The 56,641-nt window shown below is 47.0% G+C and overlaps 6 protein-coding genes and 1 long non-coding RNA gene across 10 annotated transcripts; 5 read left to right on the top strand and 2 right to left on the bottom strand.

Moving 5' to 3' along the window:
• The first annotated feature begins 7,718 nt into the window (after window positions 1-7,718).
• On the top strand, window positions 7,719-9,679 carry LOC120665070 (translation initiation factor IF-2-like). Of its 2 annotated transcripts, none has more exons than XM_039944500.1 (2): window positions 7,719-8,340; window positions 9,276-9,679. In XM_039944500.1, exons 1-2 carry the CDS (start codon window positions 7,871-7,873, stop codon window positions 9,361-9,363), a joined length of 558 nt encoding a protein of 185 aa, XP_039800434.1. In that variant the 5' UTR covers window positions 7,719-7,870; the 3' UTR covers window positions 9,364-9,679. The 2 variants fall into 2 exon arrangements, with proteins under 2 accessions (XP_039800434.1, XP_039800433.1); XM_039944499.1 differs by having other exon boundaries at window positions 7,720-8,340; window positions 9,273-9,679.
• A 7,354-nt stretch (window positions 9,680-17,033) lies between these two features.
• LOC120667656 (vegetative cell wall protein gp1-like) lies at window positions 17,034-18,294 on the top strand. The gene is made up of 2 exons (XM_039947689.1): window positions 17,034-17,290; window positions 17,385-18,294. Exons 1-2 carry the CDS (start codon window positions 17,034-17,036, stop codon window positions 18,247-18,249), a joined length of 1,122 nt encoding a protein of 373 aa, XP_039803623.1. The 3' UTR covers window positions 18,250-18,294.
• A 3,723-nt stretch (window positions 18,295-22,017) lies between these two features.
• LOC120665069 (WAT1-related protein At5g07050-like) lies at window positions 22,018-24,198 on the top strand. The gene is made up of 5 exons (XM_039944497.1): window positions 22,018-22,321; window positions 22,415-22,477; window positions 22,581-22,697; window positions 22,815-23,238; window positions 23,363-24,198. The coding sequence occupies exons 1-5, from the start codon at window positions 22,128-22,130 to the stop codon at window positions 23,750-23,752; spliced, it is 1,188 nt and encodes a 395-aa protein (XP_039800431.1). The 5' UTR covers window positions 22,018-22,127; the 3' UTR covers window positions 23,753-24,198.
• A 6,989-nt stretch (window positions 24,199-31,187) lies between these two features.
• On the bottom strand, window positions 31,188-32,705 carry LOC120665068. 2 transcript variants are annotated; one of them, XR_005671097.1, is made up of 3 exons: window positions 32,459-32,690; window positions 31,431-31,823; window positions 31,188-31,343 (listed from the first exon to the last, which is right to left on the bottom strand). It is a non-coding gene; the product is annotated as an uncharacterized LOC120665068 (long non-coding RNA). The 2 variants fall into 2 exon arrangements; XR_005671096.1 differs by having other exon boundaries at window positions 31,188-31,823; window positions 32,459-32,705.
• Window positions 32,706-38,529: 5,824 nt separating this feature from the next.
• On the top strand, window positions 38,530-42,734 carry LOC120665065 (cytochrome P450 98A1-like). The gene is made up of 3 exons (XM_039944493.1): window positions 38,530-39,066; window positions 40,816-41,210; window positions 41,804-42,734. Exons 1-3 carry the CDS (start codon window positions 38,571-38,573, stop codon window positions 42,449-42,451), a joined length of 1,539 nt encoding a protein of 512 aa, XP_039800427.1. The 5' UTR covers window positions 38,530-38,570; the 3' UTR covers window positions 42,452-42,734.
• Window positions 42,735-44,447: 1,713 nt separating this feature from the next.
• LOC120665066 (dr1-associated corepressor homolog) lies at window positions 44,448-50,300 on the top strand. Of its 2 annotated transcripts, XM_039944495.1 has the most exons (7): window positions 44,721-44,862; window positions 45,725-45,820; window positions 46,999-47,071; window positions 47,966-48,059; window positions 48,186-48,299; window positions 48,388-48,436; window positions 49,437-50,300. In XM_039944495.1, the coding sequence occupies exons 2-7, from the start codon at window positions 45,788-45,790 to the stop codon at window positions 50,010-50,012; spliced, it is 939 nt and encodes a 312-aa protein (XP_039800429.1). In that variant the 5' UTR covers window positions 44,721-44,862; window positions 45,725-45,787; the 3' UTR covers window positions 50,013-50,300. The 2 variants fall into 2 exon arrangements, with proteins under 2 accessions (XP_039800428.1, XP_039800429.1); XM_039944494.1 differs by lacking the exon at window positions 45,725-45,820 and having other exon boundaries at window positions 44,448-44,862.
• Window positions 50,301-50,406: 106 nt separating this feature from the next.
• LOC120665067 (cysteine proteinase inhibitor-like) lies at window positions 50,407-51,458 on the bottom strand. Its single transcript, XM_039944496.1, has 3 exons — window positions 51,077-51,458; window positions 50,783-50,981; window positions 50,407-50,644 (listed from the first exon to the last, which is right to left on the bottom strand). Exons 1-2 carry the CDS (start codon window positions 51,206-51,208, stop codon window positions 50,784-50,786), a joined length of 330 nt encoding a protein of 109 aa, XP_039800430.1. The 5' UTR covers window positions 51,209-51,458; the 3' UTR covers window positions 50,407-50,644; window position 50,783.
• Window positions 51,459-56,641: the final 5,183 nt, after the last annotated feature.

Raw genomic sequence — 56,641 nt, 5'->3', positions numbered from 1 at the left:
CCTCGTGGTAGTTCTCAAGACACGTCCAAACCTTGTGGGCTTCCTGAAAACCCTGGACGCGTGAGAACTTTGCACGAGAAACGCCAGCGAACAAGGCATTGATAGCCTTGGCGTTGGCCTCGTGCTCGGACACCTAAAGAGGTGAGGTCCCAATGGCAAGCACCTTATAAGCCTGGTTCTTGGTGATCTCCCAAACCTCGGCTCCCATGCTTTGCAATAAGGCTCGCATACGCACCTTCCAATAAGCATAGTCCTCGCCGGCAAATACAGGGATCTTACCAAGACTCGCCATGGTCGCCAAATGGTTTTCGAACCGGTCAAGGTACTGAAAACCTTAACCAAGCTCTGATACCAATTGAGGGACCGAAAAGGCGACCAGAGGGGGGTGAATGGGAGCAGATTAAAAATTCTTGCAACCGGAAAGATCGGCTTAGTCTCGAAGTACACTCCCAACCCAAGAGTCCTAGGCACAGTGTGGAGTAGCTATGGAGGAGCTACACCAACACAAGAAAGCCCAAGGAACAACCAAGATCCAACATGGAAGCAATCACCGAAAAACAGCGCGAGAAGTAGCACGGTATAATTCACCGGTTGATCCGACGCATTGATTTGAACCGCGTCGGTTCAACCGATGAGCAGAGCCAGCAGCAGAGAGAAACGAGTGCCGGTTGATCCGATGTAGAGAATGACAAGGCGTCGGTTCAACTGGCAATGCTACACCGGATGATCCGACAAATTCAAAGTCGAACGCCGGTGCAGTTGTCCAGAGGCGCTTCAAACCGGACTCAACGAGCACTGGTTAAACCGACGAAGGCAAAACCAAAACACCGGTGCAGTTGTCCAGAGAGGCAACAAAACTGAATAGAACACCCACCGGTTGAACCGACGTTCACCGAATCCTATACACCGGTCAAACGGGCAGAACAGCAGCAATAAGACATTCGCCGGTTGAACCGATGCACTTGGGAGAGAAAGCACCGGTGCAACAAGACGACAAGTAGAAAACCCTAAAGTGAGAAACACCTACTCACCGGTTGAACCGACGATCTCGAACCCGAGCATCGGTTTAACTGGTGTTAGGTAGAAATATTGCCCGAGCCCAGAAACTCTGTTTTTCCTCTCGACTCGATCCAAAACTCGATGATTGGAAGATCAAATCGAGTCCAAACCTCACCAACATTTGCAAACACGATCACAAAGGATTTGTGACCATGTCCACGGAAGGAATCGACGAATCACTCCATGGTTTGAGAGGAATTGAGGAAAAACCGAGCTAGAACGTGGTTTTCTCAAGAACGTGAAAACTTCAAGAACTTCGATCCTAAAAAGCTCGTGATTCCTAGAGGTTTTGCACTAGGCAAGAGGGATTAGAATCACTTCAAGGAGCTCAAAGAACTATCATGATCTCGTGCATAAGAGTCGACAAAGGAAAATCGAATTCATCCAAAAGCAAGCACAAATCGTACGAGATTGAAATGAATTCAAAACCCCGGAAGGCACAAGGAGGATTGGGCCTCCTTTCCCACACAATCTCAGTACAAAGTCTTCAAGAATCCATCCCTAAAATCCTAAGCCTAGAGAGGAAGGAGGGAGGAACAGAGAGGGAGACCGAGAGAGAGAGAGGGGGGCCAGGATGAGGGTGTGTTCTGTTTGTGGCTGGCGCGCAGGGAGAGAGGAGAGGGGTGAGGGATATTTAAGGTGCCCACGCAGGGGTCTAAAATACTCTCGACTCAAACTAGACACTAAAACGCCCGTAGGGGCAAAACCTTAAATATGTACACGATCTCATCCGACGGCGGAGTTTCTTTCTTTGACTCGAAGCCTTTCCCGCGATGCCGCCAAGTCGATGAAGATCCGGTTCGCGGTTTTTGGGGGGTACGCGAAACCCGGGTAGGTGTCCGGTTTTGAGAAAACCGCCAAAACTCCACGCAATGGAAGATTCCCATCTCCACGCCGTGGCCCTAGACGTCGTTCCCGCCTCGGCCTTCTGACAGCCCTAGATGCCGCCCGATGCCCGTCACCTCCTCGCCCGCAGCGAGGCCCTAGATGTCGTCGACGCCCGTCACCTCCGTCAGTCCCGAGACCGACGCCCGTGCCTTCACGACTTGGCGTCTTCAACCGTCGTCCGCCTCCTTGGTTTTGTGGCGCAAACCAAGAAACCCGCCTTCCGTCGCCGCTTGCGCCCTCAATCCAGGAGTGGACGCCACAGCTATCGCCCGGCACGAGCTCCGGTCCCGGCTGCCCTTCACCGCCGTCCACCGCACGGTCCATCGGCCACAGCACCTCCACGGCAGCTCACCGTCGACACTTGATGCCCGTGTTCCTGCAATCCAAAGAACAAGCGCACGATCACACCGCACGGTTGACAATTCACTCATCACAAGCAGGATAGAGTACTCAACATTACTCAAGCGGCTTGGGAAGGGAGGAGGCCGAGGAGCAGCATTGATGCCTGGCTCATAGTCATACACATCCACTCACGGACTCACGGCACCGGCGTATGTACTCATATATTCAGATAAACGAGAAGAGGCAAGCGACGGCATCCAATGCTTACCATATCTACGGGCTTCATGCTGGCTGGAGGTCGACTGTTGGTGAGCGAGTCAGGGTTAGGCCGACGGCAAGGTAGCCGATGGGAAAGCCTGGTGGAGGTCGAGCCCATGCCTGCACCGGGGTCGCCGTGGCTGCTGGGGCCCCGCCCGCGTCGTGATGGCCGAGACCGGAGTGGCCGCGCACGCACCTCGTATGCGCCAGGGTAATGGCCGAGTACGCAGTGCCCGCGGTGGCGACGCCGCGCCGAGAGGACTGAGGAGGAGGGAGGTGCGGGGGTCACAACCGGGGAGAGGCTTCTGGAGCCGTCGGGAAGGGCGACGACAGTTGTTTATCTTAGGCATATGGACTTCCATTTGATCTGTATCCGAGAGCAGCTGAAAAATTTGATGACGTGGCCCAATGACAGCTCGCGGAATAACCCAGCTTTCGATTCTTAAAGATTCCGCACGCGACTTCTCTATATGGAGCTGGTGATGACAAATGGACCATTGTGAAGAACGAAGACACCCCCAACGTCAGACCTTCAAAAATTCAAACGTTTGTACTGTACGTGCCGGACCTTCTAGAAAGCCATGTCAAGTTTTCTATTCCGAACTCGTGCCGGCCCCAGCATGCATATATCAGAAAAATAGTGTGACGCGGCCGGCCATTCCGGTACACGTAAACACGTCGAGAAGCCGACGACCACCTGACGTTACAGCGTTCGGTGTTCTTCGGAGGCAGACGAAATCCAATTCCGAGCACTGACTGAGCCACCTGACACGGCTAGCTGATGCGAGTCCTCTGCTGATCGCGATGAGCTCGGTCGCGCTGTCTAGAAAGCAGGAACCGTGTACCCCTGTCCTCTCTGACACGCCACTGTACGTGCCGAGTGCTATGTGTACAGTAGACGCACAGTGTGGGTGGGTAGTTGGTTGGTCCGTTTAGCAATCGAGACCGAGATCTTAATTACTCTTTGTGGTCTTGTACGTCGCCGTCAAGGCTAACCTAGTACTACTACAGCTGTAGACGTGCCGGTTGCACAACCTGACGCCTCAATCAGCAGCTACGCTCTGCCGACCGGGTTAGAGGGTGTTTTGGAATAGGGACTTAAGGATTTTTTAGTATTTAGAAGTATTAAATAAATATTAATTATAAAACTAACTGCAGAATTCTGGGACTAAACTGCGAGACGAATCTAATGAGGTATCTTAATACATTATTAACGAATGGTACTGTAGCTTCACTGTAGCAAATTATGAATTAATTAGGCTCATTAGATTCGTCTCGCGAAAAAGCACTCAACTGTCAAAAAACATTTATAAACAGATTTTACTTAATACTATAAAATAATAATATTTCTTTTAATGTGACAGGGACTTCTGAAAAAAGTTAGGATCCAAACAGCGCCTTAAGTGCCCCCGCTACAATGTAAATTAGTTCCCGGCGAAGCGTAACATCACCACGTTGAGGGCTGCAGGCTGCAGGGGTTTCATTTCACGTTCACCTGAATTAGCCCTGTGCGTCTGTGCCTTTGCCATTGCACGTCGTACTGGCAGGCACGCTCACCTTTATTTCGAACCAAACAAAGTGGCCCAGAAAATATAGAGTGTGTTTAGATCACTTTGCATTTTATATTTTTATATTTTTTAAAAGGAATCTTCAATATTTGAAGTATTAAATGTAGACTAACCACAAAACTAATTACAGATCGTCTGTAAACTACGAAACGAATCTAATGAGTCTAATTAATCCATCATTAGAGCATGTTACTGTAGTATTACTGTAGCAATTTAGTGTCTAATCATGTCATAGTTAGGCTCATTAGATTCGTCTCGCGATTTACAGTCTATTTGTGTAATACGATTTATTTTTTGACTATATTTAGTACACTATGCAAGCGATTTATAAAAATTTTGCATTTTATGTTTTGGGATCTAAACAATGCCATATTTGAACAAAGAAGGTAGATGACAATGATGAGTTGCCGGGCAACGGTTCAGAGCCATCCGATCTGAACAGGACACGCACTAGTACTGGTCAGCAATCCCCTTTGGTGTCGGGTGGCTGACCGGTACTGATTAGCCGGTACTAAATGGCATGTCATTTAGTACCGGCCAAAATGTCCGGGGTCATTTAGTACCGGTCGGTAACACCAGCCGGTACTAAACAGTTTTGCATTCAAAAAATAAAAAAATATTATGAACCACCGGGAGGCTCGCACACGCGTAACGTCCCAAGTTATAAGTCACACGAATTCTACATGAATAAATGCTCGTGCGCGGTCGCGAGGATTTGAACTCACGACCTCCGGCCTCGCCCGAGCTTCCTTACCATCCCACCTATGCATCAAATGTGACTAACTCTTAGAGGATCATTTAGTATTGGCCGAAGACACCGGCCGGTACTAAAATACGACATTTAGTACTGGCTGGTGTCTTGGGCCAGTACTAAAATGATTCGGGGGATGTTTAAATTTGAACTCCTACTAAAATAACCCCGAGATGACTTTAGTACCGGATCAAAAGTTAACCGTACTAATGTGTAGGGATGAATGCTCATTTTTCTAGCAGGGGGAGGGTACAAGTCAATTCGTCTTTTTTTCGCTGTTGGACTGGCTATCGACCCACCGTTGATCTCGTCGGCACTGTTCAAACTTCACATTGGCGGGCAATGTGAAAGTAGTGAAACGTGATAAAAAATGTGACCTTGAAAATTTTATTTAAAAATGTGGTACATACATGTGAAAGTACACCACATCGATCGAGAGAAGACCACACACACAAATGATGGATCTAGGATGTTTATCTGGAGGGCTCATTTTTTTTTCGTTCTTCATCCTTTCTCCTCTCTTTTTCTTCGTCCTTCTTTTTTTCTTCTTCCTCTTCTTCATTCATAATTGAAAAATGATAGGAGGGCTCCAAGGGTTCTTTTTCTATTGGTGGGGGGAGCCCCCCCCCGGGCACCATTTGGATCCGCTCCTGGCACATAGCTAACCTTGCTACAAAGAAGCTTTCGAATGGGGAGAATGAGAAGGGTGTATCATCGGTTCTTCAAAAATCACAATCCAATTGTCGCTGCTTTACCATCAACCTACCAAGGAATATAATGAGATAGTTAGAATACCAAGGGATACCCTGAGGTAGTCGCCAAGATCAGGAACTCAACGGTACACACAACATAAGATTTAGACAGGTTCATATCACTTAATAGCGGAATACTCTATATCCTCTTCGATGATGTGAGGTTGACGTTATGCACTAGTTTAGGCTTAGATGGTTCTGCCGGTCTATATAACCCCTGTCCAATGATGGATCTAGGATGTGTGTCTGGAGGGCTTTTTTTTTGCTTCTTCATCCTTTCTCCTCTCTTTTTCTTCTTCCTCCTTCTTTTCTTCTTCCTCTCATTCATTTATGATTGAAAAATGTTGGGAGGGCTCCAAGGGTTGGGGGGTGGCTCCAACCCCTGCACCCTCCAGATCCACTTCTAGCACATAGCAAACCTTGCCAAAGAAGCTTTCGAAAGGGGAGAATGGGAAGGGTGGATCCTCGGTTCTTCAAAAATCGAACCTAGAGGTGAAATTAATTACTAGTCGTTTGCCCGAGAATCACGCTCATCACGGGCAACGGTTCACAGCCATCTAACTAGGATCCGAGGGTCCACGTCACTTCCTTTTCCTGCTACTGGACTGACTAGTCGTTAATCTCGTCAGCATAGTTCAAACTTCACATTGGTATTTTAGCCTAGATAATTGGTCAGGCTCTGAAAAGGACATGACTCTAATATTATACATTTTAAGCTAAAAATAGAGTGCGGCTCCGACGCCTTACAACAATAACTGGATCAGAGATCTTCATCACAGAACCGGGTTCACTGCTCAACACTTCCTCCAATTTGCAACCGTGTGGAACCTGATACGTAACATCTACTTGGATGACAACTAGGATGACAACATTACCTGGAAGCTCACGGCCACGTGAGTTTATACTGCGGCTTCGGCTTATAGGGCACAATTCATGGGCAGCATAAAGGCGCCTAGAATATGCTCTATCTGGAAGACCTGGGCACTACCCAAAGCCAAGTTTTTCACTTGGTTCATTACACAAGATTGTGTCTGGACCTCGGACAGGCTTGCTCGACGTGGCTGGGACCACAGCCCCTCTTGCCCACTCTACAGAGCAACAATTGAGACATCGTTCCACCTCATGTCCGAATGCCGATACACTAGAAGAATTTGTGACCGAGTAGCTACATGGGTGGCGCTACCAGGTTTAGCCCCCCCCCCCCCACCCCACACACACACAACGGAAGGCAAGTAGCAACACCTTGGAATGGTGGACCAATGTCACGACAACCCCAGCCACGCCGCGAAAGGCAGTAAGAACGCTAATCATGCTTGTTATTTAGGAGATCTGGAAGGAGAGGAATGCTAGAATTTTCCAACAAAGGGAGTCAAGCGCACCCTCCCTCTGCGAAAATAAAAACTGACAGCCTGTTCGGCTGGTGGTTTTGCCCCGGCTGTACTGTAGCAGTTGGTTTTTGTGAGAGAATGTAACTGTAGCGGCTGGTACTGCAGCGGCTGATTACTGTAGCAACTACACGTGATATAAACTCGATTACGCGTGTGAGCACGTACTGTACTAGTACTGTAGCTATATTGGTACTGTAGCTACAGTAAATCAGCCAAAAAAAGATCAGCGCAGCCGAACAGGGCCTGAGGCATCACCTTGGGCTCAAGCTGGAGTTGCTCACCTTGGGTCCTTAATAGTGCATCACTAATTCAGGCATGCAAAAACACTCTTTTGTACCCCTCCGGTTAGCCAGATTTGTAACCTCTCTTCTTTATCAATGAAATAAGCATTATCTCGTGCTAGTTCGTTCAAAAAAAAACAATAAATAAGAACTAAATTGGATAGTAAAGAGGTCACTAGAGCTATAATCCATAACCACCGAGCACATCGATCGATCAGAACCATCAGCACACAGCAAACCTTGCCAGAAAGAAGCTTCCGAGAGGGGAGAACGGTCGGCTGCTAAATCTGCTTCTAGAACGGCCGTGTCCTTCGCTTAACCCAACGGATCAAGGCAGCCCAACCCAAAGTTACCCGCCCAGGGCCCAGGGGGCCCAGTGTAACACGCGCGCCTTCTCGGTTCCGTCGTCTACAAAAGCGACGGTGGCACACCGTCCTCGTCCGTCCAGAGATCGCTCTCAAAACTTTTTTCAGAAGCGAGCACGCGCGCGCGCTCCACCATCACACGCGCCTCGCCGCGCCCGGTGCCGGCCGCGCGCGGTGGATCGGAGAAAGGAGGAAGGGAGAGCCGGAGAGGGCAGCCGATGGAGGCGCTCGCGCTCGCGGGCGGCGCCCGGCGTCGGCTGTCCGCGCGGGAGGAAGAGCTGCTGGGCCTCCTAGCCGGCTTCCCCGACGGCGCCGGCGAGTGCGGCTCCGACCGCGAGCTCTCCTTCTCCGACCTCGTCGAGGCCGGAGCCAGGCCCAACGCGGAAGCAGCGGCTGTCGCGGACCCTGCACCGGCACCGGCACCGGTCCTGTCGTCGCCCGGGCAGCACGAGCTGGCGGCCAAGCAGCAGCGGCAGCAGGCGGCGAGGCAGAGGGCGCGGCGGGGCAGCAGGGGCAGCTTCGGGGGAAGCGGGGACGGCGTGCTGCTCAACTTCTACGTGCCGGGCCTGCTCGCCCGGAGCATGACCGCGCCACGGCCCGGGCGCGGGCCTCTGTCTCCAGGCGCAGGGCAGGGCGCGCCGCCGAAAGCGTCCGCCGCGGCCGCCGCCGCCGCCGGAAAGGCCAGCAGGTCAGTCGCTGTCAAACCGACGATCACGCGGTTACGGTTAATTTTGCTTGGCAAGTTGGCATGAAAGCCTTCAACTTCCATGGTAAATTAGCTAATCACAGTTGCATCTCGATCGTGGCTCCCTGGTGTAGTGGTGTAGCAGAATTAACCGTGCACCCGTACATACTGTCTTACTCATGTCAACATCTCTGTTCATTATAAAAAAAATCATATCAACATCTGTAGTTAAGAGGCTGTTAGTTAGTGAGTTAGTACTTGTAGTTGACTAGCTACAGTCTTAGAAGACAAGGAGTTAAGGAAGGTGGACATATGTTGACACTGTTTAATAAGTACTGTATTCAACACACGGATTTTTTTTTCCACGTAGAACAGTCCAACACTCATACAAATCAGAAGGCCCCAATTCTGAATTATACTATTGCAAATTTGCAACTGCATGGTACCAATATCATTATGTTATCATTACTATAAGATGAGTATGCAGCAACTTTAATCTCTTTGGTCGTCGGTGCTTGGTCAGTGTCTGAAACACACTCCTTTTCAACTACACGGGGGGCTGAAAGGTATAATCGGTTCATGCATTTTTTTTTCCAAGGACCGGTGCCTTTAGGACCAAATGATTATTCCATCCTTTTGACCCATCTTAGCTTACCGGCGTCAAAAATGGAACAGATCATGACGATGAAAAGCATAGAAACAAACAGAGATCGTAGTCTGACCGGAGCACACAGAACTAGAATGTCAGCCTTTTCCTTCAGAAGCTTCTTCTCTGAAACACACACGGTTTTTCAGTTTTCACCCAAAAAAATGGTTGTTTGCTAAACGGTGCTCAAACTTCCAGATCGGCGCCGCTCTACTGCTTTCTTTCAGATGCCTTTGACGCATGGTTTACTCTACTCCAAAGCTAACAAACGTGGCATCAAATCTTTCAGCAGGGCACGAGGGCCTCTGGGCATCGGGTGCTGGCCGGCGCTGTGGGGCCGCGACCGTCGCCGACCGTCGTCGGCCAACGCCTGCGTCTGAAGTCTGAAATCCTGAAGGTGGGAGACGATCATCAGGCGAGATGCATGTCGGACTAGCAGCAGTCCATGTCCAGCACCACCAACCGGAGTACAGCAGCTAGCTTCATGGGACTTTTTCTTTTTCTCTATCAGCTAATCTCGCAGCTAACCCCGAGAGTCTGCTCCTTGCACCTGTAAATAGGGGTGGTAAAAGGTTTTGAAATTTGACTTAGATAATCTAAGAGCTGAGTTCTTTTAGAATTGGGCTGTAATTTTATATAATTTTAAACTAAAAATATATAAGAATCAAATTGGATGTAAAGAAACCACTTGAACCACCGTTACCAGACGATCTTCCTCCGCTGCGACTCTGACGCCTGAGCTGCAGCCTCGCTTTGTAGTTGTAGATCTTGATCGTGCAACCGGGGCACAAGTTTCCCCGTGGCGTGCTGCACGGGCGATGCAAAAAGTTTCAGAAGAAAGCAAACAGAGGCGCCCCTCGGAACTGAGCTCGGCCGGACCGATCGCTGGATCGAGCGGCCTGAGTCTGACTGATCGTTTATGCCAGGCGATCGAGCTGGTGAGTCTGATCTCTGACGCGACGAGTGAGGGCGCGGTCGCTGTAGCGTGCCGTACGGTGCGCGGCGCGGCGCTGGCTCGCGGCCGCGGCACGGGCCCTCCCCTCCCCATAGATGTCGCCGGTTTCCTCGGGGAGGCGCGTCCGTTTCTGACGAGCTCGAAACCAGCGGTCTCACCGGGGGATCGGAGCTCACCGCTACCGGGTCCTCCTTGTGGGTCTTGAGTTTTGAGCGATGACTCGCGAGTGTCGCGTCCAGCCCGATGCTGGGAATTGGGAAAGACGCCGTTGACAAATTTGGCGAGGGCTTCAGGATCACGAGCACTGGGGTCGGTACTGACACACACATATTCTGGGCCACTGGTTTTGTGCAAGGCTTTGATCGAGTGCATCGGAGCCAAGCCCACCCACGGCCCACTAAGCAAAGATATGGTATGGACTATGGAGCCACGGGCTTAGTCACCGACTGTATGTTTGGTTGAAGAGCGGGACAAGGCAGGTCGAAGCGGACCCGTCCCCGTTGTTGTTTGGAATTTTGGATGGAAGAGTAGAGGATTGGGTTGGCTCCAGAGGAGAATATTCCCTCCAGATGCGGGTTCACCCCGTCCCTCAGAAAATGGCGGACGGAGCAAACCCCCTCCCTCCGTGCCTCTTCTGTCCGCTCCGTCAGCACCCGCCGCCCGCCGCCTCCTGCCGCGCCGCCCGTCCTCGTCGCCCACGGCGGCTCGCGCCCGCGGGCGGAGTGCGTCCGTGGCGGCCGAGCTCGCTCGTGGGCGGAGCGCGTCCGTGGCGGCCGAGGCCACCGGTGGCGGCGGAGCTTGCCCGCGGCAGTGGAGGGGCGGAGGGACGGGTCGGTGCCGCGTGGGGATCCGGCGGCCTCGAGCTCGGCCGTGCGCGATCCAGCTGCTGCGCCGAGCTCGGGCGCGGATCCAGCGGCGGTGGCGAGGTCCGGGCGACAGGGTGAGGAGGCGCAGCCGGGGGGGCCGAGGTGGCCGGCGGCGGCGGGACGGGGCGCGCCGGCGGCGAGTGGAGAGAGAGGAGATGGAGATAGAGGAGTCTGACATGTGGGGCCCACTAACAGAGTTATTGTTGCCATCCAACCCGTATTCCAATTCCCTCAACTGTAACACCCTAATTTTAAATTTCAGTATTTATTAATAAATTAATTGGCTTTATTCAATTTTCTAAGGTTTATTGTGTTTAGTTGGCATTTAATCTAATTTTTTTGTTCCTTAATTAATTAAAATTTATCATAGGTTTAAATTTTTGTTGCATTCATGCTGGTGCATACTTTTATTTGAGTGTGGTTTGAATTCAAATTCAAATTTGAATTCAAACTTGTTTGAATTAGAAATTAGAAAGGAAAAGAAATAGAAGAAGAAAAAGGAAAGGAAGCCCAAAACCCAGGAAAACCCCAGCCCAACCCGCTCCCACGCCAAAACCCGCGCTCGGCCCAGTCCGGCCCGAGCCCAAGCCGACCCAGCCTCTCCCGCGTCGCGCACTTCGGCCCAGCTCGCCGCGCGCTCCGCCACCGTCACGCCTGGCCCCACCTGCCAGCGCCTCCCCGCGCTCGTCCCGCACAGCGCCGCGCGCGTGTCCCCCTCACCCCGCTGCGCCCCGGGCCCGCACATCAGCGACCGCGGCCGCAACCCCGCACTCGCCCGCGATCCTCTTCCCCGTCTCGCTGACCCGCCGGGCCCGCCTGGCAGGGTCGTCTTCCCCGCGGGACGGCTCGCCGAGATCTCCGGCGAAACCACCGGGGATTCCCTTCCCCAACCGCGCCCGCGATCCCCGGCTCTTCCCTTTAACTAGCGCCGCAACCCTCCCTGCGCCCCGTCCACTCCTCGCGCCGCCGCGGGAGCTTCAGCTCCGGCGGTCAGCGCCGCCCACTGCGCGCCCAATCTCCCAGGACCGCACGATCCGTCGCGGACGGACGCGATTAGATCGCGTACCGGTTCGATCTAATCCGCCGGATCTCGATCCAACGGATCAGATCCGAAGATACCGGTTCGGCCCGCCCCTTTTGCTAAAGAACCCCCCGGGTTCTGAGTTTTCAACCCGCGGCCCAGCCTTAGTCAAAAATAATTACGGTTTGGTCCTATTTTTAGCAAACAGCCCCCTGAGCTTTTTAAATTTTGAACCCGCCGTCCTGCTCTTGTTCTTTTACGAGTTAGACCCTGGATCTATAGTTTAATTACGTTTCAGCCCTCGGTTTTAGCAGAAAACCCCCTGGAACTTCAGTTTTCTTACAAATAAGCCCCTAGGACTTGTTTTTAGCCTAGTTTATGCGTTTTAGCTCCGTTTTTAGCGTTCTTTAATCTTTATATCCACGCGATTGTTGTAACGCGTAGTATAGCTTTAGACCAGTTTAGTGTGCTGTTTTTATGTATTGATGTATTGTTTCTTAGTTTTTGTTAAGGTTTGTTTGTATGCTTATTTTCGTGCATTGTTCTGGCCATGTGTTCGTGAGTAGACGCTGATCCAGTTGAGGAGCCCCAGTACCAGTACCCTGAGCAGCCGTCTTCCGAGCACTTTGAGCAGCAGCAGGAGCAGTACGAGGAAGGCAAGTATAACATGAACAACCTATCACTTTAATTACAATTTCATACTGCATTTTAATACTGTATGCCTTTAAGGATTTCCTAGCCAGTTTATATCCTTTAAATATACCTTAGGGTTGCATTTTGGTTAGTTGTGCTAGGTTGCTGCGCTATAACACACTCTGGTCCTTTTTAATTAATTTGATTAATGATTTACTTGAACTTAATTCTGAGAGTGGCACTCTGTGTGGCTTGAGTGGCTCACTTCTCGTTAAAAGATGTTTTTTTTAGAAACATGGTTTAGGGGGCCAGCACGGTGCTTAGTGCTTGGTTGGCCACTCTCCATAAGGACCGGTTCATAGAGCGACAACCTGGGACAACAGCGCTACCACAAGGCTAGAATGGGATAGACTTGGCGTAATAATTAGATCTTTTTGGTTTGGAGTAACTTACCTGCGGGGCAAGAGTAGTAAGCTTCAATGGTCCCTGCTCCTCCGGCTTGGTCTGTGCTTGGATTGCGCTCCTGTGCTTGTACCCCCGGAGGTGGGCCCCATCGTCGCCGACCTAACTCTCGCGGTTACGCCTTACCAACGAGATTCTTTTTAAAGGCCTCGTAGTGAGTCGCTGGCCATCTCACCTAAGGAAGTGTGATGAACAACTGGCGTAGCTCACGACTTGTGGGTAAAGATGTGCAACCTCTGCAGAGTGTAAAACTGGTATACTAGCCGTGCTCACGGTTATGAGCGGCCCAGATCCTCCTTTTGATTAGTGAAGTTATCTCCTTCCGACGAGGGAGGTGCTTCTCGGGGTTACCTTGGTGGCTTGGTCTTGGTTTGGTTCTCAGTAGTATCATAATTAATTCTGATTAATTACTATATAACTGGGTCAATGGTAATTCATCAACTCGTAGTAAATAGCTTTAATAAAATTTTGCCAACACTTAAAAGCTTATGCAGTTGAGTCAGCCAGCCTAGAGCCACATAGTTTGTGTTATACTTGTTGAGTACAAGTTGTGTACTCACTCTTGCCTCTTCTCTACTTTTTCCTCTTGGCTACGCTACTGCTGCTCAGTTCCTGCCGACACGAGGGAGTTCGTCCAGCGCTACCAGGACTACGAGGACTTCTAGGTGCTTCGTCTCCCAGTCGACGTCCCTGTGGCGCCCTGCTTCAGCTTCGGAGAGCTTTATTCGTATTTCTTGTACTTCGCTTCCGCTGTATCAGACTTTTATGTCATTATTGTAATAAATAACATTCGTATTCGCTTTATTATGTCTTTTTACGTGATTTGTGCTATGATATACTGTTCATTCTGTTGTATATACGTGTGATTTGATCCTGTCACGTATATGATTGCTCGGTTTATGTTCTTTTATAAACCGGGTGTTACATCAACCAAACATGTGATGGGTTGACTCCATCCCCAAAATCAAATCTGCAACCAAACAATGGATGGGTTGGCTCCGTTCTCAAAATGAGGGTTGGAGCCAACCCAACTCACTCATCCCGCAACCAAACACACGGCAAGAGGATGACGGGAGGAGGGACGGGGACGAGGGACGTAGTAGCTGATTTTCAAAATGTTACGATAAGGGATATCTCTCTATGGAATGATGATTTTAAAACATGGATCGTAATCCACATTTTGACCAAGAAAACTTCCTGCTTTTATAGAAAGCGATAACAAGATCCGGTTGAGAAATTGTTGCTGGGGGTCGCCAGCTTACAAGACAAGCACCGCAAAGAAAACTAAAAGCGAGTGGAACAGTTTACTGGACACTTAGCGAACGTAAGAGAACACGCGTTCCCAAAATATATGTTGACGCTGGTGCTCTTCATCTTCCACCCGTTTATCCAAGCACCCCTGGTGCTCTTGGAGACCCCAAGACCGTGTCCCTGCCCGGGCGGGCAAGATGCATGGGACAGGGGCTTGCAGATGAGCAGCACACGGCGTAGCCACCTCAGCTCCCCGACGGCGTAGTCCTCCGCGGCGCGGACACGATGACGACGACCTTCTCGTAGACCTCGTACCGGAACCTGTCCAGCGCGAGTGTCACCGCCTCTCCGGTGGGATCAACACCTCGTCATCGCAGCCGTCGTTGGTCAAGCAGCACCGGAGGTCGTAGCTCACAGTGCTCACGACGTGGCCGCCCGCGCCGCGACTGGGAGCGTGGTGATGGACGGCAGCCGAACCTGCGCGCCGGTGACCCGGTTCAGGAGCTGCAGCTCCGAGCAGGCATTGGCGGCGACGAGCCACCCGTCGGGTGGCGAGCCGACGCAGATACGGTTCGAGTCGACGGGCGTCGGCTGCCGGATGGCGCGTACGGTTCACGTCACTTTCCGCCAGCCGTTGGGACGGCGACCTAAGCGTCGTTCCCATCGCAAACCCAGCGACCTTCCACCTATCACTAAGGGTGTGTTTAGTTCCCTCGTTTTGAAAGGAAATCTTTTTATATTTAAAAAGATTAATCACAAAATTAATTACAGAATTTATCTGTAAACTCCGAGACGAATTTACTGTAGCACTCCTGTAGCAATTTAGTATCTAATTACGACCTAACTAGTCTATCAACCCGTGCTCCCGCACGGGCTAATTAGAACTAATATAAGAATAAGGTCAATAATTATAATTATCTATCTCACGCCCTTTTCATCTATTAAATATTCTAACACATACTCTAAAGTATATATTTTCATTATTTAGTTACAATAGATTTCATTTTGTGCACCTCCATATGTATTCAATATATGTTTAGTTGAACTATTTGTTTATAAATTGATATTATTATCTCTTCCATCATACATGAATATATGGTGACATATATCGTGGGTATATATTTTTATATAAATAATAATATTAATAATATATTAATAATGATAGAAATAGTAATTTTAGAATTTTATATTGGTGCACTTTAATATATTATTATAATTATATAATTTAGACTTAGATTTATGAGTAATTTAACTTGTAATAATAATGATATAATTGGATATTTATATGCAAATTTAGTGGGGGTGTTTGTATTATTTTTTATAATGGCGTAGGTGGGTAATTTACACAAAAATTAGAGGGTTACTTTAGCTTTTTTTTATAATGGCAGAGGTAGGGGGGTTACTTTAGTCTATTTTTGTAATGGCAGATGTGGGTAATTTATTAGAAAAGAGATCCGATGGTTATTATAATTAGAGTTGTTGGATTGATGGCTGGATGTTTCTGATTTTTGTGAGAATTTATAGGATTTCTCTATTTTTTCAGAGTGTCCACCTAGAATCCTAGGTGGCTTCACGTGAAGGCTCCAAAAGAGCCTCCAACTAGTAATAGTAAGATTAGGTTCATTAGATTCGTTTCGTGATTTACAGTTTATTTGTAATGTGATTTTTTCGACTACATTTAATACATCATGCAGGCGATTCATAAAAAATTAGAATTTTGAAATTTGGATCTAAGGCCTAAGGCCTCCTCGAGCCTTCGGGCCGCCCGCATGACATGACATTGGTACGACGTCTCTCGATGGGAGAATCCATCTCTTCTAGCCTTTTTATTTTACACTTGGGCCCATTCCCTCTCTCGTAGTACTACAAACAATACGAATGCACATGCGAATTGCGTAGAAAATAGAAATGACAAAGACAAAAGTGTACTTTATTAGGGGTTAAGTCTCAGGTGGCACCGGTGCACAACACAACAACGGCGGCATTGATGTAATGAACCGTGTGTTGTGTCTTTTTTTTAAAAAAACAACCGAGGGCTAGGGTCCCGTCGGAGCTCCGCGGGACCCTTGTTGACTAGCGCGGAGCTCCGGTGGGACGCTAGGCCGCCCGCTCCGGCCTCCCTTCCACCGCTGTCGCCGTCACCACCTCCCGTCGCCACCGCAGCCTCCATTCACCGCCGTCGTCGCCGTCAACTCTCCCATCCCCGCTGGTCCAACCGCCGTCTCCCGCGGCCCGGCGGGCAGCGCCCCCGTCGGCGGCCTCGCCGCCCTGGCTCTCCCTCTATGGACGATGGTGAGCAGTCACTCCCGGCAACCCCGAACCCCAAATCCTAGCCATGACGGAGCTGCCGGAGGCGATGGCGCGAGGAAGAAGACGGTGTTGTGATTTGGGCCGTCGTGGGCTGTAATGGGATGAATTGGGGAGTGAATTTCCTTAAGACGAATGGATTGGAGTTTTGCAGCCCGCGCTGCGGAGACATTGCACGATGCGACAGGACATTTGGCCGGCCACAGGAAGAGATGGGCCGCTAAACAAAGACCCCATATACGCTCATGCTTGGCCCGTTAGTGGTCTGAGCCTATCGTGATCTAAAAGAAATTCGGAGGGCTATATCTTAGTGGGCTGAGCCTATCGATGATTTCTGGCCCGAAAAGAACCGGTGTTGCGGCCGGCAACCTTGAACCGTCGGCGGCGGAGTCTTTTAACGTGTATGTCAAAAATGCTCTGTAGCTCTGTACCTCTAAAAATTTTACTCGCACCTCTATGTCTTACTCGTAATTTTTTTTACCCCTATGCCGTTCCATCCATTTGCCGTTAGGACATAACGGAAAAAACCCTAACAGGTGGGGTCCACCAACAAAAATGACCATATTACCCCCTGCCCCTTTTCCCTTCTCTCCCGCGAACAGGCAGACCAGGCCGACGGAGCTCCGCCGGCCGGCCGCCGCGCGCCGCCCCGGCCCGCGCAGCCGCGAGCCGCTCCTGCCCCCGCCCGTACCGCCGCGCCGCTGCGAGCCGCCCCTGCACGCGCCCCCTCGCCGCCGCGAGGCGTGCCCCTCGTCGCGATTGGGGAGGCAGGCGGCGCCGCCCCTCCTGCCATCTTCGATTCATCATCCATGGTGAGCGCCGCCGCAATTCCTCGCAACCGAAGCTTCTTCACCCTCCACGAGACCCATTCCGACCCTCACCGCTTCATTTCCCCTCCTCTCGCAGGACTCCAGGCGGAGCTCCGCCCGCGGCGGCCGTCGTCCTCGGGGAGCACCGCTGCCACTGTGCCGTCTCACCTTTCCATCGCTGGGGTGAGTCTTGCCGCCCCCTGGAACGTGCCGTGCGCGCGCCCCCATCCTCTTCTGCCACCGCTCGCCGCCGGCAAGGCCCCGGCCAAGCCTCGCCGTCGCCGCGTCACGCGTGCGTCGTGCGCGCCGCGCGCGGCCTCGCTCACGCGCCGCTCGTTCTGGCCGCGCGTTCTGTTGGCCTGGCCCCGCGCCTTCCGTCGAGCTCCCGGCGTCCACCACCCCCATGGTGCGTGCGGTGGCCCATGCCGCCGAGTGCCGCGGCAGGGCCGCCGTGCGGGACGGCTCGCTCGCGGCCTGGCTCCACATGCTCCGCGCCGAGGCGCTGCGCGGGCAGGAGGTGCTCGACGCCGTTGGCTGCGCACCTCCGCCGTCGCCGACTCCGCGCGGCGCTTCCTCGCGGGCCGAGAAGGCACCAACGGCGAGGAGTCTGCCGTCGCCTGCGCCACCGACAGGCCGTGCTCCGCGAACGCCAGGCAGCCATCGGGGCACTTGCACAGGAGCTTGAGGAGAAGCAGTACCCGCTCGGCGTCGGCGAGGAGCTCGACGAGGACGTCCACGGCGCCGATCTCCACGGCCTTGGCGGGCCCGCTTCGGGAGCGCTCCACGACGTCCAGCAGCATGTCGAGCGTGCAGGAACTAAGGCTCCTGGAGACCTCGTCGGACAGCAGCATGTCGATCGTGTAAGAACTAAGGCTCCAGAACGAGCAGCGCGTGAGCGAGGCCGCGCGCGCAGGGGCAGCGAGAGCGGCGGGGTGCGCAAGGCCGGCGAGGTGGACAGGTAATGGAAAGAGAGATTTAAGACCTCAAGGGTAGGAATGTCTTTTTCCAACTCCGTTAGCTACCATTGCAGTCCATTCCGTCCAAAAGAGCACATAGGTAAAGAAAAGTTAGTGACAAAACATACAGGTGCGGATGAATTTTTTTAGAGGCATAGACGTCAAGAGTATTAGACTCTCGGCTGCGAGGCAGTACCTCACTAGGCCTACTTGCAATATGATCAACACATGTGATCCATGCTCGCCAGTACAACGTTCCATCGCTCAACAACGACAAAGCGACCATCCTTTTCTCAGAGAAACAGAAGCGACCTGCCAGTACTTCCATTCACCTCTGGACCTGTGTAATTGTTTGCTCCGATCCCCTTCATTCTTTCATTAAAGATGGAGATGACAAAACCATGGAGAATGAAGCTTGCTAACAGTAAGTTTAGCAAGCAAATGAAAAGTGAAAAAAAAAGATAGTAGTAGTAGTAACAATAAGTGAAATAAGATATTCGAAATACTGATGGATTAACTGAAGCTTTCTGCTACTTCTGAAAGTCTTCATCAACTTAAAAAGATCCACGCAGAGATCATAGCCGGAGTCTTCCATTGTCGACTGTAATAAAAATCAAGGGGGAAAAACTCACACACGAATTCAGTGACAGAAAGTAAGAGCATAATTAGGCTTTTGTGCAATAAGAAAAGCATCGTTGGTTGCCCTGATGACGCAACTCCAGCACGATCCGTCACATATATGCCCTGCACTGATGCAAAAAGAAAGCAGTAGTAACATATGGCCCCCGAGAAAGCAGGTTGCCAACCGAACCTAAAATCCGAATCAGAGGGCTAGTCACCGGGCACTCCCACTCCGTTGTGCGTGCCTATCTATCTGCGGCGGCAGCAGCAAGCGCCCAACGTCAGCAGCGAATCACTCGGTTAAATCAGGCCTGATTTGCTGGACTCGACTTGCGTGACGCAAGCGAAATGCTCCCCTGTTTCTTTAAGCTTTGATGTGCTTTTCTCCTCTTTTCTCGCAAGTGCTCTCGTGCTCCATCGATCTCCTGACGGTGCGATTTCTTTCGGAGGCGCAGCGTGACTTGACTTTGGGAGGCTTGTTGATGATGCTCTGTGCATTGGAGAAGATCAGTGAGAAAAGAAAGCTGTAGTTGGTGAAAAAGTTTGGGTTTTGGTACTGTAGCACATTTTGTTGTTACTTGACAAATAATGTCCAACTAGGAGTACAGCCCGCGCATTTGCGCGGCTAGTATTGAAAATTCAAAAAATTCGCATATCGTTGTATCCTTATTTAAAAATTATACTTTTTTTTACCATACATCACTCTGTTCAGTATCGTAAATTATGTCTTATTGTTGGTTAAAACAATTCAAATATGATCTACCTGTAATAACAATTTGATTTGTTGAGCTTTAATAATATTATACATATAATTATTTTTATTTTTGTTTTATTTTGATTGATTGTTGTTAACTTTAGTTTTTATTAATGGTATATATTTGTAACTGATACATGCTAATTGGTATTTATATTTAATTTTTCATAATAGCATTGGTGGGTGATTTTTAATTAGGCACAGGGATATTTTTGGTTAATTTTTATCATAATGGCATTGATGTGTGATATTAAATTAGGCACATGGGTATTTTAGGCTAATTTTTATCATAGTGGCAGTGGCGGGTAATTTTTAATTTTCTATTTTTCTCCGATTAACGTGGAAATTGAGCTTTAATAATATTATACATATAATTATTATTATTATTATTTTATTTTGATTGATTGTTGTTAGTTTTAGTATTATTAATAGTATATATTTGTAACTGATACGTAGCTAATTGATATTTTATATTTAATTTTTTATAATGTCATTGGTGGGTGATTTTTAATTAGGCACAGGGGTATTTTTGGCTAATTTTTATCATAATGGCATTGGTGGGTGATTTTTAATTAGGTACATGGGTATTTTAGGCTAATTTTTATCATAATGACAGTGATGGGTAATTTTTATTTTTCTATTTTTCTCCGATTAACGTGAGAATTTCTAGGCCTTGAGAGCGAACGTGGAGTCTCCGTTTGTTGGCCAAATAATAAGATAATAGATTATGGACTAATTAGACTTAAAAATTCAGCTTGTACTAATCAGTTAGACTGTGTAATTAATTATTTTTTTCAACTACATTTAATGCTCCATGCATGTGTCCGAAAATTTGATTTGACGGATACTGGCAAAAAATTTTGAGAACTAAACAGAGCCTGAATGCATTGGAAATGAGCTATTATATTCGTGGAAGATCAGGCCAAGTGTTGTTTCACTTGGGGGCCGTGTCTCATGAACAGAAGATGCTGGCGCGAGTGCGTGACTGACGCAGACGGCAGAAGGGCAACGGGTGCTTGGGATGCTGTCGAGCCGAAAGCATTGTAGTAGACTTCAGCTAGACGCACCTTTGCAATAGTCTACTTAACATATGCAGAGTTCATGCATTATTTGCTCTCTCTATCCTCTTGTTTGTTGCCTTTACTCTCAGACTTGTAGCAGAGAGAACATATTTTTTGCAGAAAAAGCAGCACCTTTTTTTGGTTAAACATGTTATGACAGTACTGATTCATCTTAGCAGATTGTGTCAGCTTGTAACATGTCGAGGACATGGAAGTGTGTTTCCGCCTACCAAGATCATGCCTATCAAGTATGATGCTAAACTGAGCCGTTGCAAGTTTAGTGGACGCCCCAGCCTCTCACAAAGAGGTTGTGCTTGTGCATGGGACTATTAAACTCTGTCTTCTCTTTGCACGCTCTGAAAAGAGGGTGGCATTTCCTTAAAAAAAAAAGAGGGTGGCAGAACCGCGGTAAATAGCCGCGTTCGACGAGGTTGCTCTGGGTCACTCACGCGCCATGGATTGGATAGCGCTCGAAAGCTTTTCTTATCCGTTGCTATCGCCAGACGCGGCTTTCCACAGCTGTGTTCACGATGAACTTACTGGACTGGCTCTCTGAACATCGTTCTTTTCGAAAGGGAGACAGAGATGCAGGGTCCGTTTGTTTGGTGTAAGGAAAAAGATCCTCCATTTATTCTCACCTCAAGGCATAGATGCATATAGGTTGCAAATTTAGTAGCTAGCAGTGCTCCAGTCCATGAAACAGCAGAGCCCCTGAACATGGTTATTTTCTTCTTTTTTTATGGTAAACATGGTTATTTTCTAGTAAACCCTAAGGCGCGGTAGAACACTATTTCTTTATAAAATCACACTTATCTACGCCAAGTAGCATTAACCTATGACAGAGGACCTGCACGACTATAGAGTTTTTTTTTTTTTTTTTGCGGGTGCACGACTACAGAGTTGGTGTTCAGAAAAATCATTGACACCACACTTTCATCGAAATGACCAGGTGAAGAACTAATTTTTTTTTTTTGAAGAAACCAGGAGAAGAACTATCATCAGTTGGTTCTCAAGCCTCGCGCTACGAGTTTGCAGATGGCGGGTTGCCGGCACATCACATTCTGATTCCTCACGTAGAAACCCATTAGCAGCTTCGCATGCACGACCAAAAAAAAATATATAGAGCCGTGGCTTTCCCGAAAACTGGGCCCTGCCGGAATTCTACTCGGAGGCCACTAAACCAGCAGGCTTACATTTGCGGAATATACGAATCCAGCAAGGCCCGGGGTCCCGGGCCCACCTTACCCACACTGTCACTCAGGCAGGCACCCTTGGCCTCCTCCAACGCCCTATAAATTCAGCGACCACCTCTGCTCCGTTCCATCCAGCTCAAACCCACCTGATCTCTGAGCTCTCGAGCACCTTTGTGGCATTGACATTGCCGTCCTCCTGTGGAGGAGCTCGAGCTCTGTTGGTGAGCAGAGGGGAGGGCCGTTGCTGCGATCGCCATGGCGGGGCGCGGCGCGTTCGTGGAGAAGGCCAAGCCCTACATCGCCATGATCTCGCTGCAGTTCGGCTACGCCGGCATGAACGTGCTCACCAAGGTCTCGCTCAACCAGGGCATGAGCCACTACGTGCTCGTCGTCTACCGCCACGCCTTCGCCACGCTCTCCATCGCCCCGTTCGCCCTCATCCTCGAGAGGTAGCTTTCAGTTCGGTTCAGATCGTAGCTGGTCTGCATTTGGTCTGACGAATTGACACTGATCGATCACGATGCAACTCTGGGAAATGGCAGAAAGGTGAGGCCCAAGATGACGTGGTCCATCTTCTGGCAGATCTTCGTCCTTGCGATGCTCGGGTTAGTCGCGCTCTGCTCAGCTCTGCTCTGCTCTGCTCTGCTCGTGGATGCATCTCGATCGTGTAGCTAGCTGTTCGTGACACTGACACGTCGATCGATGCAGACCGGTGATCGACCAGAACTTCTACTACGCCGGGCTCAAGTTCACCGGCCCGACCTTCGCCTGCGCGATGAGCAACATCCTGCCGGCCATGACCTTCGTCATGGCGGTGATCTTCAGGTACGGTGCGCTTTCGGGACGAGACAAATGTTGTGTCTCAGTGTCTGTTGCAAGTCCATGGGAACAGCCAACTAACTGAAAACGGTTGCCGCATGCTATTTGGTCGTGACGGTGCAGGATGGAGAAGCTGGACATGAAGAAGGTGAGGTGCCAGGCCAAGGTCGCCGGGACGCTGGTGACGGTCGCCGGCGCGATGCTGATGACGCTCTACAAGGGCCCGCTCATGGAGCTGGCATGGACGAGGCACGCGCTGCCCGCCCACGCCGGCGGCGCGGAGGCCCCGGCTGCCGCCGCTGCGGCCATCGGCGGCAGGGAGTGGTTCCTCGGCTCGCTGTTCGTCATCATCGCCACCCTCGCCTGGGCGGCGCTCTTCATCCTGCAGACGCACACCATCAAGCAGTATCCGGCGCACCTGTCGCTCACCACGCTCGTCTGCTTCATCGGCACGCTGCAGGCCGCCGTGGTCACCTTCGTCATGGAGCGCCGCACCTCCGTCTGGACCATCGGCTTCGACATGAACCTCCTCGCCGCCGCCTACGCCGTAAGCATCCCCATCCTGTTCTCGATCGGAAGCGGCACGTCCGTGTCCGTCCTCTTCATGATCTCGATCTCCTCGATCTCTGACGACGATGGGTTCTTGCATTGGCATGTCTCTGTGTTCCCAGGGCATCGTGACGTCGAGCATCGCGTACTACGTGCAGGGCCTGGTGATCCAGAAGACCGGGCCGGTGTTCGCGTCGGCGTTCAGCCCGCTCATGATGATCATCGTCGCCGTCATGGGGTCCTTCATCCTCTCCGAGAAGATCTACCTCGGGGGCGTCCTCGGCGCCGTGCTCATCGTGGCCGGGCTCTACTCCGTCCTCTGGGGCAAGCACAAGGAGACGCAGGAGAAGGAGGCCGGCGCCAAGATGGCGCTGCCGACGGCATCGTCCAAGCAAGACGGAGCCAGCGGTGGGATTGCCGCCGGTGCCGGAGATGACGCGGAGTGCGACACGGGTAATGGCGTGAGGTCATCCTCCGGTGGACGTGGAGCTGCTGCTGGTAGCGCAGTTTGATGTACTCAGATTCCCAATAATTCGCCTCCGGCTGATGGCGGCGCCACGCCATCCAAGTGCTCAAGATTCTGAACTCTAAAATGTTCGTCTACGAAGAGCACACTAGGAAGGCGGCACTAGAGAAAGAAAGATAGTAGTAGCTGTTTGGAAATTGGAATGGAGTTTTTGGCAGGAATTTTGGGAGGAACTCTTCGGCCCGCTACAAAATTCCTGCATTCCAAACAAGCCGGTTTCGCAACGAACAGAAAAGCACGCGCCAACCTAAAACAAGCACCAAAAGCATGTCATTTTTGCGTTTGAGTTTACTGTCTTTGTTGGAGCAACTACACTACTGAACTGTACTAGTATTTCTACCCATCTTATAACTTGCCAAGTTGTAATAAGTACATGACTACATGACTGGGTGTGCATCGATCATACTATCAAGTCTCAAAAATACTTAATAATTTGGTTCCTGGTGTTCCACTGGCGACCTGGTCTCAGCTAGTCAGCTTTTGAGATAAACCTTGCGTTTGAAATGCGCGCATGCATCGGTTGGTGGAATCCTTGTTGCGACCAACTGGATACATCGCATGATATGGAGAACTTGGGTGCTGTGCTTTTGCAAGTACACTGGCAAAAGGTCCATCATCATGGAAAGTTCCTCTCATGAGAACCATATCACTGTTACTAGAATTACTGTACTGTATTCAGATGCACATATGCCGTCACCCTGTTTTTTCAACAAAAAAAAAATCGTTCCTGGTGGTCATAGATACAGACTCCACTAAGAATAATATAGTGTATACCACTTTACTGCCTTCTGGAGTTTCTGGTAACTAGACCTATCATTTTACATCACAAAGCTCAGAGCAATTACTAGGAAACACGAGAATTTTATAATAAATAAGTGTCACTTAAAACTTTGTCACAGATCTCTATTATTAGAATGGCAACCGTAGGTGATAATAAAATTGTATTTCTGTAAACGTGCATAATTTTCTTTAGACAAAAACAGTCCATACAATTTTCAAATTTATGGTCAATCGAAGTACGTGAAGATATCATCAGATGAATTTGAAAAGTTTGGAGAATATAATATGATGCTTATTAAAATGAAAAGACAGAACATGCCTATACATCAACAGCTTTATGTTTGGGATTTTCAATCAACCAAACCGTGTAGGGACTAGGCAGGGGCGCCCCGGCTAAATCAGGGGCCAGTGCGAAATGCTAAGACGAGGCCCTAGTGGTCTAGTAAAATCAAACAATAGTAACAAGCAGCATAGTAATGTGATATTTCAAAAATTGTCGTACCTATTGTTCACTTGAAGAACTTTATTCTTTGGGCATTCTTTGAAATAAAATCTTCAACGATGCGCTCAGAATCAATCTTCTCCAGCATGTCACTTTCAAGTGCTATCATAGCCAAAACGTTGAGCCTTTCTTGTGTCATTGTAGAGCGCAAGTAGGACTTTAATACCTTCAATTTTGAAAAGCTTCATTCCGTTGATGCAACAGTCACAGGAATAGTCAACATAATTCTATATGCAATGCTTGCATTTGGAAAGCAATCATGTCGCTTCAAAAATTTCAGAATTTCAACTGGCCCCATATCATCTTTAGGAATGAAATCTTGAAGGAACTTCAACTCCACGTACAGTTCACTAGCAGCAATATCAGATTTTCCATCTTTTGTAAGGATAGCCTCAAGATTCTGACAAGATGATTTCAAGCTCTTAGCATCCAATGATTTCAATGCTTCAGAAGTAAATAAGAAACCAAAATTTTTCTGGTAACTTTGATAATGTTCAAATCTTCTTGTAAGTGAGGCAATAGCCTGATCAACAATAGGAATGAAATAGCTGATTCTAAATGATTCTTCGGCAGACTGTGTGGCCAAATTTGTGTCATCGGAGGTCTCATCAAATTGTCTTTTTCTTTTAATTACTCGTTTCTTACGAAATGTTGTTCCAATATCCATCTCAAGTGCAAATCCTTTGGTTGTCTCTAGTGCCTCCAAGAAACCAGTTTCCCTGTAGTTTTTGAAGAAAAAAAATCAACCCTTCCACTTTCTCAATAGCAATATCGATAAGCATATCCTTTGCTTGCAAATGTTTGCTCACTAAATTAACAGCATACAATATATCATACCAAATGACTATTGCCACTATAAATTCAAACTCTCCAAGAATATTTATCCTCCTATAAATGACTATTGCCACTATAAACCTCCTAGAATATCTATCCTTGGGACCTTTCTTAATGGATAAATCTCTTTTAGGACCTTTTTTTTTGCTAAAATATCAACCTGCCTAGGATCAAGGGAATCCCAGTACCTTGGATCAAATATGTCAGGCGAAAAAGAAGTATCCACATTGCCATCATGAGACGAACTATCCAATTCCAAGTTAACATCAGTGCTAGTGCCATCCATGTTATCACCATTATTAGGAACTTCCTCAATGTTTTCTATCTCTATCTCATCTGTAGGAACAATATTTTCTACTTGTGTCTCACCATCATTTGGTTCATTGGCATTGGGAACACTAGTATTTTGTGTACTGCCCTGCCCCTGATTACCGGGGTGAGAAACTTGTGGTTCTTTCCTAATAAACCTTTCCATTGCCCCTTTCTGAGATTCAATTAGTTCATCTATTCTTTGTTTCTTTTTACGCTTTTGATAGCCAGAATCATATTTCCTATGCTGTTTTGCCGACGACATGACTTGCATTTGCAATGGAAAGAATAAAGTTAATAGATGTATTTTAATCAACACAAATGATGAAAGAAAAAAATAACACAAAATTAAGTCTTACTCTTTGGCCTAGCCTTCTGCCTTCACGAGTGCCCCTGAGTGCAATTGCAATTTGCAAGTGACCATTGACCAGGCGTCCAGACGTGGGGCGATGGTGGCAATTGCCAATTGAAATTGGATGGGCGAGGGCGTCCTGTTCCAGTGCTCCATGCCGAGTCGCCGATGCCGCGTGGGGGGTGGGCGCGTGGCCGTCCGCCGTCCACGATGCCCTCGTGCGGCGCGGCGTGCGCGAGAGAGGAACGGGATTACGGGAAGACGAAGCGATGGTCTGGGACTCTGGGGTTTAGCCTCGCGAGTCGCGATTGACGATTGGGCGTCGAGGGGAATTGGAAGGCCGGGCAATGAGCCGATCGGTTCAACTTCTGAAAGTTGGGCTTTGTTTTTGGTAGAAAATGGGCTGCAAACTCATGAAATTGAAGCCTCTTATACTATTATATACTAAGATACACTTCATATTTTGGGGCCCTTCCAATTCGGGGGGCCTGTGCAATCGCACGGGCCGCACGGGCCCAAGGACGCCCCTGGGACTAGGGACTATAAGCTGGTAAGGCTAAATAATAATATAATGTTTCTTCTCAACAATATTTTCCAGTAACCAATTAAACAGCTTGTGTCCCTGTTTCAATCCTCCGAGGTTATTATAAGCTGCAATTGCTAGGGAGGCAACTTTTAGCTTTTCTATAAGCTGGGTGCATGGTTGGATAGTTGAGAGGGGAGTGGATCAACCTGGCTCTAAATTGGGCTACTTGGATCAGCTAGAGCTTCATTTTTTTAGCCTTAGCTAATCTAAACAGCGCCTCACTATCCTTAAAAGACGGTCGACTTTGTGCCATTCAATCTGTAAGAGAGCATATATAAGCTTAGCTTTTTCCTCGGCAACTAAAATAAGGTAAAAATAAACCAATATATAGACATATGCCAATTTTTAGTACCTTCATCAGGATAAAAACTTTCCGTACCGTTATCCGATCCCTGGGTTACTTCTCTAACAACACGCATCCGAGATCTTCTTTTGGTTACAGATGCATCGTCAGAAGTTTCTGGTGATCCCCTTTACTGGATAGACATCCTGCTCCAAATTAAAATTCTAGACTCACAACACGAGATCGTCGTCAGAAAGTTACTACTCATGCTCGTTTCGAGCTGAGTGGAATACCAAAATGCGCACCAAACTCCATGATGAGACGGAGATCGCCGGCAAGTTGTTCGCTTGTTGGCACCACCTTGTGGAGGAGAGATCATATAAGCACTAGCCCTCTGGCTGATAAACTATCAGGGCCTGTTGATAAACAAAACCAATCAGGAAACAACTTTAGCAGAAGAAGCACAGCCACTTGTCCACTCATCGCCATTGCTGATGCCGAGGGAACCTGATGGTGCGGGAGCATTTCTCCGCGTAAACCGTCCAGGTGCGCACCCCACATCCGCCTGTCGATCGACCGAGGAAGCCTGCAGCCTCCTTCTCGATCGATTTTCTCCTTTACACGTCGAACCCGCTTGCGCTTACCTGACACTTGCAGCAACTCGCAACGGCGCTTTACATCAGTGGCCGGCCTAACCAGTCTCCAGCTACCAGCTGCAACAAGTAGACACACACACACACAGGTCACTGAAACTCTGAATCAATCGAGCTCAAGCCTGATGGACGAGGACGTGCGAACGAAGAACGTCGCCCTCGCGCGCACGCTAGGCGCAGCGCGCGAGTACCGAACTACTGATCGATCGAGCACCATCATTACCGGCCGCCCGATCGTGTCCTGGAAAAAGAAGCACGTATGCTTACCATTGATCGACGTCGACGCCGACCGACGACGACGGCGGCGGCAAGTTGCTGCTTATTCAGGCCTCCCTACTCACACAGCACTGATCACGTATTGGCATCGAGCTAGGTCACAGCTAGCTGAGCCTGCACGCCTTTTTGCCTAAAATAAGCGGGGCGTGGTGGGATGGGAATGAGATGCCGGCGCAACAAGGCGCCGGATTGATTTGTCCTCCCTGCGTGGCTTCGGCGGATCGGATCGGTAAGGGCCAGTAAGAACTAAGAAGGCCGGCCATGGCCAATGGTGGTGAGCAATCGTGGAGTGCAAGGAATCTGCAGAAGGGTCGGCGCGTGATGTCATTCCGGGGCTTGGGTTGGGCAAAGATGAAGGTGAAGTGTTGGTTTGGAAAGTAAAGCTGGGGGACATTGCTGTTGCTAGCTTTTGCCTTCGTGCATGATGGTTGCATCTCCAGACGTTTAACTCCCAGGACCTTGTTGTTCGGTTCCGGTCCATGTGTGCGGCCCAGCTCCAGCTCCATCTTCTGATCAATGATTGGACTGAGAGAGTAGTGTCTGGGTTGTTCAGGGAACTTGAGAGTTCATCAGTTCTTGCACACCACCAAAACTCGAAGAGAAAGGTTTGGCTCAGCCAGTGGTGAAGGTTAGAGTTGGAAAAGGAGTTGGGTAATCTCTGCTATAGCTTTTTATAACGATATGTTAAAAAAAATTAACTTTACCACTCGACGAATAAAGATAGGCTAGATACTGCAGGTGCACTCAACTAAAGCTAGTCTCAGTAGGGAGTATCATCGGACGGTTATAAGACTGTGAATTATGTAATTGAGTCGGAGGAGTGTCATGGAGATGATACTCCTCTCACATCCCATAACACTCTACCTTCTTTTTTTTCTGTTATGTCAGCAAATTTAATATTCATAATACTTCCATGATACTTCCACTACTGACCTAACATTTCAGTCTATGCCTAAATGATTTGGATCTGGCCGTCTGGCTTGTGGCTAACCAGTAGCCACCGACTAAATTGTCATTATTACTCACATAAAAACACCATCAAGTCTTCAGCTAACTTAGGTAAGAGGGAATTTGAAAGCGATCGGGTGCTCTAGCCTAAGAGGGGGAGGGGGTTTTCGGGCACTATTAAAACCTTAACCTATGGCTCCAACTAGTTTGCACAAAACTTAAACTAAAACAAACTATCTAGATGTGCAACTACAGTTCACCTTAGTGTAAAACCCTCATCCCAAAAGAGTTTTGCAATCTATAGCCAATCCTAGCAAGATACTACACTAAGAAAGTAAAGGCACACAAGTTGCAATATGAAACGCGGAAGCTTAAATAGAGGGATGAGAGGAAGCGAACTCTCGACACGAGGATTTATTCCGTGGTTCGGATTGCCACAAAGGTGCCCCTACGTCCACGTTGTTGAAGCACCCACTAAGAGTATCGCTTTCCGGCAATCAAGTCTCTCCCGTGAACACAATCACGGTCACCTTGATCCCGATCTTCACTAAGGGAGATTGCCCACGAAGGAGGGGTCTCCGTCCCCCGCACAAAGTTGTCGACGCCGCTTCACACCAAGCCGGAGGGTCGTTGACGTGCCGACGAGCCACCAAGGCTCCAAGGATGCCGGCGCACCGAGATACACTTTTGGTTCACACTAGAACCAGCCACAAGGATCTAAACCTTGCTTGTACACTCACTCAAGAGCTAACCTTGCACTAACTCACAAAGCTTGTGCTAAGGACTAAGGATTTGATCTTTCTGCCCTTGGATGGCTTGGAGGTGTTCTTGGATATGTATGAGATGTCTTGGGACTCCAGCAAGCTTCAAATGGCCGGGGTGAGGCGTATATATAGGCCACCAAGTCTTGTAGCCGTTGCTCCAACGGCCAGCAGAAAACAGCATACCATCGGATGAACCGATGCCTCTGCCTGGGGTGGCGTCGGTTCATCCGGTCACTCTCAGACCCGAAGTAGCCGTTGAGCTTCTGACGCACTGTCTGCGACACCACCGGTTTAACCGATGACTGTGTGTCGGTTAAACCGGTCACTCACAGCACTCAACTAGCCGTTGGCCTCTTTCTCTCCTGCTGACGTCATTACACCAGTGCTATGCTCCGATGCATCACCGATTCAACCGGTGCTGAAGACTTGGCTCCTGCGCGCTTGACATCGTCTCTGGAATATAGTACTTTGAATGCACCGATGCTTCTCATGACGCCGTCGGTTCATCCGGTGCTTCACTTCTTTCTTCACTTGATCTTCAGAGGCGCACAGACTTGTGACAAAGCCAGGGCGTCGGTTCTTCCAACAACCATCGGATGCACCGATGCTATGGGCATCGGTTCTTCCGGTGCTACTGATTTCAGTAGAACTCGTCCAATTCAACGTTTATTTGAGTTCTTTCTTTGTGTTTTGCTTTGCATGGTCTTTTTACTTCATCTCTGGAATCTAGAAATGTTCACTTAACAAAACCATTATTCTCATTGATTGCATTGTCATATGATCACCAAAATCACTTGAAATGACATAAATGGTGTCATGTTCGTTACAGAATTGTTTGAAAACGTATCAAATGTCCATGTCCCAAGGATAATAAATTTCCACGTCTCCTGTATCTCAGTGCCTGGAAATTTGAAATAGATCAGGCAACAAGTATGAACGCGGCGGTGCACTATGTGACATCCACAATCGAGTTCTTCTTTAGGGAAACTTATTAGGGTTTTGGGCAATTGAGGGTAAGAAGAGAATTGTCACGCCCCAAACACAAACTTGGAGATGGCAGCCGCCGTACACTTATGAACCTTTGAAGTTCATAAGTGTACTAGGCAAAGTGGAACACTAATTTTTGTCTCAAAATGAAGAATATTCATACTTTATTGATGTTTACAAGCATTCAAAATTACATTGGTGTGTACTGCGTGAAAAGATTATTGTGAAATAAACTAAACTACTGCTACAATTACTCCTGGTCGTCACTCCCCATCCCAGCAAAATCTCCTCCTTCATTCAGTTCTGTGCACATCAGTCAAGCAAACAAGCAATGAGTATGTTTCATACTCGGCAAGTAAATTTAGTTTTTTACGAAGAGTCCCTGCTTACCATAGGAGTATAAACATTATCAGATATCTAGAAAGTTATTCAATGAGGAAAGCTTTTAGTGGACCTCTGCAGAGAATTATTTATTTAACCGCCATAATCCCACCAATTTGGTAGTACCCCATCTCTGAGAAACCAACTCCAGATTCCTTACTTGAGCGAGGCTTGCCCATCTCACCCTGATACCGGACTTACCGCATATCGCAATTTCAAGAACCGGCTGTCCCAGGGTAAGTACTGCCATGTTCGTTTCCCAATTTATGATGATTAGCATCCATTCATCAGATGATATATCATTATGTTTTCAAGTTCAACATTCAACAAGCTACTGATATGCACAGCTTGCCTGGTTAATTCAGGGGAGTTCTTCCTTCCAATCCTCGAGGTCAATAGTACCTAACATATTGATAAGTTCTTAATAAATTTTACACTATCATTTAGGCACAAATCATCAGCTGATCATGTTTTCATTAATCGGCCACAAATTGAGTAATATTCAGGCCAGTCCTATACACATATAGGTGTCAGTTCAGTCAGGCATCCTCGTGTGAATTGTTTAATTTGGAGTCAACTTATATCATGATTGTTTCCATGTAAACATGATTATCTATTATTAGTAAGATTACACATGTGTTCCTCAAACTGTTTAGTCACATTAGAGAGTTCTGAACCAATGCATGTAAGCATACTGTAAAACATTTCTTTAAAATACTAACATTTTTCTAGCAGAAAATGGGTCCGGCAGCAGTGACCACATACATCTTTTCTTTAGTCAACAGTTTAGGTTACCAAGCAGGTGTGTTCTCGTATGACAAATCACTAGTTAAAGTGACAAGTATTAGAGGGAGCGTGCAGTTTAGTTTCAGACCTAGCTTATATTGTTACACGAAGCAAGACAGAGGCTATACACCAACAGGTACTAGTGCTAGCAGTAAAGATCATATACGGGGTCTGAGAGAACTAGCAGAAAACAGGGAGAAAAGAATAGAAATCAAGAGTAGTATGAAAGTAAATCTGCTAGAGGAGCATACCTTAGCAGCAAGGTCACTTCCAACTCTCTGATTTCTCTCGATCTCTCCCAACCCTACCGTGCTCTGTTTTTTTGGGAATAGTTTTGGTGCAGGTTGTGAGCGGAAGAGAGGGCTGCATAAATACACAATCTTAACCTGAGCTGGGTTAAATTCTACCCTAGTTCAGTTTTCTCATCTCTATCTGTAGGGATACGTGGGGGTTAAGGAAACCTGTAGGTGTCCAGGGTCTTTTTTTTATTGCTGTAGTCGTCATCTCTATCCAGGTCTTTCTTATCTCATTTCTTTCTCTTGATTTATTTTATTTCTTCTTCACAGCCCAGTGTACATTCTGTTGAACCCAGAGTTTGGATGTACTGTAGTTGTAACCTTTAGCAAGAATTTGTTATCTACTTTCTAGAATTACATAATAGTCCACTGGTTATACATATGCAATATTGTTTCTAGTTTCTTACAAGAATCCTCATGTTTATAGAGATTTTTTTTCTTGGAGGGGACAAGGGGGAGGTATGGCGATTTGGGTGGCTCAAGAGTGGGACAACGATGAGGTAGAAGACATCCACACATATAAGGGGATCTCCATATGAGAAGAGGAAGAGATCTAGATAGAGGCAATAGCCGCCGCCGAATTAGTACGCCAGGGGTTGTAGCTGATGGGTGGACGTGGGCACGTGGCCGCCGAGGGGGCGGGTGGGCAGGTGGAGGCCTAGGCAAGCATGACCTGGCCGTCGAGATCTTTAAGAAACAATCTGAACCGCTGAATTGGAACCTGATGGCAGAGGATATCTTTTTCAAAACACATGACAAGTGATAACTAGCAACTCCCACTTCTTACTGATACGCAACCTCTGAGCTCTCCAAATATTTGTGGCAGAGTAGACACTGTCAGCGTACTCCCTTCATTCACAAAAGAATGCAATTATGGGATCTATGCCGGTCAAACTAGTTCGAGTCTGACCAAATCTATAAAACCTATATAGTTGGTCCCCACTAAGAGCCATTTACTTTGATTTCTATGCAACCATGTTAAGCCACATCATTCTTTTTGTTTCAACCGTTAGATCATGGGTAGATAGATAAATCCTAGCCATACGTTGTGATTCACCATCCTCCGTTCCACTAACAGTCATTAATTGAAACGTTGCACTATCTCTCAGCAAAGAAATAGTTCATGTGAGAATCATTAGTATGGAGGCACTGAAATCATTAGCACATTCAATTACTGAGTTCTTTAGTGCTCACCTCATAAAAAACTGGTCTATTTGCATGCGTGCCTGCCCCCTTTTTTTTAAGTTTTTAAGGTGGCTTAGAAGACTAATGTCCATTTTGCATGTGTGTCTATCTGTTTTGCATACCTGCATGCATAATTTGAGTGGTTTGGTTTTGCATGCATTGGCCAAGGAGAGAATTTGCATGCATGCACATTAACTCTCACCTTGGTAACTGAGAATCTTGCCAGCATCTATTAAAATCACATATGCATGTATGCATATTAATATTCCACATCTTCTTGGTATATGTGTTTATCCTCATGGTGCCTAATAAAATGGCCTGGAGGGAGTGAAAGAATCGACACTAGGCCTAGAGGGGGTGAATAGGCCTGTTTAAAAAATCTCTGAAAAACTTGACAAAACTATTAGGTCCGGATGATCTGGCCCCTGGTCGGATGATCCGGTCATTCTCAGGTCCGGATGATCCGGCTATGGGTCGGATGATCCGACAGCAGGAGAGAATCTAACACGAGATTTGAAATTTACTTAGCTTTTGACAATTCCCTTTGAATGCAAAGTTGACAAATGAAGTAACTAGCCCTGTGAAACAGTTTAGCACAAGCGGAAAGCAACTAACAAGTAGATCAAGTTAAGATTAGCTCAAGAACAATAAATACAACAAAAATAAAATAGACACAAGATTTATCCCGAAGTTCACTCCACAAAAGAGCTACGTCTCCGTTGAGGTGCTCACAAAGAGCAGGGTTGCTCTTTAACCCTTTCCCTCACTCAATCAACCACTTAGGAGGATTGAGGTGCTCACTAGCAAGAGTCCACAAAGAACGGGTAATACAAACTTCCGGCGGCTCAAACCACAAAGGAATGGAAGCTCACCGGCACCTCTAACCGTCCAGGAGCAAAGCTCCAAGAGTAACAAACGCGAATCGACGAATCGAGGTTGCTTCAAATGTTTTTTGAGATGAACAAGTGCTAGCTCACGGAGTGCTCTCGAATCACACCTCGAATCTCACTTCAACTCAATCCCTAGGTGTTTTCTTACAAGAATCAAGCTTTAGGATGGAGAGAAGTGGAGGATTTAGTGCTTTTGAGTCGAAGTTGGTCGGGGAGAGAGAGAAATGAAGGAAGGGGGTGAAGGGGTATATATACTCCCACCCCCGAAAGTGACTGTTGTGTGTTTTCTGGTGGAGCCCGAATCATCCGGGGTGTGAATAGAATAGGCAAAACACACACTGAAATTCCCAGGTCCGGATCATCCGGTATAGTGCTGGATCATCCGACCTGGGCCACTCTGGACGCTCACAAGTAGGGATGCAAGCGGCAGTCCGCAAAACCCACATATAGGCTTAATTAAGTGGGTTGCCGCAATAACCCGCGAAAATTTAACCTATATGTGGGTTCGCGGGCTAGCCCACTTGCATCCCTACTCACAAGTCACCAGGTCCGGATCATCCGGCCCAGGGCCGGATCATCCGGACTTACTCCGAAAGTTCAGACACTGTGCGGCCGGATCATCCGGCCCAGGGCTGGATCATCCGACCCAGTGCAGGAACTTGTGTTGTGGTTGATTTTTGTGGGTGTTTTCTCTCAAGGATTGCATCTCATGTGAATCATTTTAACAACTAAAAAATCATGCGAATGCGTCCCCCTTGATAGTACGGTGAATCCTATACTCAAATTCAAACCGAAAATTAAAATTAAATCCCGATCGAATCCACCATACTCATTTTGAAATTGGGGAGCTTCCTTTCATCTTCTTCTTGAATTTCTCATTTTATTCCTGCACACACTTTCTTCAAAGCATCATATCCCCAAATTGTGATTGTCAAAAATCCCCCAAATCAATTAGGGGCCTAGATGCACTTTCAGGGAGTAATATGTTGCTCTTCGGATTCCATTCTAGACCGCTTGGCTTCTTCAGGCCCACCTATAAACTCCTCACCAGTGGTACCATCATGACGTAGGACAGACCAGAGCAAATAGATGCAGAAGAGGATCGGAAAGAACGGCCATGGGTTGTAGCACCGACGCAGCTGCCAAGTAGGTGAGAACACCGACGTTGCATCAACCGGAAGTGTTGATGCTGCAGCGAGCCCATTGGCGACCTCCACAACCGGTAGTTGGAGAGCTTCATGGCGGCGATAGTGACCCCATTGCCGGTTCACGAGGAGCACAGCCACGAGGAGGCCTATGTCACACACCTTCGACTGCCAGTTCAGTGTGGCTGCGGTTACTCAGACCTGCAATTCTATGCCCATGTCCAGGATGCGCACGCGCGCCGGGATCTTATTCACATTTTTCTCCATATATCCTTGAGAATATCTTATTCACATTTTTCTCCATTCATCATTTATAAATTTATTTGTTGTCTTCATGTATTCTTTGGAACATCTTATTCATATTTTTCCATTCATCTCCAAATATGTTATCTAAACAATAACCTCAAACCGTCATCTAAAGCTTAAACTATAGCTTCAAATTCCCGTAGCAACGTGTGGGAATTCAACTAGTTTAAATAATACCAACGCTTATATCTCCAAATAAATTTATTATGAAAATATATTCTATAACTAATCTAACTATACTTATTTTGTACCATAAATGCTATTATGCTTTATATAAATTCGATCAAAATTTTAAGTGTTTGATTTATCAAAAAATAAGAATTGTACTTTTGTTGATGGAGGGAATATGAATGTATGGTACCCCGGTCTACAGACCAAACGAACTTGCGCAGGATTGCAGCTTGCAGGAAGCCAGGAATGTCTGTCTTTCGCAAACGTGAACCCGGGAGGCCGTCGTCCGTTAACCCAACCAGTCTAAGGCCTCGTTCGGTTGCTACCAGGAACCGAACCAGGTGAGAAATGGTTCCAAGATATATTTTGAGTGATTCCATGTATACCACTTGAGATTCTATTCAATCATACATGGATTTATTTCAAGTTAGGAATGATAGGTACAATAAGAAGCTATAACAAGAGAACATGATTTAATTCACACCTCTCGACTCATGGGTTGATTCTCGGTCTCTTGTTATAGTCTCTTATTATATTTATTATCTCCAACACAAAATAAATTCATATGTAATCGAATAAGATCTCAAATAGTATTCATAGAATTACTTAAATATACCTTGAAACCATTCCAGACCTGGTTCGGTTTCTGAAAACAGCCGAACGAGGCCTAAAGAATTTGGCCCAACAGTTTAAGGCCTAAGAGCTTGTTGCAAGGCCTGTTGGAGGGGGCGTAGAGAAACAGCCGCAAAACGAGGCGAACGGGCCGAATACTTATTACTCGTGTACTTGTTCCTTCTAAACCGATTGCAAACTGGAGAGCTGGGAGTGAGTGGTCGTTGGATGGAGTGAACGTGCACGTGGTGGACACGTGGGGGTCATTTCTTTGCAGGGGCAACAGGAATAGGAAAGACTTCAAGTTCAAGCTGGCGTTCGACCAAGTCGCCACTACTCGCCAACCTGCAACCGAAACCGCCCGCAGGCCGTTTCTCCAATCGCCCCACGGAAACAAGGCCCACAGGAACCCAACGACCCTGCTTCGCTCTCTCACCAAACATTGAAGCCGAAATGATGACCTGCCCAAACAGGAACCGAACAATGACCATGCTTGGCCTCTCCGCACTTCGTTTTCCCTGTCTGACCTGATGATTCAGAAGCAGCAGTTAAGCATGATTTGGGCTATGTTTAGCTTGCGGAAATTTTGGATTTTGATAATGTAGTACTTTCGTTGTTATTTAATATTTAATGTCTAATTATGAACTAATTAGATTTAAAAAATTCGTCTCGTCATTTACAGTTAAACTGTATGATTAGTTGTTTTTTTTCAAATGCATTTAATGTTCCATGAATGTGTCAAACATTTGATATGATGAGTACTGTAGAAAATTATAGACTAATTAGATATAAAAGAGATGATTCGAATGTTTGGGCACCACGCATTGAGGCGCTGTTTAGATCACACCCCATAAACCCCGTAAATAAAAAAACGTCACATCGAATGTTTCGACACATGCATGAAGTACTAAATGAAGTCTATTTACAAAACTTTTTGCATAGATGGGTTGTAAATCGCGAGACGAATCTAATAAGCCTACTTAATCCATGATTTGCAACAGTGATGCTACAGTAACCATCCGCTAATTATTGATTGATTATGAATTAATTAGTATCATTAGATTCATCTCGCGATTTACAACCCATCTGTGTAAAAAATTTTATAAATAGAATTTATTTAGTACTTTAAATTAGCAATATTCCAACGCAAAAAAATTTGCGCGTAACTAAACACAGCTGAATTCCGTCGATTCGCATGGGGCTGCAACACGAAGCATATACAGCAAGTCACGCGCTGTGTAGTTCATCAGTCAACCATCGAGACTCCAAAGTTGTCAATAGGCATCGAAATCAGCAGCAGCACCTGGTATCCTCCGGTGGTTGGTGAACTCAACTCTGATCAGCCAAAAAAAGAGCGAAAACAACGGCAAAGTGCTTGGATCCCGACACAGCACACAACTAAGCTCTAGACAATCAACTCGTATACAATCTGTAAAATAAATTAACAAATAACAACACTAAAATACTGGTATACCTCACATCCTTACATCTCGTTTTCTCAAAAGAAAAAAATCAACCCCAAACATTTACAATTCCATTCCCCTTAAAAAAAATTGAATTTTATTTTTTCTACAAGAAAAAGAAAACATTTGAGCTGAAAGAGGGGAAAACGAGACTAGCAGCCCGGTGGGGCCCACTCACCTACCGCTAACCTCCCCCGTCTTCCTTTCTCCAGTCTTCCCGCAGTATAAATTCACCGAACACCGCGCCACCATTGTTCCACACACACCAAATCCCCAACGCCGACGAGCAGCCACCATGGACGCCTCCCTCTTCATCTCCGTCGGCCTGGCGGCGGTCCTGATCCCGCTCTCCCTCGCGCTGCTCAACCGGCTCCGCCTCGGCCGCCTCCCGCCCGGCCCGCGGCCCTGGCCCGTGCTGGGGAACCTGCGGCAGATCAAGCCGATCCGGTGCCGCTGCTTCCAGGAGTGGGCGGAGCGGTACGGGCCCATCATATCCGTCTGGTTCGGGTCCGGCCTCACCGTCGTCGTCTCCACCTCGGAGCTCGCCAAGGAGGTGCTCAAGGAGCACGACCAGCAGCTCGCGGACCGGCCGCGGAACCGCTCCACGCAGCGGTTCAGCCGCAACGGGCAGGACCTGATCTGGGCCGACTACGGCCCGCACTACATCAAGGTGCGCAAGCTCTGCAACCTCGAGCTCTTCACGCCCAAGCGCCTCGAGGCGCTGCGCCCCATCCGCGAGGACGAGGTCACCGCCATGGTCGAGTCCGTCCACCGTGCCGCCACCGCCCCGGGTGAGTAAGCAGAGATCTCGCCGCCCCTCCTCTTTCGATCCCGCACGATGGTAGGTGTATGCAATTTTGTACAAAATTGGGGGGGTGTTTGGTGAAAAGGCGGATGATTCTTTGGTGCGAAGACTTGTGGGTGGGGCGGTGGGACGTGGGGTCCTTGCTGGGGTGTCGCAGTGTTGGTGGATTTGTTGGTGACCAGACCAGCTGCTGCTGCGTCGTGTTGACTCGGCTAACCGGTGCTGGGATTTTGCAATGTCAACTCGCCCTGTGCCCTTGGTGGCAAGCTAGGCTCATTGATGGTCTTGGCCTTTGGGGTCGATAGTGGCATAAGATCGCAGCTCGCAGGGGAAATGCCAAATCTCAGCCAATCACGGTCAGGTTGAGTAGTAACGAATAGAAATGCTGAGTGCTGTGAAGGTGGGCATAAATTTAGTGCGCACAATAGCACCAGTGCTACTGGTCAGCTGCATTGAGCTAAGAAAACGTTGGGGTTATTTTATTAGGCATACCTGATTATTAAATAGATCATGGTGGTTAAGTTATAAAATTAGTTTGGTCTTCCAATGGGTTTTAGTACTCATGGGGACATGCCAACATGGAGTTGTTCTTCTTGATCTAGATGCGACTTAATTGTTTGGTTGGGCTTAAGCTAGTTCGGTGGTTTCCACATAATATTCTGTTAATGAAAACAACAAGGAAATTTAGCCACTTTGTTTTATGACAAAGCATTCATTGTTGGCATTATACCAGTTTGACTAAAAGTCTAAAACAGCAACCCTGCCTCGTTATCATCGACTATAGCCCATGCAAACCATATTAGGGATCCTGTTTTGTTTTCTTAACAATTAATTTGATCAATGCATGGTAGATTATAAATGTGCTGACAGCTTGCAAATGTACAATTTAGATTTGCTTTAGTGCAGAATTATGTAGTTCACTTGTGCAATCTGAGAGCATTTGACATTTTGTACAATATGGATTTCTGAGCAGATTGCCTTGTGACCTTTGCAAAAATGTTACCTTGATTCCTTTGAGACTCCAAAGTCTGAACTAGGTTAATACCAATGGAGTTCTGAAACGAGAAACTTGCAGACCAGATTGATAATATCTTACAAATGTAGCTTTTATTCCTTAAGCAGACTGTGATGCAGTATTGATAATTTGATTATTAATAACCAATATATATTTTTTGAGTGAAGTAACCAATATATATATTGTAGTTTCAGAGTAATAGTCAATGGGTCTGAACTGATTGCTGTAGCATATCCAAAAAGGGCAAATTCAGATAGCAAAATGCATGTGAACCCTATCTGTTGACATGGTATTATACAGAAAGTATCCTCTGCACTAGTGTTAGGTTCTCTTTTCCACTGTTGTGAGGAATATAGATATTCCTATGCACCTTCCTGCTATGTTAGTTGCAAAGCAAACCACTCACCAATTACCTTTTGACTTTATTTAGCACAAAATTGTTTGTTCCACTGGTTGTCATATGCTCCTTCCTGTTCTGTGAATCTTTTTATGGGTATTTCATAATTTTAGTTGCAAATAAAACCGCCTATTGATAGCATTTTATATTGTTTAGCAAAAATTTATTGTTCTAATAGTGCAAGGAAATAGGACATATTATATTTCCATGAGTTGCACTATTATAACAGTTAGTTACCAGATCAGTTGTAACCTTAAGTCATTTAGGCATTTCACAATAGTATCTAATTTTGAATTATTACTTACATCTTATATTGTTTTCAGGTAATGAAGGAAAGCCATTGGTAGTGAGGAACCACCTTTCCATGGTGGCCTTCAACAACATAACAAGGCTGGCATTTGGGAAGCGGTTCATGAATGCAAACGGTGAGATTGATGAACAAGGGCGTGAATTTAAGACTATCGTGAACAATGGGATCAGGATAGGTGCATCTCTCTCTGTTGCTGAGTTTATTTGGTATTTGAGATGGTTGTGTCCACTTAATGAGGAGCTTTACAAGACTCACAATGAGAGGAGGGACCACCTGACAATGAAGATCATTGAAGAGCATGCTAAAGCTCTCCAGGAGAGTGGTGCCAAACAGCACTTTGTGGATGCTCTTTTCACCCTCAAACAGCAGTATGATCTTAGCGAAGACACAGTTATTGGACTTCTATGGGTATGTTGGAACCCTTTTCTCACAGATTACTCATTTGTATATGCTTTATGGAGTTTCATTGAAGTTTTTTTATTCTTCAGATGTGACGCACTGTTGAATTTGTATATGCTTTTTATACTAGATATGATGCCCATGCACTGCTAATTTTTCTATAATGCACACGTGTGGCATACCCTTGATTAAAATTGATTTATTTATAAAGGTCACTGGAGAATTCTTTTGCCTACTCCAGTTGTCCAGTAAGGTTCAGTATGTAGTTTGGGTCAGAATGACACGTCACTGTCCCAAGGTAGGTGTAAGATGGTGGGATTTGGAAAATGTCTATGTTCACTTTGTAGTTGGAAATGGTTGCACTTTATGTTCAGTCATTCACCTACTATCAGCATGAGATATGCGCAAAGGTTAGGCCAGTTAGCTACTATGCCACTTGGTGAAAACCATATGACGATTTTTGTTTCCCCAACAATGTGCGCGTGGGGGGTGGGGGGGGGGGGGATCCCCCACGGCCCGCCTACATTTTCATTACTGATACAGATCCTGGTATGCTTTTGTTGTGAGTACTAATCGTCCTTATTATTTTTCCTCATTATCAGGACATGATCACTGCTGGAATGGACACAACAGTCATCTCAGTCGAGTGGGCGATGGCAGAGCTGGTCAGGAACCCCAGGGTGCAGAAGAAGCTGCAAGAGGAGCTGGACCGTGTCGTCGGCCGTGACCGCGTCATGTCGGAGACCGACTTCCAGAACCTCCCCTACCTGCAAGCCGTCGTCAAGGAGTCGCTCCGGCTGCACCCGCCGACGCCGCTCATGCTCCCTCACAAAGCCAGCACGAACGTCAAGATCGGTGGTTACAACATCCCCAAGGGCGCCAACGTGATGGTGAACGTCTGGGCTGTGGCGCGTGACCCCAAGGTGTGGAGCAACCCGCTGGAGTACAGGCCGGAGCGCTTCCTGGAGGAGAACATCGACATCAAGGGCAGCGACTTCAGGGTGCTGCCGTTCGGCGCGGGCCGGCGGGTGTGCCCCGGCGCGCAGCTCGGCATCAACCTCGTGGCCTCCATGATCGGGCACCTCCTGCACCACTTCGAGTGGTCGCTGCCGAGCGGCACCAGACCGGAGGACGTCAACATGATGGAATCCCCCGGGCTCGTCACGTTCATGGGCACTTCGCTGCAGGCCGTCGCCAAGCCGCGCCTGGAGAACGAGGAGCTGTACAAGAGGGTCCCCGTCGAGATGTGAGCTGCCTGCCGCCGCTTTGAATTCACTCCTCGATCGGCTTGGGCTTTTCTTCTTCCTGCTGTGGTTATATACTGCTGCCGCTTTCCTCGCCAAAAAAAAAAATACTGCTTTCAGCTAGGTGCTTCATAGAGTGTTGTATAATGTGTGGTGTTTAGTTGCATTTTTAATCTCATAAAAATGGCACACGCGGATCCTTCAAATGATGATTATACACTCACCTTCTTTCCTTATAGATTTTTAATGTCTGGTAATCATAAGTGAAAATATCGTTTTACACCATGTATATTTGTGTCACAAGTTAGCACGATCCACTTTGAACTGAAATTTGGCACTGAAAGTTCTGGGCTTTTCAAAAAGCAAATTTGCTTTTTGAAGCGTAAGGCTCAAATAAAGTTCTGCCTTTTGGGCCTTAATTGGAAAACCTAGTGGCCGAGTGTGGTTGGGGGCTTGGGGCTTTTGTTTTTTTTTTAATCGTGGACAACTCATCCAATAAGGTGATGTAAGCGGCTATTGGCTATTGCTACATCAAATTTGTGCTGCAAATTGGCTTATAGTCCAATGGTAGGACGGTCCAGTGGGACGCTACCCACCAGGGTTCAAATCCTAGTTCAGATCTGCCGGTGCTCAGTCATTCAAAGGTGCTCATAGGGGTAGGATTTGCGTACGTGTGTTTCTAGGGGTGAGTGTGCATGCGTGTTATGGGCGTCTACGTTGTACTGTGTAATTCTAAAAAAAAATCAAATTTTTGCTTTTTTATGTTACCAAAATCACCAAATGGCAACATGGTAGATCATCTCATCCTATATTTTATCGCTCAAAAATATGCAGGCAATTAATTACATACCTAGGAATAGGACTTGCCATTGAGTTGTCTACATAAATAAATAACACTACACAATAGAAACAGGATAAAATCCTCTTAGATGATACTCCGTGACCATGCATTAGAAGTACACGTCTCAACATCTTTAATAATAACATAGTATGTAACTATACAATGAAAACACATCTCAGGCCATTTAATTATCTAAAATTATTCTGTATTACAAAAAAGGTGTGCTCGAAGGCACATAGAGACATATAGAGGAGAAAATTAAAGGTGGATTACGAGATCTCATTACTCATTCATCACCCATGGGGCAAATAAGAAATAACAACAACAAATGATACGTTAAATGAAATCGGAGTTTTTTTTAACTAAATGAAATCGAAGTTAATGACAGCTGTTGTGATGAAAGCTAAATCCAGCCAACTATATCAGTTGATTTATCCGAAAGGAACAATGATAAAGGTCGACGAGAACGTCAAACGTGCGGTAGAAATTTGATGTTAGAATGGTCATTATCAACAAAGTAAGGCGGTGATCCAAGAATAATCTACACATGACGATGCATCGCACTAGATAGCTTGTAGAGGCTACTAGATTCCTAGGGCAATGCGCTGTTCTTTTGGCACTGCTAAATCTCTCTTTTTGGCCAACTTATCTCTCCTCCTAAAATTAGCAATACTTGAAAAGGATAAGGATGTATTCGTGGAAAGAGGGAGAGAACGGATAGAGTTAATGACGTACGTGGGATCTCACGAGGCAACCTCCGCCGGGACGGAAGCGGCGGTTGTTGCACCTAAACCCGGTTTAAACCAAAAAAATCCAAAAACGGGAGGAGTCTCCACTCTCCAGGCGCGTCCGAGCCGCTCGGCGAGCCGTCGGATCCCCTCCGCAACCAAACCGACGGCGGGTGCAGGAGCCCACCAGCGTCACGGCTCCGCCCACACCACCCAACCCCGCCCGCTCCCTGTCATGCGGGCCCCGCACCCTCGTCCGGAAGGGAACGAAACGAGCGGCTGCGCTGATGTGTGTTCCCCCGCGCGACGCGCGGGGGGAGGGTCGGTCCATGGACGCGGGCCCCACACCGCCCTCTCCCGCCTTTCGACGCGCGCGCGCTTGGGGTGAGGCCTGGGCGCCTCCGTGGACCCGGTCCGTGTGGGATAGAATCCGGAGACCCCGAATCGGATGCTACTCGGCGCGGTCCTTGGCCTACGCACCGGGTTCACGAGACCCTCTTCACGGTGGGAGGGTGAGGAGAGTGGGAGAGGCTTGGCCCGATTCGCGCGGCCCGGCCACGGATCGAGCGACTTGGGGTGGGAAAGGCGTGCTGTTTCACAAAAGAGGCAAAAACAAGGGCCAGTAACGGAAACCCTAATGCCCCCAAATCCCCAATCCCACCCGGATTCGCTATTTAATGTTCCTGTTCTTTCCCCCCCGCGATCCGATGTCCGCAGCTGCGCTCCCCGCGGCGAGCGATCGAACCCCTGGTCCCGGCGGAGGAGATTTCAGGCGCTGGTCCCGGTCCCGGCGCTGCTAGGCCGGCGGCGACGCCATGAGGAAGAAGCTGGACACCCGCTTCCCCGCTGTAAGATTCAATCTGAGACCGTGCCATCGATTTAAATACCTGTGTGCTGATCCCAGTACGTACGCATGCGCGCGCGTATGCATGATATATTGATGTGTGCGCCTGTGTTAGTCATGTGGTTTTTTGATTTTCTGATGGCGAGGTTCCTTGTGATTTCAAATTTTCCGTTTGAAAAAAAGGTTTGCCTATGATTTTACTGGATCAGCGTGCTCCAAGATCGCGGTATGCGTGCGTGGATATGTTTTGATTAACTTTTTTTACTGTTTGCTCGGTACATAAGTCAGGGTATTTCGGGGTTTGCGTGGTTAATATGCTGTAGATCTAAGAAATCGATTTTTTTAATCCTGGAATGTCTAGGTAATTTTTTTTCTGCCCTCAGCATTTCCATGGTACGTTTTTGGTATGTACCTGGTTGCCTAGGTGGGAATTTTACATACTTGACTACCAGAACAGAATGCATTGGTTATTTTGATTTGAGGAGTCGAGATAAAAATAAATTGCTGGTGCCTAGATGCATTTAGAGTTTACTAAATATTCTTTTCGGATGTTCATTAAGTCTTGTTGCTGATTTAATCATCATCGGTTGTGAACAAATGATATCATTTGTTCTAGACCTATGGTGGTTGATAGCATGGTTTAGCAGCTTAGATTTGTGAGAATGCCAGTTTTTTACACTATCTGATTCCAACCATGGTATAATCTACTGTTATGATATGATATCTATGCATTTATAGTCTAAGGCAGCATAAATCTGTTTCATACGGAATCCCACATGTGATGCATAAGTCACTGCATTTGTGATGCATTTTTTGCTAGCATTTAACACTGAAATATGAATTGTATGCCTTTCTCCATCTGCTAGGATTGATGTTTATAACCTCATGTATGCGCTGGGGAAGAGATTTCCAGCACTGCTTCCGGCACCATGAGGAAGAAGCTGGATATCCACTTTTCCGCTGTAAGATTCATCCTAGATTGTGCGATTGGTTTAAATTCCTGTATGTATCTGCATGTGGATGCATGATACGTGGGCCTCTATTATGCATATAAAAAGGACATACCCAGTGTCGTAGGCTCCCGCACTTAGCGGGGTCTCGGGGAGGTTATTAGCGGGAGGTCTTTCCCACACATCGTGCAATGTGTAGAGGCCACCGCTCGAACCTGTGACCTCTTGGTTCACAGGAGGCAAGCACTACCACTTGCACCTGAATTCTGTTGATGAGATTTGCTTATGATTTCTATTTCGTTCAAAAAAAGGTTTGCCTGTGATTTTGCTGGATTTCTGTGTTCTGAGATTTTGGTAATCATCTATGTGTTTTTAATAAACTATGGTTCGGCACATACATCTGGATATTTCAGGGTTTGATTGGTGAATATGCTGTAAGGTGTAAGCAGATGATTTGTAGAAATCCCTGGAATGTGTAGGTCATTTCACCTGCTGCCATCATTTTGATGATACTCCACGTTTTGGGGCATGGATCAGGTTGCCTTGTGGGTGGGCGGGTTTGGTGGTGGTGGTGGTGGGGACTTGTACACAATTTGAACTCTCTTATGATTCATGATTTGTTTATGATGGATAAAAAAACTGTTGGTGCCCAGATGCATTGAGAGTTCACCAAACATTCTTTTGGGATTATCGTTGACTTAATACTGTATTTGATTTAATCTTCATCTGTTATGAACAAATGACATTATTACTTTGTGTTAATATTATGCAGTCAATCATGCAAGTCATTTGTTCTAGATCCGTGGCTGTTGATAATGTGGATTAGCAGCTTAGTTTTGTTGTACCATCTGATTCCAGGCATGGTATAGTGAGTCACATGTTGTGATATCCATTCAATAGAAAATCCACATCTGATGCATCAATCCCTGCATTCAGTATGCATTACTTGCTTGCCTTTGCTTTGTAAAATGAATTGTACATCTTTCTCCATCTGCTAGTACTGATGTTTATAACCACTTGTAGCAAGTAAGCACATTATGTGCACCGGTTTCATTTTTTTCCATAGAGGTTCTATTGTTGGGCCACTTGGGTAGTATGGGGTGATGACAATTACAAACAATTCTTCATGTAACTAGTTGATGATATCCTTGAGTTGATCTAATCTTGGGTTATTATTTTATGACACATAGCCTCGGATTAAGAAGATCATGCAAGCAGATGAAGATGTCGGCAAGATTGCTCTAGCTGTTCCTGTTCTAGTGTGTAAGTTCTCCTGTAATTTCCTAGAAATACACACATTGTAACTTACCATACTATAACGTCATAAGTTTTAGTCATGTAGTTATTCACTAATCAATAATCACTACGGAATGGATCTTTTTCCCGCCATGTTGTGTTTTTGTTATATGAGTATTGATTAGGCTTTAATTTAGGAGACCAAAAGGACAAAAACACGTGCAATTAAACTCCATTTCATGTAAAGTGGGTACATTCCATGCTATGCATTCATGTCTTACTTCTTCAGAAGCGGAATGATTTAATCGATTTTCTGATTGTGATATTTGTGCCAAAATATTTATATTTTAGGCATCCTCTTTGGAAACTTTAAGTACTTAATTATTAATGTTGGTAAAACACCACAGCTCTCTATTATGACCGGAATTTTATGATGAAGTGCGATGAGTCTACTGTTATTATAGTCTTCATTACCGCATATTATTTTGAGTTGAGGAAGTAAAATAACAGCAACAGGCTTAACTCTGGTCCATATTTCCATTTGGCAGTGGGTAGAAAATTAAACAGGCCTACTGTTAGATATAGTATGCATCCGTATCTGTACTTTAATTTAATGCTTTCTCATCCACTTCATGTACTTGTGCAAATTTAAATGTGCATGCAAGTTACTGTAGTAAAGTACAACATCCATATATGTACTTTAATTTATTGCTTTCTCGTCCTCTTCATGTACTTTTGCAAATTTAAATTTTCATGCAAGTTACTGTAGTAAAGTAACCCAAATTTGTCTTGCCATTTGCCATTTCAGCTAGCTTATCTCCCTTGCAGTTTGTTCTTCTATATCAATACAATTTCTTGTGATTGTCCACATTTTGTTCAAGTTCATCTAATGCCCATGTCTCCAATGTCCATAATTTGCAGCCAAAGCATTGGAGTTATTTCTGCAAGATTTATGCGATAGGACATATGATATTACAATTCGAAAGGGGGTCAAGACTGTTGGTTCTTCCCATTTGTAAGTACACTTGATCTTTATCTTCTTATCATACATAGAAAAAAATTTATTTCCTGGAATGTAGTATCATTTTACATGTTTTTGATTCATCACTTCCTCATTAAGTGTTTTGCATAATGTGTTCAGGAAACAATGCATACAAACGTACAATGTCTATGATTTCTTGAGGGATGTAGTAAGCAAAGTTCCAGACACTGGTACATCTGATGCTATTGCTGATGATAAGCTTGGCAAAAGAAGGTAATTTAATCTGTCGTGTGGTTAATATGGTTCTTATGTCTACAGATCATCTTCTGCAGAATGTTAACAAATGTCAAATTGTCATCAGGAAATCTGAAGAAGATGGAAGTGATGAGGAACTAAAGAGGACAAGAAATGTAAGTCACTATTATCCACAACTTCATGTTGATGTTTCATATTTCACAGTTATCACATGTTTTCATGATAATTTGGCAAAATAGCCAATTTCATCTCTCAAGTTTTGTTGGATGCTCTATTTTGTCTCTGAACTTTGAAATCAGCCATTCCAATCCCTCAACTTGTTTTGGGGCTCAAACTGTCCTTGCTCCAATGTGGCATGCCACGTTGTGTGCTTAGTCTACCCTGAACATCCTTGCCTGGGATGTTTCACATGTGGAATATCTTTTTTTTTCGAAAAAGGGTATCCCTGCTTTTTAGAAAGCACATAAATGCTCAACTAAAGAAATTGTGGCAACGATCTGTCGATGTCCCACCAAAGATTGGTTTAGTAATGTATGGAACAAAACAAGGGTAGATGACTCAATAAAGGTTGGCCAGCACTGACTAGGCATGCAACTTGACATGCCACGCCGGAGCAACCGAGCAAGGATAGATTTAAGCTAAAAAATGAAGTTTAAGGACTGGATTTTTAGTTTGCAAGTTCAGTGACAAAGCTGAGTCTCGTGCAGAACTTGAGGGACAAAGTGGACTATTTCACCTAATACTTTAAGTATTTATATCAGAATGTAATTTCCCTCTGATATGCATCCTTGATGTTTCTCTTATATTATCAAATATAAGTCCTATCCATAAAATATAATTCCTATTTTCTACTCCCTCTGTCCCAGAATATAGCTATGTTTAGGTTTTTTTTTTCAAGTCAAACCTTTTAAACTTTGACTGTGGATAGTAAAAAAACATAAAGGTTGATAACTTAAAAAATGATATTAGTTGTTTCATAATGAAACCAACTAGCATAGCATGTAACCTTTTCTACTTAAAATTAATTATTGTGTAGGTTAAAGATGAAAATGTTTGACTTTGACCAAGTCTAAAAATTGCTATATTTTGGGATGGGGGTAGTATTAGATTCGAATTTTTAAGCTCTTTTTTCTGATCCAAGTTGCTTGTGTGCAGGATGCAGAAAGCCTTACAAGCAATGGCAGGGGCCATGGGAGGGGTCGTGGAAGAGGTCGCCGTGGTGGGCGTGGTGCTTGGAGGGAGGCTTTCACAACTCATGAACAATTCGTGGAGAACCAATCTAGCAAGCCAGCTGGCCTAAAGGTGGAGGTAGCAAATGAGGTATCAGATGCGACTGAAGCAAAGGAGGCTACACCAGTGACCAGTGCCAGGGCTTGCTTAAGGAACATTGACTTAAATTTAGATCCAGTAGATGAAGATGAGGTTGCTGTGCCACCCCAAACCCAGTCATCTGCTCCTGCAACTAATTCAGCTGCAGCCAATTTAGAACTGACTGCTCCAGCAACTAGTTCAGCCGCAGCCAATTTAGGACTGACTGCCCCAGCAACTAGTTCGTCTGCAGCCACAGCAGGACCATCTGTTCCGCGGTCGAAGGAAGGAGCGAAACTCAAGGAGTTTCTGGGTGGTTGGGAACTGCCTGACATGAACAAGATGGACGTTGACCCAGCTCAGTTTGCTTTATCGTCGAACCATAAATTGGACGATGACGAGGATTATGATAATGAAGACTAGGTTTTAGCTCCAAGTGGATAAGTAGGACAGCAGGATAATCGTAGGTTACTCTGTAGCAATTGCCTTGTATCATGTGTATAATAGCCGCTGAAGCTGCAGATGTAGTTTTAGAATATGCTAGATGTTAAAGTCGCTCGACTATAATGTTCCAAAGTAAGATTCGCTGGACAGCTAGTGTTTTGGCACAGGTTCGCCAGTTGTCCATTCCTGTTGCTCCCCAGTTTAATGTTGATTATGCTTATGTGTAATTGGATAGCTGTTGAAAATGTTGTCGGTGGAAATTTCTCATGTCTACGGCTTTGATGTAAAATTGACCTGACTAATTGATACTCCGCTGCCGCTGCTGCTTTGGAGGAAGACGCAGGTTTAAATGTGGTGAAAGTTGAAGCAACGATGGCTAGAAAATGCAATAGTACTTCAGATTGCTTGTAGCACAGCGCACTTCATTGCAGGACTTAAAAAAACATATGATACATCTGGTAAGTTGGTTTATTCATCATATAAACTCCTCCAGTGAGGTGGTGTATCCATGTCTGATAGCTAAATCCTTTCATTGTTCTGCTCCAGCGTCCAGCGACAAGCTTGAGCCTTCAGGGGAAAAACACATCACACTGGGAAGATGGTACGTTTGCCTGAAACATGGTTATCATCAGCAAGGTAAATGTGATCAGCGATCGCCATACTGGTTTTTTAGAGCTATCTCAGTGATTCAATTTCAGTGTCAGTGGTGTTCCCGTCTGTTTCTTGTGGGGGGAAAAAGAAGCTTGTACCTCAGGCGGCCGCGGCGTCCCCGACGGGCTCGAAGCTCTGGAGCTGCTTGAAGTTCTCCCAGACCTTCTCCCACACCTTGGCCTCGTACAGCTTCTTGGCGCCGCCGGCCTCCTTGACCTCGACGGTGAAGTGGTGCATGGTCCCGGCCACCACCTGCTGCCTCACCTTCACCAGCCTCTCGAACTCCAGCATCGCGTTCTGCGCACACGATGTACAGCATCAGTGACAAATTCCGACGACCGTGAAGGTGATCTGGGCGAGGGGGGGGGGGGGGGGGGGGGGCGTGTCCTTACGGTCTTGCTGTTGTGCTCGGCGATGGCGAAGCGCGCGAGCTCGATGGCCTCGAGGTCGTTCTCGCGCCCCGCCGGCGCGTCCCGGACGCCGCCCAACTTCCGCGCTGGGCGCTCGCCGTTCGCCTCGGCCATCGCTGCCGCTGTCCGGGCGGGAGGAGGCGGCCTGAACAGCCGCGCGACGAGACGGGTACAAAGACGGATGGCGCCGGCCACTACCGCTGGTCGCTAGCACCACCACTGGATTGTCGCTCCACTGCACGAAGGTCTGAAGTGGAGGTGGAGGCGAGGCGAGGCGAGGCGCGTCTTATAGCCGGCCAGCCACGGGGACCACGGGGAAGGCGAAGTCCGCCGTGTGCAGGACGATGCGAATACGGTGACGGGGACCCGCACGAAGCGATGGACAAGTTGGGCGTCGCGCGTCGGGACGACGCGGGCGGCACGACGCGAATGATTTCTGCGGCACCGGCACCGGCACCGCATCGGCGATGCTTTGCGAGGAAGCAAAGTGGCGTGGCGAAGGAAGCGGGGCCGTCCGTAATTGCTCGGCTCCGTGGGCGGGTCCCTGTTTGGAGTTTCCACGCTGAGTGAAATGATTCTCATAGTGCTAGCCCTGCTAGGGAAGGAATTGGTGTGCGGAATCTAGCCGCGTTTGGTTAGCCGTCCCATCAAGATTTCAAAAAAAAAATGAATTTTTGCATGTAGTACTAAATATAGTCTATTTGTAAAACCTTTTTAGGGACGGATGTAATTTTTTGAGATGAATTTAATTATGGTAATTAATTGATGATTTGCTACAGTGGTGCTACAGTAACCATTTTCTAATCACGCGGTCAAAGGCCTCATTAGATTCGTCTCGCGATTTTCACGTGGGGTTGTGGAGGTGATTTTGTAATTAGACTTTATTTGATACTCTAAATTAGTGGTCAAAGATGCAAAAGTTTTCGCGAAATTTTTTTCAGCCTCAACCAAACACGGCCCTAATATGGGCAGTTCAGTGCACACATGCCCATGAAGGCCACGCTTAAGCTCAAAAAAAAAAGTTCAGTGCACACATCAGCTTACTGGACAATTAAATTAGTCAGGATGAGAATGGGCAAGTCGATCCATTGGGTCGCGGGTCCGACACACAATAGCAAGACCAATGAGTCATTGAGTCGGCCTCAAATGAGAATAGCAAGACCAATGAGTCATCGGGTCGGCCTCAAATGAGAAATAATCCACTTAGAGCAAAAACCTGTTGACCCGATAGGTGGATAGGGTCGACTCGTGGCGTGACACTTCCCCCAACGACCCCATTCACGAGTGCGCCGCCAGACTCCTCCGCTTTGGCACAGAGGCGAGTGAGCAGGCGACGGCGACTCGACAGCTCGCCCTCCCCTCCAGCGGATCTCCCCGCCAATAAGCTTATCGTCTCTCCTTTCTTTCCCACGCAATATCTCTTTGTCGCATCTCCATGCTTGCTTGAACACGAGAGCTCGTCCACCATTCCAAGCTCGAATCTCAAGAGCCTGTACTAGCCTTTATCAAGTCAACGCCTGATTGTTCTTTTTCTGTAGCTAGGATTTCTTGTTTCTTCCTCTCAGATCTGCTGTGATTTGATTTAACCCGACAGAAAAAACTTCTGATATTTCCTTTAACTGTAATAACATAGCAACAACGATGCAGTAACATCCAATGCAGTTGTGTAGCAGCAAAGTCTATAGAGGAAGAAAAGAATTAATCTTTGTTGTTGCTGTAATGACCTTTAACTTTGGAGATTTATAACTGTAATAACATTTGCCAACTGTAAAGATATCTATTGCATAATGATGTCTGAAATGATTACATATACATAGGTTTGATGGGCCCACTGGACCATCAAAACCATAGGCAAAACGTTTATTTAGGTCGACCTATGACCTCCGAAGTTGACCTTAAGGCCATGGAGGCCAGGTCCAACATCATATTCGGACCGGACCATTCTCATCTTGAGCAATTAGGCTCCGGGACCTCACAGATAAACTGGATTATCGGATTTATACTTTCCCTGAGACAAGCACGGGCGAAAAGATAGTAAACTCCAAAGATTGCTCTAGAAATTAGAAATAAGGGATAGAAGATGCAATCTATGGTCGGCCCAGAGCTAACGGCCCATAATGTTGTTTTGCACTTTGTTGGGTGGTGTGTGCAGCCCAGCCCAGCCCAGAAATTCCCGTCCAATCTGCTGCTCAGACGACACAGAGATTCACTCCGTGCTGCGTCGAGCCCGAACTACGTGCCAGCGGTAGTGCCCAAAGAGTCAAATACGGCCAAGCCGGTGGTGAGAGACCACGGTCGCAACGTCTGCGTCGGCACCGCACCGCACCGAGGGCCGGTCCACCGCTGCCTGCCCTCTCTCAAGCATGAAGCATCTGTTGGAATTTAGATTTGGCCCATTAAATATTTCAGCTATTTCAAATAAATCTTAAAAGTCCATATAGGCATAAGGAAGTGGTGGAGGGGTGCAAATATTTAATCCCATATTACTAGGAAAAAATTAAGGAGCTTCTATAAATCTCCTATATATCTAATTCATAGGCTACCATCAGAGAACACATCAGCTCAAACTAAGGTTATAAAATCGAGCTAGGGTTACAAAACTGTTATCGCCAGAATTTGACCAGGATTGGTAGGCCAAATGTCAGAAGAAGCCCACGGTAAAGGAGTCCACTTAGCCAGGCTTATATCATAAGTTTGGCCAAATACAATGATAATTGGGCACTCAAGGGTCAAGCTGAGATGGGGTCACGGGCCTAATCCATGTTGAAGCCTAGTGTATTCGCGAGGCTGGTTCGGACTGCAGGAAGAGGCCGTACGAGAATGGACGCCCAGGCCACATATGGACTCCGTTTTGGGCGTTCTAGATATGCATGGAAAGCTAAGGAGATAAGCTTTCCAATACAACTGGAATCACGTCCAGATTCGCTCGGAGTCGACGGGAATTGCCGAAACAATAGGACGACCAGAATCTGCCACAACTATACGGCGTGTTTCGGCTGATATTTGGAAGCTTCATGAAGATCTGGGCCGGTGGAGGAAAGAGTCCAGATCATATTATCTAATCTTAGAGTCCTTATTGAGTTGTAATTTATCTCTAGTCTTCGGTTAGGAAAGAGTTTAGGGGTTGCCTTGCACGGCAAGAAGTCTTCGGACTATAAATATGTACCCATATGCTATTGAATAAAGATGACGGCATTCGTTTACACACGGCGGGTGTCTCCACCACAACAAACCTCGGCGCATCGCCACCCCTAATCCTAGGGTTTCATCCAAGTAAGCGTCATGCTGCCCTGATCGCTTCTCGCGATCAGGGCAGCGTTGTTTTTGCCTTTACCTTGGTATTACTCGTACTGAAGCGTTTTTGATGGCGAGTAATGCTAGTTATCCTGATGTTCGTAGCATGGCTTTTAGTAGATCCGTTGTGCTTCGTTGTTTATCATCTACAAATATCATGTTGTCTCTATGCAGTCACGTTTCAATCTTATGCTAGTTCTTGTCGCATAGAATTAGTCGCACAGAGACAACACCCTGCTTCTTTTATATCTAGTAGATCTAATCTATTATGGTTTGCTCTTATCTCTAAGAGTTGGCGTAATATCTGCTAGGTTAGGCCTTGCAAACGGATTGGATGATCCGGTGATGTAGTAGATGCTTTATCTTAGTCTCGATAGGGATTGTTCCGGGAATCGGCTCTTGCTAGTTCTTAGGCCTCTGTTTTGGGTTTTGGTTTAGTTATCTATTATGTTCATTAGGCCCAGTCACGTGTAGGATATTCCGATCTAGCAGTGAAGCTTTTACCTTCGTGGATTAGATTAGTTAGATTCAATTGAAGCGGCTTTACGGTTATTTGCTTATTTTATCATATCCGGATACAATCAGATCCAATCTGACACCGGGACTCGATCGGCTCTTTAAAGCCGATGCAAGAGTCATCCCGGGGAGCCGACCACGGCTCGGACTTATGTTTACACGTGTCTTTGTACGCAGGAAACTGTTCGGAGCACGTTCACACTCTCCTGATCGGGTATAGGTCAGGTGGCACGCCCGGTTTTTCACGGAACCTCCGGGCGCGTGATGGAATTGCGGGCCGTCGACGAGGGAGCAGTGCCTGCCAGCGCCCCGGCGACCTCCCGGCTCTTCGTGTTGCCTGTCGCTGCTCGCCGGTGGGTTTCGACCGACAACAAAGACTTAGAGTTTTGCCTCTTTCTCGCTGCTACGCCGCCATCGTAGTCTAATCCATCCCGAGCATCGGCGTGCACCGACGATCGGGAGAGCAGGTCTCCGGAATCTCCGTCCTCGAGATTCTACACCGGGAGAGGACGAATAAAGTTTTTGGAAAGCGCTCGGCGCGACTGCTCCAAGGTTTTCATCACGGCTCGTCCTTCATCCAAGTCAGGCGCCGCGGCGAACCGTCGTCTGCGACATCGGCTGCTGCACTCCATCAACAGGACTGTCTTCGTCCGGTCATCTCCGTTCATCTTCCCAAAAGCCAAGGCTCAGTACGTAATCTATTTTTCCATCCAGTTCTTAATCATATTCTCAGAGTTAATCATCATGTTCTTAATCATATTCTCAGAGTTAATCATCCTGTTGTACCTTGTCATTAGTATGATAGAGTTGTTCATGCTAGATCTAGTTATGTTCATGATTTATTTATTTCGAAATTTAATCATGCAATTGCCTAATATTTCAACAATCCAAAAATCTTATTATAGGCAATCTGTTGATTTTACTATGGCTGGTTTTGCTGATGCACTGAGACCAGACAAGTTTACTGGTGTGCACTTTAAGAGATGGCAAGTCAAGATTCGTCTCTAACTTACTGTGCTGCATGCATGGGAAGCGAGGCTTGGTATTCCAGCAGGTGAACATTCTCCTAAAGAGAAGAGGAAGTTCACGGATGCCAACAACATTTTCGTGGGATGCGTGATAAGTGTTCTCGCTGATCGTCTGGTTGATGTGTACATGCACATAACATATGCAAAAGAGTTGTGGGATGCATTGGTTGCTAAATATGATGCAACAGATGCTGGCAGTGAACTGTACACCATGGAGAGCTTTCATGACTTCAGGATGGTAAACAACCATTCTGTTGTAGAACAGGCTCATGAGGTATAAGTTCTTGTCAAAGAACTCGAACTCATGAAGTGTTCTTTACCTGACAAGTTTGTGGCTGGGTGCATAATTACAAAGTTGCCTTCCTCTTGGAGGAATTTTGCCACTACTCTGAAACACAAGAGACAGGAAATATCAGTTGAAAACCTGATAGCATCTCTTGATGTTGAGGAGAAAATTCGGGTTAAGGATGTTTCTGAGAATGGAGGTGAGGGTAACTCTAGCGCCAACATGGTGCAGAAGCACCACCGACACAGCAAGAACAAGAAGGCTGCCCACAAGCCTGTCAAGACTACTACCTTCAAGAAGAAGAAGACAACAAACTCCAAAGGAGGTTGCTACACTTGCGGTGATGGGGGACATTTCGCAAGAGACTGTCCAAATCGTGCAGACCGCAAGGCAAAAGCTAATCCTGGGACAGGATCCAAGGAT

Source organism: Panicum virgatum, chromosome 3N (assembly GCF_016808335.1).
Source record: "Panicum virgatum strain AP13 chromosome 3N, P.virgatum_v5, whole genome shotgun sequence".
Taxonomy (NCBI): domain Eukaryota; kingdom Viridiplantae; phylum Streptophyta; class Magnoliopsida; order Poales; family Poaceae; genus Panicum; species Panicum virgatum.
Note: the sequence above shows the minus strand (reverse complement) of the source record. Positions and strands in the feature narration are given on the sequence as shown.

Coding starts and splice junctions, on each gene's coding strand:
- LOC120665065 (XM_039944493.1), top strand. CDS start 38,571: ATGGACGCCTCCCTCTTCATCTCCGTCGGCCTGGCGGCGGTCCTGATC. Junction 39,067..40,815: donor CCGTGCCGCCACCGCCCCGG/GTGAGTAAGCAG, acceptor TATTGTTTTCAG/GTAATGAAGGAAAGCCATTG. Junction 41,211..41,803: donor CAGTTATTGGACTTCTATGG/GTATGTTGGAAC, acceptor CCTCATTATCAG/GACATGATCACTGCTGGAAT.
- LOC120667656 (XM_039947689.1), top strand. CDS start 17,034: ATGACCATATTACCCCCTGCCCCTTTTCCCTTCTCTCCCGCGAACAGG. Junction 17,291..17,384: donor TCTTCGATTCATCATCCATG/GTGAGCGCCGCC, acceptor CTCCTCTCGCAG/GACTCCAGGCGGAGCTCCGC.
- LOC120665066 (XM_039944494.1), top strand. CDS start 44,830: ATGAGGAAGAAGCTGGACACCCGCTTCCCCGCT. Junction 47,072..47,965: donor AGCTGTTCCTGTTCTAGTGT/GTAAGTTCTCCT, acceptor CATAATTTGCAG/CCAAAGCATTGGAGTTATTT. Junction 48,437..49,436: donor AACTAAAGAGGACAAGAAAT/GTAAGTCACTAT, acceptor GCTTGTGTGCAG/GATGCAGAAAGCCTTACAAG.
- LOC120665070 (XM_039944499.1), top strand. CDS start 7,871: ATGGAGGCGCTCGCGCTCGCGGGCGGCGCCCGGCGTCGGCTGTCCGCG. Junction 8,341..9,272: donor GCCGCCGGAAAGGCCAGCAG/GTCAGTCGCTGT, acceptor CAAATCTTTCAG/CAGGGCACGAGGGCCTCTGG.
- LOC120665067 (XM_039944496.1), bottom strand. CDS start 51,208: ATGGCCGAGGCGAACGGCGAGCGCCCAGCGCGGAAGTTGGGCGGCGTC. Junction 50,982..51,076: donor CCGAGCACAACAGCAAGACC/GTAAGGACACGC, acceptor TCGTGTGCGCAG/AACGCGATGCTGGAGTTCGA.
- LOC120665069 (XM_039944497.1), top strand. CDS start 22,128: ATGGCGGGGCGCGGCGCGTTCGTGGAGAAGGCCAAGCCCTACATCGCC. Junction 22,322..22,414: donor TTCGCCCTCATCCTCGAGAG/GTAGCTTTCAGT, acceptor GGGAAATGGCAG/AAAGGTGAGGCCCAAGATGA. Junction 22,478..22,580: donor TTCGTCCTTGCGATGCTCGG/GTTAGTCGCGCT, acceptor CGATCGATGCAG/ACCGGTGATCGACCAGAACT.